This window comes from Centroberyx gerrardi, chromosome 15, assembly GCF_048128805.1.
Source record: "Centroberyx gerrardi isolate f3 chromosome 15, fCenGer3.hap1.cur.20231027, whole genome shotgun sequence".
NCBI classification, from domain to species: Eukaryota; Metazoa; Chordata; class Actinopteri; order Beryciformes; family Berycidae; genus Centroberyx; species Centroberyx gerrardi.
This window is the reverse complement of record NC_136011.1, coordinates 18,507,525-18,579,613: the sequence shown is the minus strand read 5'-3', so window position 1 is coordinate 18,579,613 and position 72,089 is coordinate 18,507,525. Positions and strand designations below refer to the sequence as shown.

The 72,089-nt window shown below is 40.7% G+C and overlaps 3 protein-coding genes across 3 annotated transcripts; 1 reads left to right on the top strand and 2 right to left on the bottom strand.

Annotated features, from left to right (window-relative positions):
* Window positions 1–11,416: 11,416 nt before the first annotated feature.
* Window positions 11,417–14,394, top strand: LOC139921441 (G-protein coupled receptor 26-like). The gene is made up of 3 exons (XM_071911670.2): window positions 11,417–12,087; window positions 13,010–13,123; window positions 14,118–14,394. The coding sequence occupies exons 1-3, from the start codon at window positions 11,417–11,419 to the stop codon at window positions 14,392–14,394; spliced, it is 1,062 nt and encodes a 353-aa protein (XP_071767771.2).
* A 27,265-nt stretch (window positions 14,395–41,659) lies between these two features.
* Window positions 41,660–59,083, bottom strand: LOC139921458 (carbohydrate sulfotransferase 15-like). Its single transcript, XM_071911694.2, has 8 exons — window positions 58,958–59,083; window positions 49,861–50,271; window positions 49,125–49,461; window positions 47,169–47,312; window positions 44,944–45,100; window positions 44,552–44,708; window positions 43,600–43,747; window positions 41,660–43,373 (listed from the first exon to the last, which is right to left on the bottom strand). Exons 2-8 carry the CDS (start codon window positions 50,239–50,241, stop codon window positions 43,150–43,152), a joined length of 1,548 nt encoding a protein of 515 aa, XP_071767795.2. The 5' UTR covers window positions 50,242–50,271; window positions 58,958–59,083; the 3' UTR covers window positions 41,660–43,149.
* Window positions 59,084–68,449: 9,366 nt separating this feature from the next.
* nkx1.2la (NK1 transcription factor related 2-like,a) lies at window positions 68,450–70,939 on the bottom strand. Its single transcript, XM_071911699.2, has 2 exons — window positions 70,729–70,939; window positions 68,450–69,054 (listed from the first exon to the last, which is right to left on the bottom strand). Exons 1-2 carry the CDS (start codon window positions 70,937–70,939, stop codon window positions 68,450–68,452), a joined length of 816 nt encoding a protein of 271 aa, XP_071767800.2.
* Between the last annotated feature and the right edge of the window lie 1,150 nt (window positions 70,940–72,089).

Genomic DNA, 72,089 nt, shown 5'->3' with positions numbered 1-72,089 from the left:
CAGATTAACCCTCAGCATCATCAGCAGGCACTCAATCAACATGTGACCGACTCACGTGTGTATATGTGTGGGTGTGTGTGTGTGCATGCATGCTTGAACACACAATTGAATTGACTACAAAGGACTACACAGTCTTCAGTGCCAATAGTAAACACTGATATTTTCATTCATATATTTCATTTATAAAAACTGATGTTGCAACAGAAACAAGTGTGTTAGTACAAACCATTGGCTACTTGAAAAACTCTTCCAAGAGACTGAGTCCATCAACTCAACAGCCAAATGGAAATCATCCAAAACACATAGTTTACACATATAGTTTGATATCATTTGAGACCACCATAATTAAACAAGTTTATTTTATTGGAAGAGTTAATGCAGTTAAAGGCAAGCTGCAGCATCCGGGCAGAACAAGTTGCAGTGCAGCACGGGCTGCAACCAATACACCTGCCTGCAGATCCTGTCCAACTGTTCTGGCATGTGAGTTTGCTTCGCGCTCCGTCTAGTTTTACAAAGAGAGGTTTTAAGTGCAATTCAATTCACAATTTCCTCTTTTAGCTCTACAGTAAGATACACTCTCAGAAATGTACCCCCTCTAACCCACACCAACTTCCTGCTCAAAGACACAAAAGTGTACACTATGAAAGCATTCAAGAATTCAGATAAGTGCAGCATTAAACCCAATTTCAGATCGACTCCCTTTCCATCTGCTTAATCTGCTTTAATCGGACAATAATACTTTATTTATTCGGGGTGGGGGGTAGAGTTGTCCGTTGGCGAGATGGTGAGGTTGCACTTTTAAGAGTTCAATTCATGCAGAAAGTAATCCTTGGAGAGAAAGGAAAGAGAAAGTCGGGAGGAGGGGAGAGGAGAGGGAGGAGGGGGAGAAAGGGGGAGAAAGTGAAAATGGGAAAGAGAAAGTGAGAAAGAGGGAGAGAGAGAGAGAGAGGGAAAGAGAGAGAGAGAGAGAGAGTGTGAGTGAGATAAATGTTATCGGGGCACCTGTACCTGAGGTAAAGGAACACCGTCAGAAATACTAGGATAATCCCCTTGGTTTTAATGGTTTTGAAATGCTATGAAAGATTAGGTAAACAGTGCATTTGATTAATGGGAAAAGAAGTCAATTGGCCATGGAGCGTGAAGCACCACACAATGCTCCTTTCATATCCCCACTGCTGAGTGCAGAGATGGTAGTGGGGATGTCTTGGCACAGACAAGATTTTCTCCATAGCTTCCCTTGAGAGAGTGCAATCTCACACTTTTTCAAGATTACTGATTTGGGAAACTTGAGAGAGCGTGAATAAGTATCTTGCTATATCAAACGCACTTCGGCCACACTTATAGGAGAAGTTACAGTAGGTAAGTAAATGGAATGAGAGTGATTAAAGATGATGCTGTGCCAGTTTAGGTAATTGCATTTCATGCTATGCTAAGTGCATCACTTACTCATCCCTGAAACTTCTCAGATTTTGAAACAGACCCTTGCCAAACTGGATCTCTGCAGCCTCCCCTCCCGCTCCCTCTCCGTTTCCTTTCCCCAGGTAAAGGTCAGCTAGCCCAGGTGCTTGCCCTCCACTTGACTCCTTTCCAGCCGACTGTGGCTAAAGCAGATTCTGCAGTGACCCATTCAAACTCAATGTCATCTTTGCTGGCGTGATCAAATCCCCCCAAAACAGCTTAGCTGGGCCAAGCCAAGGCCTCAGGTCTGGGACATTAGTCATATGGCGGTTAGAATGGCCGAGAAGGGGAGGAGTGGGTTACAATGAGAGGCCAATTCAAAGGTGCCTTTCACCTCTAAGGTCTTGTAAGGGAATGCATTATGCTGAAACTGACAGACTGAGTGACTCTTTCTCTCTCTTTCTCATTCACAAACTCTGTCTCTCTCCCTTTCCTTTTCTCTGTTTCGTCCACTTGCTTCTCTCTGTCTCTCTGTATCCTGCTTCATCTCTCTTCATCTCTCTTCATCTTTCTCTGTCTCTCTTCCACACACACACACACACACACACACCTGGGCACACACACACACACACACACACACACACACACACACACATACCTACTCAAAGGTCGACATGCCTATTTAGGAATGTATTTAAGTAGAAAGTGAGTTAATTGCTGAACACAGTAAACAGGATAATTTGTTTGGTGTGTTTTGACTCTCGACCTCTCCACCCTCAGCACATTCTTTACTGACTGACTACATGGGATCAAAAGGATGGTTAACCATGAGAAGACTGGTCTAGTTGCATAAACCACTTACTGACCTTGACAGCTGATACTTGGCATTCCCCAATGATCGTGTTCATGGAAATGAGTATACAGCTCAAAATCACGGACCAAATGACTTCCTCAGTGCTTATATGTAGAAAATATGTTAATTTTCTTGTCTTTAAGATTCTAATATACAACAGGCACACACACACACACAGAGAGAGACACACACCAAGGAGTCACACTCTTCAGGATACCAGAGAATCCACAATGGCCGCTAATCCCCCGTCCATAGCCAGAGGCAGCATAAGGCAGCGTAAGCTCTCCTCTCCTCCCTGCTATCACCTGCCTATTTACTGCCACGCCATGCCTCCGGCCCTTTCAGCCACTCTCCCTCTCTTTCTCCTCTCCTCTCTTTCCATCCGCTAATCCTCTTTAAGGACATTACCTGCTAATATATCCAGTCAGAAGGTATAAAAGCCCAGCTATCTCTTTACTGCCATCGGCGGTACGCTAAATAGGCCATTAATGGGGGAAGGCAAACGGGGGATATCACGGTTTTGACCCCAAATACCATCCAGATCCAGGTCTATCTGAGTGGCTGTCTGACGTGTACCGTGTTCTGGGTCACAGGGAACAGAGGGAGCGAAAGGGGATGCTGGTAAAAGAGCTGGAGTCTGGTTGGCCTTCAAGTGCTTGTGACGTTTCAAAAGATTAAATGTTTTCTGTGTCATTTGTGCCGGGCTTGTTAAAGGCACACATGAAACAATGCCAAGTCTAAGTCTCAAAGTAGGTGACGTGTCTGGCCAGTAAATCATGAACTGGTACTAAAGCAACATTCTAGATTCTTTTTACATTTTATATTCTGTTTACATTCTAGACATTATTAAAGCTGTAATGGGCAACTTTGCACATTGGCGACTCCACATGGCAGCAAAAAGTAACTTCTTCTAACTTAATTTTGAACTTCAGTACCTAGAATTAATGACATCAGTAAACTGACCCAGCCGGTCTGTGATGCTTTATACCAAAGGAAACCAAAAGGGACAAGAGAGGCAAAAGATCTAACATTGATGAGTCCAGCTGGACAGGGCGCTCCCTCATTGCTGTTTGGGAGACAGTTTGTATTTTGCTTGTAAGTGACCATACCTGACACCAGAATTTCATTTGGGCAAAAAGGGCGAAGCAATGGGGTCTCAATTAGGGGAGATGGATGCTCTTCTGTTGCACCCCACACTGTGCTTTAGGCTTATAAGATGGGTGTATTTTTTACATAAAAATCTAGCATTTTGTAGCTTTAAATTCTCTCATGTATTCCTACACACATTATTTCATCCTGTTTGAAAGACTGATAACAAAAGTTGCTCCAGTCATGGATGAGCTGATTATATTGAAAGTAAAAAGTAGGAAAAAGCAGACAGAAGCAGAAAGATGTTATTGAGTGCCATCATGTACTAGGTATAGGTATGAGTGCACTTTATATCCTATCAAAAACTCACTTTAAACTCACTTTACTTTGACAGTAGAGTGTTTCTGTCACAAAAATGGGGTTATAAATGAACCTAATTCAAACACATACTGTAGAGATAGACATAAAAAACAGCTTTGGGAAACATTTGAGAAAATCAGTACAAATAACAGAAGGTTTTCTGTTCCTACTTATCGCAGGTTAACCTGCGGGCCGTCCTGACCGACAAAGTTCACTTGTTGACTTGGCCTCGAGGCAAGACAGCTGTTCATTTTACTACTAATAGAGTGCCACTGACATTGCTTTAATGAGAGAGCACTAATGGGTGTTGACAGCTCAGACAGCTCGCCACATCAGCTCACCTCCACTCAGTTCAGCAGCCAGAGTGTGTACAGAGAGTAGAGAGTGCCCTCCTCTGGTTAAAACAGGAACAGACCACCTGGACACAGGATCCCGCCTGGATGTGCTACAATAAATACGTTCCCCCTCTTGTTTCCTGTCTCTGTGGACTGGTAATATGAAAAGAGTCAAACAGAATATTATTGCATGTGAATGATAGGACATGGAGATTAAGTTTATGTTTGATCTCTGTGATATAATAACAACAACAAAATAGACTATGACTATAGCCTAGACAGGTGATGTGAATAGAATAGAATAGAATAAAATAGAATATTTCCCCATTAATTATATGAGAATGATCTTGATAAAAATCTAGCATGCTATAAAATTACTGCTTGGAAGCAATCAGTGTCTTCTTCTTCAGCAGAATTTCCCATCCACTAGAGGGAGCCATTGTATCAGTTAATGAATGATCACTACTGTAAGCATTAAAAAAGAGGCTATAATTAATAAATGCAAAATAGAAGACCAGAAGTACATTTGTAAATGGCTGTACAATATTCTAATAATATAGTATAAAAAAAATCTGGCCGAGTTGGGAACTTTGTGAACCCTTGCTTGAATAGGTTTTGGAAAGATGTCAAAATTATTTAAGGCTCTTTTTCCCCCTCCTTGCCCTAACAGCAGTGTGTGCTCAGATGGCTGCATGTGAGTGTAATGAATTGTAGCAGCGGCAGTCCAGACTGTCAGAGATGTGCAGGGGACAGACAGATCAGCGCATCCGTCCGCCCACGTCCCAGACAGGGTGGGCGTGATGAGGGGTGCCACTGCCGCGTGACAACAGTGGCTTCTTATCACGCGGAGCGGACAAAGAAAAACGACAGATCCCACCTTCCTCATTTCCCGTGAGGGGGACACAGTAACTTGCTACCATTGAGGCCTTTAGCCGAGCGTCGCACAAAGCCAAGATGAGTCAGTGAACCGGTGCCATTCAATCACATTTAGTCTCAAACCTCCCTCACTTCCCTTTGAAAAAGCTTGCATTGTCAGAATTAAGGAAGACTTGTCAGTTACAAACTATTATAATGATTGTCTGAGAACACTACTATGAAACATAGCCAAGATTAAAAGAAAAACATGTTTCATTCCCTTTGACTTTTTTTTCTCTGTAACTCAAAGCTGCAGCTGTAAACTGAGCAAGCGGTTGAAAATGTTCATGTTGACTGAAAGAGGGAGAAAGAATCACGCTGACAGAAAGCAAACACATTTACACCTCTTCACCACTCAGAGCCATAACTTCTGATGCAGTGCACAGTTGAAACCATCATAAAAGTCCCCTATCATGCATTTATCCTGCATGGATTCCATAGTACTTAAGCGGACACTGTACACAATTCTCTCTTGAAAATTGCAGAGCCGAGCAAAAACAGTATTGTAACAGAATAAATGGCTCTCATAAGACTGGTGGTCAAACTCCTGAGAGCTGAGAAGAGAAAAAAAAACATTTTCTGTCAGAGGTGGAGGAATAGTGCTGCCACAACACAACAAGCTTGTAGTAAAACATGAGACTTTTGTGATGGCTGCATCCGTATTCTGACAAACTGAAGAGGTGAAGTTTGTTGACGGGAAATCGCTAAAAGTCGAGACCTCACTTTGTTGCCGTGTGATTTTTATGATGACTTACAAGTGAGTGGAGAGCATCAATTTTAAGCAGGTACGGCACTTTGTAATCAGAGCTCTCACCTCCTGCAGGGAGGGCAGCCGGCTCTGCCAGGGAAGGAAAGGCTGCTGTTAATGTCATGACTCAGAAGGCCTTCTCCTCCTCCAGCTGTGCCTGTGCCATCCTGCGGTTTACAGAGGTGTTTTGTTTATTATAGGAGGTGTGAAAGTGTACACTCCCGCCCCAACTCCACCACAGTTGAGCAGCAAATATAAATAAAGAGTAGAGGAAATATCAGAGACCAAATACTACTGGATTTAGCTTGGAGGAAACAAAACTACACATTAAAATAACACTACATTGCGATGCAGTTTCACCGCGAAGCAGGAAAGCTTCAATCATCTCTGTTTCCCTAGGAGGATTTACATGATCTAAATATGTGTATTCTGTTTGAGAGGGAAGAGGGAGAGAGAGCGAATCTGATGTTGGTCATTAAGTTGAAACTTGTGGATTTGACCTTCATGGTCTGTGCGTTTAGAGCCAAACACGTCTCCCCGGGGGGAAAAGAATATAGAAACAACATACAAGAGATTTAGCTTTAGCTTGTCTGAGTCAACCAACCAATCCATGAAAGTATGAGACATGACATGGACAAGCGGATTGGCCATGTCTGTGCATGCGGGGCTAACCCTACGGAAGTGAGAGGGCTGTCCAAGCACAAACGAGTGAAGAATAATGTGGAAAGACAGCTTCTGAAATTGTGCATAAGCCAGTTGGGGCTGCATGAACTAGCCAGGCGTGTGTTCATTCAGCCACAGGCACGAGTCATCCATTACCAGCTCCTCTCCTCACCATGCATGTCTGCATGACTATACTGCTGAGGATGTTTCACTGACTTACTTTAATTAATTAGCGACTAAATTCCTAACCACAACTCTTAGCCTTAACCTTAACCATTTAACTGCAACCTTAAAGCTTAACCTCAAAGCTGCCCCTTTGCAAAACTGACAAAATGTCCATGGAGGATTTTCTTTAGATTTCTGTCTTTGCGGGAACATTTTGTCCTCACAAGAATGGCAGGCCAAGGACACACACACACACACACACATACACACACACATGCAGACACATGCACACATTGGTACCAGCACGAGCCAGTGAACAACGGACTAAAGCATCTCAATTGTATGTTTGGAGAGAATGCATCATAATAATTTATGTGAAAAAATACACACGCACACACACACACACATACACAAACAAATGTAAACACACCAATGTAAAAACAAACATACACAAACTAACAGTGTTTGAGAGTCTTGACATGTACCAGCATGCTCTCTCATTAACACTTGTACTCCCCCTCCATCTTCAAAAGTACTGGGAGCTGCTGACTGTCATGCTTGTATACAGCAATGTCACACTCATTACCAGAGACAGGACATCAAAGCAGATGGGCGATCATGATTAACTGAGCCTGGATTGGTTGTGAGAATTAAAATAGAGCCAAGATACAACCAGCCATTTGAGGAGCAGCCACTGGAACAATCCTGGCCTGTAATCAAAAGTCTATAAGAAATCAATTCTACATCCAAAGAGGGGAACACACTCTCAACAGTTCTGTTTTATAGGTGTAGCATGTGTAGAAGAGTGACAATGTAAAAAAGGAAAAAAGAAAAACAACATATAAATGTGTAAAATAAACAGTCACAATACCATGCAAAGGCATTTACAGGAACAGATACAGCAACAACAAACTGCAGCGACAATACTAACGACAAGCTGATTTATCCAACAGATTCCCATGAACTATATGCTTAAATTATGACTGTGAAAATAGTGCTATAAGCAGACCTAAAGCCAGACTGATCTCCTTATCCGAGAATTAACCATATCTTAGCTAAACAGGATCGCCCTGGGATAGGGTGGCATTTGTTGTAGTCAGCTGGGCCGCCTCCTGTTCTAAAGTGTTTTTATGTCAGCTGTCTTTGTGATAACACCAGAGAGTAAGAGTAATATTAAAGATATTAACGACTTCTGAGAGGTGCAAAAGGTCTGATAACGCGTGAATGTTTTTAATGCCACCATACATAAGGCATCAAGCTCTTCTCTATAGGTAACATGGCAGAGAAAGAGAAAGGCCCTTTACTGTCGGCTGGTGAAGCAGTTACTGTGTAATTAGACACAGGAGATATCCAGCTAAGCAGACTGATAAACGGTACAATTAATTTTGAGTTGATTCATACAACTACCCCATAGAGATAATGCTGATTGAAGACATTTTTTATTCTCTTATAGTAGCGTTCGTCTGTAGAACGGCGATTGACTTGATGATGACGAAAGGCTAAAGATCACAGGTTCTTTAATTGCCTTAGAAGCCAGAAATGAGCTGTGTCACTACTAGGCCTATTAGCTTATATAATAATTTGACTTTCCCTTTCCTTAGAATTGCAGTAAAGAAAAGAAAAGCATAGAGGACTTTGATTATTTGATTTGTCATGTAGAACAGTATAAATGTATAAATGTTATAGATTTGCACCAGATATACGCCTAATGTGTGCAGTCCCAAGATGAAACAAGCAGAAATCAGGCACTAGATGATTAGCATAATTTATAGCTGCAGCCAATGTGTTTTTGTCAATACGCTGTCAATATACTGGCTTGAAATGTAACAGATGTACTATGAACTTACATATGACCTTACTACTGTGAATGTCTAAATGTGAATTAATAAAATCCGTTGAATGCCTACAGGTGTCTACAGAGCCTTTTTAGGATTCTCTGGTCTAAATTGATTATGCAGTAGCGATCGCCTTTCTCCTCATTATCCCACCCATTAGTATTAAAATGTTCTTCTGTGTTTAAAGGATGAACTTTATCCTGGTTAGGGGAGTACAGCAGAGTCAGACCTGATTTAACCAACACTCCAATATAGTTTCACCACCTCTTCCTTCACAATGTGGAAAGGGCAAAATTGGAAAAACTCTTTTCTCTGTGGAATTAATTAGAAACTCTCCGCAGCCACTGTTGGCGCCTTGTCATCACTCATAATTAATAGGATGTCCAGACAGGTGCACATGTGACCACTTTTATAACAAATAGGCTCTGGTTTCTTTTACCCTCATTGCTGGACAGTGAAGAAATCTCTTTCAATTAAATGCCATAGATCATATCGATGCTTTTAATTTTGGTCCTGGAACTAATCTGATGTAAATGATTTTGTGCAGATGAGTAATTTAAACTTTCTTCCTTACTGTGGGGTCTCATTGAGCATGTTAATTGAAATTTTCAAATACGAGCTCAGATGTATGGTGGTCTGTGACAGTGGTAAATGAGTCTATTCTGTATTCACGGAGAGTGTGATCAAACCTGGAAGAAAAAGTGAAAGGGGGAAATGCTATATAACTGTATGCTGGTCATACATCACAGTCTTGATATAGCACAAGAAAAGGCTGATTCCACAATGCATTTCACGCCTGTCATTCAAGTTCATTGAAGTTGCTTGGACATAGAACGATTACATAGAACAATAGACATAGAACAATAGAACCCACCACCCACCACCACAGCACACATGCACACACACACACACACACACACGATTCCAGACCTGTGTCAAATAGTACTAACAAATGTGGTGTTTGCTCTCATCTGCTGGAGTACCAGATGGGTGGGGCTTACCACACCAAGGAGATTCAGATTGTGTCAGGTAAGCCGTCAATCACAGAAAAATATATTAAATTCACAATCAAATACTTTGATTGTGTCTAAACTTTCTGACAGCAATAGTATCCTATGAGGCAAATCTCCACTTTTCTGACCAAAGCATCATGTGTCCCTTCTTTCTATACAATTATTTGCAAAAAGCACATTAGAACTCAACACAGTCACCTGTGGCTAGCACTGCCTGACAATAGAAATGAATAATAATAATAATAATAATAATAATAAAGTAATAATAAAATAATATGAAGTGCAACCATTGCAGAACGCCACCCACAGCATCTGTCATGCACTACTGCAGTGGCCATTGCAGCCTATTCTTTCCGAAATGTTTCCCAATCCGTTGGTTGCTTCATTAGTCCATGCACATTCTGACAGCTGAAAAGAGGACAGAATTTGAATTTTCAATTCCTCAGAGCAATACTGCAGCAGTATTCGCTGTTGCATGCAGGGCATGTAGTTAAAAAGTGGGACTCCTGTTAGGCTATATCTGTAGCCATGAAGTACAGTGAGATGTGCTGCACAGCCACTATGACAAAGGCTTGAAGCATTAAGCTTCGAACCAGTACGAGTTTATTTAGCTGAAAGCAAGGTTACTGTAAAAGGTTTATGAGCAATGAACCACTATCATAACCACAGAGCCTGTTTCATTATCATATGACCTAATGACCCATTCTGACCTTTCCCCTTGTGTGCACTAATGCTGAAATGACAGCAAAGCTGGTCATTATGGCCAATCATGCACACTGCATACCCCTGCCCCCACACACATGCAGGCACACACACACTTGCACACACACACACACACACACACACACAGAGAGAGACTGAGAGAGAGAGAGAGAGAGAGAGAGAGAGAGAGAGAGAGAGAGAGAGAGAGAGAGAGAGAGAGAATCAGCATCAGCATATTTTTAGGTCATGGGCCGCTGCAAACACAATAGAGCCTTCCCTGGCGGGGCTGGAGGCTGTAAACAATATTGTTGTATGCCGGAGGAGACGGTACAGCTGTATGATGCAGTGGACCACTAATCTGGATAGGGACGAGTCGAGCAACAGTAACTGTAAAAAGCTGCGCTTTTGAAGCTCCCTAAGGCTTTAAGCATTGCACTGATGAAGCTCAGGATTTATACTTCTATCACACCGATGTATTTGCAATAATTCTGAGCTATTGAATAAACTGAATTTGCTTTATTGCTGCTAAGGAATTTTAATGAATAAGGTGATGATGGCAAGATTTATTTTTCTATAGGCCTCCTGAAGCATTTATCCAAAGTGCTGACTTGTAAAATGCAAAAACAACAGTCTAACTGCATATCTGTTGCATACTAAGTAGGCCTATAGGGTTTTAATATTCATATGTTGATATGAACTAGACCTATGTGATATTTCCAAATATATCCCATTCGTATTATTACCAAAATAAAATAACTACTATAGTTCAGCGTGACGTTCATGACATCAGTCTCACCACCAACCACGCAATCGTGCGTCTGTTTCTATTTTTACACAAAAACCTATTTTTGAACAAGGGTGCACAAGCGTAGTTTAGAGTGTGGCCGGAGCTTAGACAATATAAGCAGGTCCAGAGACCGAAAGCTTGAAGCACTTTCATGTGCGTTTTCAAGGCTGTCCATCAATTCAATGCGCAATTGCGCAGCCAAGATTCCCTGAGCTTTGCGACCAGTGGCAGGAGAGAGCTGCTGGAAAACTACCGCAGAGCTTCACGAGAACTAAGCTTCTGCCTTTCCACTATTCCCACGAAACTGAGTTAAAAAATTGCATTTAATATTCAGGTGAGCATACCCTCTATGAATTTCCTGCGACCTAATCGTGGAAGCTGTTGGAGGAACCGTTCCGTTAGTTGAAGATATTTGGAGCCTGAGGAGGGTAAGCATGACAATGTATTGGACCTATAGATGCTGCAACTGGAACTCACGATGACAATTCGCATCAGGACTGTGGATGCACTCGTCAAAAGTCTGGATATTTGAGCGGGACGCAAGCACCCCACCATGCACGCAGCGGACATAGCTGCTTCCGTGGTGGTTTTGGGGATTATTGTCGTGTCGTTGCTGTCCAACGTTGTGGTGCTGATCTGCTTTCTGTACAACCCAGAGATCCGGAAACAGGTACCCGGGCTTTTTATTCTCAACCTGACGTTCTGCAACCTGTTGCTAAGCGTGTCCAACATGCCACTAACTCTGGCCGGGCTCATCACCAAGGGCCACCCCGGAGGCAGCGGGTTCTGTCAAATTGTGGGTTTCCTCGACACTTTTCTCACCACGAACTCCATGCTCAGCATGGCAGCTCTGAGCATCGATAGATGGGTGGCGGTGGTGTTCCCGCTGAGCTATCACTCAAGAATACGGCACCGAGATGCGGTAATAGCGCTAGGATATACGTGGATACACTCACTTTGCTTCTCCACGGTGGCCACCTGCCGCTCCTGGGTTGGGTACCACCACCTTTACGCGTCGTGCACGCTGTGCAATGTCAGAGCGAACGGCGCCGGGACGCAGTTTATCATTTTCACCGTGGTATTGCACTCTCTCACTTTCCTCCTCACATTGATCGTGTTGTGTGTAACATATCTGAAAGTGCTGAAAGTTGCGAGGTTCCACTGTAAACGCATCGACGTGATCACTATGCAGACGCTGGTGCTGCTCGTGGATATTCACCCCAGGTAAAGAATCATTAGAAGTTCATTTAGTCTAATCCATTCGTATTTGTCTTTCATACTTAAATGTTTGCACATGCCTGACTCTAGCAATTCCTTCCTTTCCAGCATCTAGTGTGTTCATTTTAGCGACACAGTTTTGATCCCACGCTGATGAGCTGGTGTTTCAGCACCACAGCTTTGGTCCAGTGTGTTAAGCATGCATTCAGAAGGAACATTTTTGATTCGGTGTGCCAACTAGCATGTTAACTCTTTCATTGCTGCCTCTAACGAAGACTAAAGGCCATTCATGGCATTTTGTGTGCTGGAGACACAAATAACAATTACGCCAGTCAAGTTGCCTACAACTCTCACTAGTGTATTAATTTGGAACATCAAGAGCATGATTGATGTCCAAAGATGGTGACGATGGTGATGATGGAGTCAAATCAGTCCTAGGATTAAACCCAGCAGGATTTTCTCTCCTTTGTCTTGCATTCTTTCAAAAGCGGGCTGCCAACTAATTCAAAATATACATAAAGCCTACAGTACATTTTATGAATCTTCCAGGGACATTCCTCCACATACAGTATGAATTCAAAAGTTACATCTGAATTTAAAGTGATAGTGATTGTTAAATTATATCCAGCATGTGTCAGTCCATTACATTATTATGTCAGGAAGGTCAGCTGTCCTCCTCACTTGCCTCCCCATCGTTTCTATCCATCTTCTATTTCTAGTCAATTAAACCATTAACTAAACTTTGCATCGCCCCCCAATTAACATAATTGATATCTGCATTTTCCAACCTGACTCTCACAGCTAATAGTGCCCAGTGCACCACTTTTTTCTTTTTCATCTTGCATTTTCTCTCAGTGACTGGGTTCATTATGTCTATGCGTCTGATTGTGCCTCCTGGGTAGATAATAGTACCTGTGTGCTTTGGCAGTGTGCGCCAGAAATGCCTGGATGAACAGAAGCAGAGGAGACAAAGGGCCACCAAGAAGATCAGCACGTTCATCGGCACATTTGTGGTGTGCTTCACCCCTTATATCATCACAAGGTGAGCAGAGAAGTGAAGTACTTTGTGTGCGTGTGTGTGAATGCAAGTTTGTGAAGTACTTTACACCGTGTATCATCAAAAGATGAGCAGATGTGACAGCAGGGAGTTGGAGCCTTGGACTACAATTGGATTCTGCACTGGCTTTTCATCTAGTTTAATCAATAACAAATATTTGGGTTTGGAGTTGGCTCTCTCATTCAACTAAAGAGGCAGAATATTTCTCCCAAGAAAAACTTTTTTACTCAGGAGAGTTATTCTAGTTAATTTTCATGTACCTTTTTGTGGATATCAATGTGGGTATGCTCAGCATCGATTGACTACAGATGGCGATACCCATCTCGTCATCTGGCAATATTTTTAGCTGCTTCCTCATCATAATGAGATAGCTTATTAGTTCTACACACATCTCCACTCCTTGTTACTGAGCCGTCACAACTGAGGTGGATGAGCGAGAAAGAGACCGTATTGTTGGCTCTCATTACTTTTAGTCGCAGTATTGGTGTTGTTAACCTGTCACAAGCTGTTAGAATTCTGATACGGAAATAGAAAGCACATCAGGAGTTGTGTGATGGTGAATCTGTAGGGAATGCTAGAGCCAGAGGAAACCAGACTAATGAACAAGCCAAATTACTAGGAGGACAATGCCCCCGTTGTTTTACGTTGTCTTGGCTACTACTAATTTTGTTTACAATGACAAAAAAAGTGTCAGTGACTCAATCGTATTGTGTCTTTCTTCTGTAAAATAATTGGAATCAACAAGAAATCCAAAAGCAGCAAAAATGATATAACCATGAGTTCACATCCCCCAACAGGGCGATGGCATTTCAGTGAAGTGAAATATTGACATTTTCAAAATATTACAGGACTTGGGGGTTTCATTTTCTTTAGTTGTTTTCCACTCCAGTTGCACTGATCTATGAAATGGCTCAACTGCTGCATTTTGCTTATGGTGTATGCCTTTTGTTTTTTTTTTTCTTTTTGTTTTTTGAGTCAGAATTGTAGAGCTCTTCTGCCCAGGGCCCATAAGCCCTCACTGGGGTGTGCTGTCCAAATGTTTGGCCTACAGCAAGGCAGCCAGCGACCCGTTCGTCTACTCCCTCCTGCGTCACCAGTACAGGAAGACCTGCAGCCACCTGGCTAACAAGGTCCTGAAGAGGAGCCCACTCAACTCGTCCTCCCGCAGGGTGGAGAACAGTGCAGGGAGGAGCGACACCAACACCAACACCAACACCAACACCCAACCACCTGTCAACAAGCCATCCGTCCCGTGAAGGTCACCGCTCCTCTTGTAGAGACTCTGAGGTATCATACTGAGCTGCAGGCGTCTGGGATTCAAATTGAAATCTTACTTTGGAGTTAAACACCCAACATGATACTTATGAAGAGAATAGGGGGCACACAAGTAAGTTAAATTATTGTCATTTTGAGCTCATGGGGTTTATAATCTTGTACTGGTTTGACAGTGGATTGACCCATCAGTGATGGTGTAACATCAGACTAAACGGACCTGTCACTGTATTACTGGCTGGAGCAGGACGGGCTGACTGCCTTTGTAGTTGTGAATCATTAATGGAATTTAGTATTTAATTTTAGTATTTCAACACAAGTGTAATACAGTCTTTTTTCTGCAATGAGTGACACTTTCTAATGGGATAGTTTTGTAGCATATTGGTAGATTTGTGTCAAATAGCCCGTGTAACTTGAAAACCAAGATAATTTGGTAACTAATTTGTTAGCAGTATCATTTAATGTGATAAGTTTTACTTCCCACCCAGACTGAATGGTCGAATTTTGATGAACATTACCTCTGACCTCAATAATCACTTTGTAGTTGGATATAAATTCAAGGGATGATCTAAAAAAGTGAATTGATTTTGACAGTACAATCATGTATGCATAGCAGTAGGCCAGTACCATAGTGGCGATGGTTTAATTGAAATTCCAATGTAGCTGCAAGGCCTGAGTCCTAAAGTGCCTTTCAGACTGTGAACTAACTGATATCAAAACACAGACCGCTGCCCAGCAGAGGATACCTTTCACACTCTGTCTTTCAGACTGCTATGGAAGTGAAATAATAATGATTTACAGTACTGTGGTTAAGTATAATGATGGAGCCTGATATGCAGCTTGGCCGCATTGTAGGAAATTATTAAATAATGTTTTTTTTTTGTTTTTTTTGGTTTTTTTTTTAATACTACCACATTGTACTGTTGCACCACGCAAAACAGGGTACTTCACTATTTGAATGTGATAGCAGCTATTCAGTGATGTGTAATTAACATTCCATTTCATGTCACATGAGTGGCAGTGTGACTTCTGAGGTTGTAAAAATGATTCATTTTGACAATGTTGGCAATCAGGGTGTTGTGTTTTACTTTGCTGTGAGAGTATGAAGCCTTTAAGCGGCATAAAATCTATTTATTTTTGTCTAAACTGTGTTTGATTTTTGCAAAATACATTTGTGATTATATTGCAATAAATGCTGTGCATTTTGACATTTTGAAAGTCTCACCAAGTCTTTCCTGTGTTAACTACACATTTAATCATGCCTTTGTGTATATCACTGACTCTATGATACTGCCAAAAACAAGATGCAAATGTAGACAGTAAAATTTTACTTGCACAGTTCTTAAACAAAAGGCAAATCTGCCAACTCTTAACATCTTTATTCTCCCACAGCGAAGAAGTAAAAGAGAGGGAATAATTAATTTGAGAAATAAGATACGTTCCACCCACCTTTGCCCCTGCTGATATGGCAGCTGAACAATTCTTTTCTCCAGCTCAGACACTTTCTTTCACAACAGAATCAGGGTTGAGAGTTACAGGCCTTCATAATTGCAGGGCTGTTAGAAGAAGTGAGAAAAGAATAAAGGGAGCAAAGAAAAGAGAGGAAAATAGGTAGTATCTGCATCTCTTTACCAAGCAGGCAGCTGTGACAGTGCTAAGGGATTCTGGGCATTGGCACCTTCCTCATTTGCCCCCTCCTCCTCTCCCTCCTTCCACTCTTCTTCCTTGGAACCCATTTTCCATCAATGCACTTAAACCTACTCTCTGGTAAACCTTCTACTTTCCCTAAGTGCATGGAGCAATACCCATCTAGATCAAAAATATGAAACAAACAGGAAAATGTAACTTGTCAAAGCTGCCTCGTATGCAAGCGACGAGTTTTACAATTCACCACAGGGCAAAAACTGCATTCACCATACCGCTTTATTCATAATGCATGACAACCAAGGGCAATTCGTAGAAAGTGCTCGGAAAGTTTGGAAGGATCTCCAGTCAGGAGGTGCGCAAATACCTCATCTCCCAGGGAGACTCAGTGAGTGGGCGAGAGGCAGACACAAACCTGCCATACAACGAAATGCTGTGTACAGACCTTGTGATTAAGCCACAGTGCGTAGGAAGAGGAAGAAAGAGCAGGGGAGGAGAGGGGAAAAGACAAGTGCACTGGCTGACTTCACACAGCCCCACCTTGGGGATGGAATGGCTCTCCCAATTAGAAGAGGTAAAAGTGGTCCCCATACAACACCATGAAAGACTCTATGAAGTGAGATTTCTCACAGGAGATCCCGGAAGTTGTTGCAATAGCTGTATTTTAGAAGCTTTAGATGTAGGGGAAAATGTCGCTGCGCCTCATGTATACTTAAATCACCACGTACTTGAAGGGATTCCATATGCCATGTCTCTTGAATACATACAGTACAGCCCCACAGTCATGCTACAGCCACTACCTCGACACTGTCATCTGACCTTATTGTCAACCTACAGCACATTACAGTTCTTCATGTCAAACACTGCTTTGGGGCCAACTGGAAACATGCATGTCTGCACATAAACAACACTCGTACAAGGTGCAGATGCAAAGCCTTAAACCATGTATAGGCATATCATACAGAAAACAAAAAAATCTGGCTGGCCTGTTAAATAAGTCCTGTGTTTTTACAAAGCAGAGATAGCGACCTTGGAACGGCAAGCTTGTGCATCATGACTCATTTGAGTCACATGAGATTGTTAAGAAGTAAACTTGAAAGGAAGATGAGGCGATGGGAAGCCAGATGCACATGATGTAGGCTATGTGTTTTTTTTAAATGATTCACTAGAACTGACTTTGGTGGGCGGTAAAAGAAAGGGGCTGTCTGGCATCTACTTAAAAAGAGCACAAAATGTACAAAAGATCTAGTTGATAGATAGATAGATAGATAGATAGATGGATAGATAGATAGATTTTTGTCAAATTTTAGTTTTGCAGTATATTGAATTTCAATATTTCGTTCCATCCCTAACAGATAGATAGATGAGTAATATGCTTCGCTATAAATGGAGTTGATTTGAGTATTCCTGTCCACTCCACACACATACACACACACAAATAGACACACAGACACACACCACCCCACCCCCCATTCATCCATCCCAAGCCTTCCTACACCACGGAGCAGGAATAACAGCCCTGACATGCTTGTCCATAACTCTGCCAGTGGAACAGGACTGGCCCCTGGCAGAGGATGTGAATCATGAGGATGCTGGGCCCAGATGCAATGTCATGGTATTCCCAATGCCCTCAAGCAAACAGCCTGCGCCGCACACAGAATGAATAAATAGACTATCTGTTCCTATCGAGGAACACTGTATTTGATTTTGCTGTTTCTGTTGGCTGTAAAATAAATGTTTTGTCTTAAAGTGCCATTTGCAGCAGCGTTCAAAGAGAATATTGTTGCTGTCAGGTGAAAACCTTGTATCTCCAAAATGTAAACCTTTTCACAATTTTAGCTTGACCACCATTATTATTATTATTATGATTATCCAACATGTTTTGAAAGGGTTTCATTAGCACCAAGGGTCATAGAATTTCCTTAATCCATATAATACTTCAATTGTAGTTAAAACATGAAAATCAACAAAATTTGAGTTACGAGGTTTTCACATGACAACAGTGATATGCAGCAGTAGTGGGAATTATTATTATTTGTTCATGTTTATATTCTGTATTTTGTGTAGTCCACCATAAGGCAATGTCTGCTCCACATGTCCACAGCAAAAATGTCAAGCAAATATTATGGTAAGACTGTTGTGTGTAATGTTGTAGCCATCTGTTCAACTGATAAACAACATTTGCTGTGTGTGTGTGTGTGTGTGTGTGTGTGTGTGTGTGTGTGTGTGTGTCTGTGTGTGTGTGTGTCACACACACATGGGTTTGTGTGTTTGTGCATACAAAATAATCATAATTCACAAATAAGGAACTAACACAAAAGGTTGATTTTAATCAGCTAGAATTGTCCAAAATGAGACAAACTAATAACAAACCCTCCCAGAACAGAAATGAGGAAGTAATCAAAATCAAGAAATGGGTTGGGTAACTTACAGTCATGACAGAACATTTGATGTGTGTTTGTGCATTACACATCCTGACTTTTCCCACTCTTCATGCAAGCTCCAATCAAAGAGTGCTTGCTTTCTCTTCTGTGATAATAGAAAATCCCCTGGCAGTCTAATGCTAACATTTCACCAGGACCGCCCATACTCTGAGCACCACATTGTTCCTGATTCAAAATAATAAAGGCACTTAAGAACTTAATGCAACTTGGCCTTTATGTGAATACCATAAGAGGCAGGAGTCTAGCTAGGATTGACCTTTCCACGGAATTGCTTCCAATTATTCAGCAGATGGGCTAAAAATACCCCAAAGTACTGGAAATATATATTGTATATGATGTTCATATGTTCTGCTCTGGCGGTGTTTTGAATGCTTTGTTTAGTTCCCTTTGAACATCCCAGCTATGTGGTTTATGTGAAAACTATAAACTCATATAAACTACATTTCTGATATTTTGATGTACAGATATATGCAATGGGAAGAGAGAGAGAAAAAGAGAAAGACAGACAGACAGAAAGAGAGTACTTTCTTTACAAGAAGCAAATTATACAAAGCTCCTTCTCTTACACCTACATAGCATTTCTCACAGTTTAACCAGTGACACTGGCTGCTCCGAGAAGCGAGACACTGTAGTAGCTGCTGCTTTACATGTCTGAGTCACACCCACAGCTGAGTAATGCTGCCCTGAATCAAACAACAACAAAACTCTGGAGGAGGGAATTCTGATACACCCTGTGTTTAAAAATAGATCAGAGGAGAAAAAAAAATACTCGTCCTTTTTTCTCCTAATCAAAATTCAAGAGAAGGCAGCAGACACGTCTAGGTGTATCCAGAAAAGCTGCCATTTGCATGTTAATGCTGACTGAATCGATTTGCATCAGAACGCTTGTCATGTAGCTCATGAGCACTCTTGTGTATTCTTAAAAACACTTAGGATATCCTGCATGGCCACCTACACACCTAGTGAGGAAGTGGCAGTGTTTTGGTGACTAACTATGCCAGCTGCTCTGAGAGCTGTGCTAACAGTTAATGAGAATGTGATATACTGTATGCGGCTTGAATCTTCAATGTGAATAGAGTAAGTCATTTCCAACCATCTGTTTATCAGGAGATACAATAACAGGAGAAAGTTTAGTGAGATTTATGATCTGGATGGACAACAGATGGCTTTCAGCGGATGTAAATAATGTTCGGAAATAAAACTTTTGATCGGTCTAAAATAATTAAAATACCATTATATATAGGCGTATAGTTTTGAAGGAATTTGTTGTGCTGGAAGGAATAAGGAAGCAGCCTATAAAGCAGTTTTCTTCCTCTCACAATCTAGGTTAGTTGTAAGGAATAATAGCTAATCTAATAGCTGATACAGTAAGGAAAAGGCTTCACTGTTCCATTTATCTATGTCTGTTTGTAGAGTCTGGGTGGGTGGCAGAAAGATAAGTATTCTGCTGTAGCATGCATACAGAAGGATGAAGAAAATATTTTGGCTAGTGCATCAGCAAACTAAAAAGTAAAACCAGTTTTGTTAGATAGCCAATAAAATCAGTTGGTCCCGAGATAAATTCTTTTAAAATTCTGTGTCCCTAAAAAACTGAAAATGCACTGCTCTAAGTAACAGCTCGTATGTGCAGTATGAAGAGAGCTGAAAATTTAAATTCCTATACTAGTCAGTTACAACACAGTTGTATATAAACAGCTTGTTTCACATGTTTTAAGTAAGAATTTGATAGACTGTTATTCAACCCAGAGCTACTGACACCAAGGTTAATTTTAGTCAGACAAATGCAGTATTTTCTGACCATGTCTCCAGTTAGCATGCTGCCCATGTTTTCCAGTCCTGCCCAGTATACAAGGCACATATTCAGACAGCTACCTCCTACTTCATTGATGGAGAGCTGCACGCAGACTCTTAACTCGCGCTAAAATGCATTAACTTGACTCTGACAGCTTATTTTCAATTTCAGTGAAACCCTTTTTTTTTTTACCAGCATTCATGAGATGTTTTAAGGATGCTTGGCTTTATTGTGATATGGCAATAATTGGATTAATCAGTACTACGGTGATACTTTAAATGTCCACAATTTGATAATCTAATACCATGTTTAAAAAGTAAACCAAACAACAAATAACTTGATCAAACAGGGCTGAATTGATGATTTGTCTAAATATGATGGAAATATTCAGTTTAGGCGAAAACTGTTAGATTTTTATTTTTAAAAATCTCATCTCAATTCACAACAACTTATAGATATACTTAGCTAATATCAAAGAAAAATGCTTAAGAGATACATTTGTATCTTTGGCTTGTGTCATTTTGCCATAAAACCCCCTGAAAGACACCCTATACCAAAACTGCCAAGAGCTATGAAAGGCCTCTGAAAGGCATTTCCACCTTTTTCATTACCTTGCTGTCAGCTGCAGTGAAGGTTGCGTGTGATATAAATGTGCCAAAAAGGTCCACTCTGTCACAAGGTACCAATAGAAATCCCATCAGACAATAATTGAGACCAAAGAAGGGCACATCTAAACTGACACATGGAGGACATCTCCCTTTTTCTAGGTGAGATACAGCACTGAGAGGGTTAAAGGTCACGCGGAAGTGAAGGCACCACTCAGGGTTGTACAATATCTTAACAGAGAGTATTCACGGCTTGATGTCTGACCCTGGGAAGAAAACCAGAATATCCACTGATGCTGGAGTGGCATATTGAGGTATCATGTAAGGAGAGAGTGACGTGTAAATGCAATAGGATGTGACCGTACCTCACTGACCATATATGTCTTTATCCAGCCTACTTCCGCTCAATCAATACCTACAACCAATACCCACAACCACAGAGAAAATCAAAAAAGGGACACATGTAAGGAGGTTGCCACTATAAATGGTAGAGAGGGATTGGGAATCTATCAGAAGGACAGAGAACAAAACTGATCCACACAATCATTGTTTCAGCCAGCTAAGAGCCCATGGCTTAGGGAAAATCCATCAAGTCACTTAATTAGGAGAGACTTCAGCGGTGGAAAGATCTGGAGACAATGGAGACTTACTCTGGAGATGGGCCTAATTAATGAGAGAAGGCCTGTGGCTGGCTAGACTTCACCCTGCTACAGCACTGCATAACTTTATAGGTAGAGGAGAAGACTAGTAGACAATACTATAATACCCCAATGACCCCCCAGACCACCCCAAGAGCAACATCACCATTGACAGCAATGGACATCCATAAGCAAGCGAGTATTTGTGTGCATGTGTGTGTGTGTGTGTGTGTGTGTGTGTGTGTGTGGAGAGACACAGAGAAAGAGAGAGAGAGAGAGAGAGAGAGAGAGAGAGAATGAAAGAGAAAGGGGTATAACGGGGGTGGCATGACATTAAACCTGACAGAAGGGAAACATCATTGCCTGCTGCAAACTACAAAGGCTCTTCATCCATTTCCACTGGTTGACTGGCCACATTTCTTACTAATAGGGAGAGAGGGGGGATGAAGATGTGTGGCTTGGTGTGGGTAAGTGGAAGATGGTACATTCTGATCTGATTTTAAGGCTGCAGATAATAATTGGTGGTGGATTTTATAGCTGGATGTTATGGTAATGTGCAACTTTACACAGATTTTCATAAATGTCATCCAACGGTGTATCTAGCAGCCTACTGAGTACAGGACTTTTCTATTTTTTCTACAGTGAGGAATCTATATCTTACAATCATTGTCCTGTACAAGGAATGTGACTAACTCTGATTGGTATTATCTGATTGGTGATAACTGCCATCCCATGGGTGAGGACCAAATGTCAATGCAAATGCAAATGTCATGCATTTGAATGCAAAAGTAACTTAATCAAAAAAGTTTTATATGAATCCCAGGCATGACTCATCACATTAAATGGATGTTGAGCTGCTATCATTGCCCTGAAAGTTCGACGTGATTACTATTTGGGAAGAATGAGAGGAATGAGTCACATTTGGAAGTGAATCAAAGCACCCTAGCTCAAATGATAGACGCAGATAGGCACTGACAGATACTCACATGAGACACACACACACACACACACACACACACACACACACAGCACACGTAGCACGTACAGGACAAATGGATAAGAGACTGTGACTTCTGGCAGACACAATCTTAGAAACTTTCCCTACAAGGCTCAGAGGAACAAAACACAACCTGAGTTGCCATGGTTTCCTGGCTTTCCTAAACTTTGAAACGTGCTGCGTGCAGCGGGGCACACATTATAGCCACAGTCTCTTTTGGTATATCTAAAGAGCACTTCTGAAGCCTTCACATTGATTTGTGACATTGAGGTGGTTTGCATATAGACCACTATTGGTCAAACAAATAAACATCACTCTGAGATAGAATCCTTCACTTGAGACCCCCTGAAGATGTGCTTATCATAGCACTGGGTAGACACAATAATGAGTTTTCTAGGTCAGTCACTATGGCAACATAACCTTGAAAGTTGCATACGTCAAAAGGATTTGGGTCTTTGCAGGCCACAACTGTACTCTCTGGACAGTAGAAGGTGTATAATAATCTCTGTTTTGGTTTATAAAAACATATTGATTAAAATGACCGTGGCGTGTAAAGTTTGTGGGGGGCGACGCAAATGATCGTTACAAGGAAAGTTGAAGTTTGGAAGTTGAAAATGTCTGGGGCGACGTAAGCGAGACGCGACGCAGCAGGATTGTGAACAACAATGGCGGCGGCGATGGCAGCAAAAGTAGGTTGCAGGGTTGGCTATGTGATGAAGCCGCTTAATTATTTCAGAACTCGAGGATAAATGCAGTAAAAGAAGAAGAAGAACAAATAGCTAAACTGAATGCATACCTTTTGTCTGAGAAGATGTCTTCGCTCTTCCTCCTACCGGATTCAGCAAGAGTTTAGTCTATCAACTAGCTAGCTCCGTTGGTGGTGACGAAAATGGCTTGGAGGGAGAACCCAGTACCCGTCGTTGTGTCTCCGTTGTACCCATGGAGGACCAGATCTGGGAATGTGCAACAATGTTAACCATATGCTGCTTGGTGTAAGAAGAAGAAGCTGTCCCGAATTCGATGTTCTCCCAAGTCAAGTGGACGGTTCCTAAAGATGAAAGGAAGCCGGATGGTCCCCGAAGCCACAGCAACTGACTGGAGAGAGGTAAGTAGTGAATGGCGTAACTGACATAATTTATAGTGTAGCTATAGCAACTGCGGTACTGAAGGCGCTATTACACATTGCTTAAATCTTTCGGCTTGGTTTTCAGTTTTAGGCTAGAGGTTAGTCGCTGCTCGCTAATTAAGGTTGAGTTTTTGTACCTTTGGTTGCAACCTGAAGTTTCTGTGGAAAGCCAGAGCATCCAGAGCATCTGTGGAAAGTTTTCCTGGAATTGCACTCAGAAGCATCTGTGTAGTCTCTGATTTGGCCTAATTTAGTACACATTGGGTCCACGGACCCCCATTTGATGAGATTTTGTCTCTCAAACCCAAATCTGAGAATATTTTTATTTTTAGATATGATTTTGTCCAGAATTCCATGACTGTCTGTATTGTAGGTAGAGAGATAACAGAGAAACTATGATCAAAATAGTCTTTCTTCTACATTCTCTAATTGTGTTAACTTCTAGTGAATTAAATAATGGTGAAGTTTAACAGTTGATCAATTTGCTGGGGACCCCCTGGAACCCCCTCAAGGACTCCTGGTGGTCCCCGGACCCCACGTTGAGAACCACTGACCTAAAGGCATTGTGGCTAACCCAGATCTTCATCTAAATCAATATTTTGGGTTGTATTTACCTTGTATTTTATTGTATTTACCTTGGTCCAACACCAACCCGAAATTTTTCAAAGCATCTCCTAATGTTACATTGACAGTATTTTGTTTTACATCATTCCTACAAGACTTATAAGTCTGTACAAGGAATTTTCCAAGTCCCCTCTCAATATTTTCTGCTAAATCTTAACAGCATTGCAAGTCATAGCAAAATACGCATGACCCTGGTGGGGCTATCAAGATGCTATGCTGAAACACGTAACTATACTTATATATTTGGACACATTTCGGCATTTCTTATATTGTGTAAGTCATTGTGTATATTTCTATGAAACATTTATATGGGAAAATGGTCCACGGCGATGTTGAATTTCTCCATGTTGCCAGAGCAAAACGAACAGGGCGCCAGTACTGGGAGTCTCTATTGTGCAATCAAATGAGATAGCAGGATGAGTTTCTTCTCGCTGAAATTGAAGTCATAGCACAGTTCAACCATGACTGATTGCCTCTGCTCTTTCCCTCTGTGTTTGTCCTCGCAAGTGGAAAACGAGACATGCTGCCTTCCGTAGCAGCCGATTGTTGTTGCTGCTGATGGGTGGTCATGAGGAAACAGACCTAATGCGCACAGAATCAGGACACATATTTCTGCCACGCCTGATGTTTCAAGAGAGGGTTACATCTTTTTGTGTCCTGTCCTGTGCAGTGTCCTGTCCTGTGTAATTTAAGGGCTTGTCCTGTGTAATAAGGGCCGTGTACCATTAGGTGGCTACCGTGCTCCTGTGTCCCTTGTGTCTGGACGTGGGCGAGCTTAATTTCATGCCTGGTTATCAACTAGTATATTTTAGTTGTTAAAGCTGATTTATGGATGTAACGTCAAGATATTTCCCCAAGCCCTATCTTGTCCTGTCCTGTACTGTATTGTACTCTATGCACTGTAAACCCAAATAAGTGAGCAGAACTCAAAAAAATTAAGGCAACTGATTGCCTTAGATTTTTTAAGTTTATGAACTCAAAAGTCACACGTTTTCAGAGCTTAAATATTTGGAGTTAGTGTTACATGTACCATTTGATTAGCGGTAAATCAAATTACTGATTAAGTCAACTCAAATATTTTCAGTTAATGCAACTTAGAATATTCATTCATCTCTCTCAATACAATAAGTTAACATAACTGAATAATTTTAAGTACACAAACTGAGCATTTCATGTTCAATAAACTCAATATTTATTAGTCTCTTTTTAAATCTTTTGCATACTCACAACTCAAAAACATTGACTTCTTGAAACTTAAAATCATTTACCTCGAAACTTAAAAAAATTGTGGCAACTGATTGCCTTAATTACAATGAGTACCACTAACTTAAAAAATATACATATACACCATATTCAAAGTGCAGAGAACTCAAAAATTGTTCCAAGAGTAAACTTTTCGTGCCACCCTCTCCCTTTTAACACACACAGTGAAATAAATATTTGAAAGACAAATAAATAACTATAAAAAAGAAAAAACAGAGAAATATATAAACTATATTTATCTAAAAAATATACACAAAAAAAAAAAAAATATATATATATATATATATATATATATATATATAAAAAGCTATTTAACAATTGCAAAGGCACAGTGTGTACGTTGGGCCATCTGGCTGAAAACCTGTTTAGGGCAGTAGGGCAGCAACTTTTAAGAACAAAATTACATAAATGTCACCAATAGCTTATAAACTTTGCATGTAATTCTCTCACTCTTCACTAAAACTGTTAAAATGTCTAATTATTACATTAACAAGTATAAAGGCACAGTGTGTACATCTGGGCCATCGGGTTGATAACCTAGTGCAGCAACTTTGTAAACAAACCTTCATAAATGTCATGAATAGCTTACAAACTCCTCGTACAACTCTACATATAACAAGAAATGTTAAAAGGTAAAACTGTTACATTAACAAGTCCAAAGGCACAGTGTGTACTTTGGGACACCTGGTTGAAAATCGTAGTAGTAAGTAAATAACTTTGAACTAGAGGGTACATGTCCAACCATAAAATAGCCTTTTTTCCGCTTTTCAGACCAATTTCTACACATGGAATGGATGGGACAATACATCAAAATTCAATATATCACAATACAAAAATGTGATATTAGCTACATTTTATTCTGCTGTAGTAATGAAAATTGCCCCGGCTTGCCCATTAAAATTTCACAAACTCTCCATCCAAATGACATTGTTTGCACTTTGTAATGACATTTTTTTTGGTTTACATTCTAGCGAGCTGGTGCCATCGTGGAAAGATTTGTGTCTCAGAATGTCTTGTATCGCATCGTGAACCCCACATCACGTATCGAATCGTAACATGAGATACGCAGATCTTGCCATCCCTACTACACATGTATCATCAAGTCATTCTTGAGAGTCTGCAGCCTGGGTGACAGTTTACCACCTTCCAAACCAAGTAAAATTTTCTGAGTGAATTCGAAAGTGTTGGTCAGTCCTTTGGGATAGCTGAGATGTAGTGCATAGATCAGGCCAAACATTACCAGGAAGGCATCGGCAAGTCTGGGGAGGTTGACCACGACATCACTTTCTAGGACGACGGAGATTCTCACAGGATGGTAGTGAACTGGACTCATGGCACTGTCGCTGACGACTGTAAGGAGGGCCACTGGTGCATCCCCAATCTCTGGCTCATCAGTATCATCCTGAAAGAATGAAAGAGAGATCACATTAATCACATCCACTTCATCTAAAACACCATGGGCACAAAAGAGAAGGTAATGGGCCTGATAATTCTTCAAAGGGACTTACCATGCATGCTCTGAAAAATCCAGAGATTTCCTCACGAAGATACACAGGAAGGGCATGTAGAACAGTGGTACGCCTTGTGTGGATATCATGTAACTCCTATGAAGATTACAACAGACGTGTAAATAACTAATCAATTAACTAATCAAACCTGATGCCAAAGAGTCCCAAGCAATTGGCCACCACATTGATATCTGGACATAAATCCACAAATAACCTGCCGACTTATCTGGGGCAATCAGAGAAATGGCAAAGATATAGAGAGGACTAATTGTGTAATTCAAAAGCTCACTTGAATCATTAAAAATAACACCAATATTACACAGATTTAACATGTGAAATGTGTAATCTCTTCACCTGTTCATCATGGATTTTAAAAATTTCAGCCAAAGCATCTGCTGTCTTCCCAGTTTTGGATGCCTTCTGTCTGAATAAGGTCATCAAACGAGGAGTGTGGCGATCAAGCTCAGCATAGAATGTGTTGGGCAGGTTCTGGTTTGTGATCCGCTGGAACTCTGCATACACCTACATTTAAATAAAGAGGAAAAGGACAGTACAGTGACATCAATTAGTCAGTTCAACATTAGTCAAATTTGGTGAAACTATACAGAATGTAGGCTTGGGCCGGTGTGAGAATTTCAAAATTGGTCCAATATCCATGAAAGTATTTGCTAAAACCTGTAATGCCAACTTTTAACCACAAGAGGGCATACTACAATTGCATGTTAAAGGAATAGTTCCCCACAAAAAGAAAATTCAGTCATGATCTACTCCCCCACCACTCCCCACCCCCCACAATGCCAGTTGAAACAAGTTTTTTAGTCCATATAACGGTCCCGGATTTTCCCAGCACAACTCCGTAGCAGCCTTCTCCAAAACTAAAGTCTTTGAGGGCCGATCTTTAGAGTTCCAAAAATAACCATAAAATTACTCCGAACATCTCATGCAGCATAATCCAAGTCTTCTGATGCCATACGATCACTCTGAGTGGAAAAAAAATAACTTTTATCCATTGTTTAATGCAAATTGAGTCTTTCTGCACTGTATTCAGCTTCCGCATCACCAAACCTCAGAAGATGAAGGTCGCGCACTGTTGCACACACATAGGTTTGGTAAAGCCGAAGCTAAACAATGAAGGAAGCCTCCATTTGCATTAATTCATGGATAAAATTTGTTTTTTTCCACCCATTGCAATCGTATGGCGTCAGAGGAATTCAGTTGTTTAGGAGAAGGCTGCTACAGAGTTGTGCTGGGAAGCTCCCGGACTGTTGTATAGACTAACAAGCTTCACCAGAGTTTCAACTGGCATGGGGCGGAAGAGATAATGAATGACTGAGTTTTAATTTCTGACATACATCACCAGCAAAGGAAAAACAGGCAAAAGACAGCTAATCCATATTACCTCAGATTCCATATGGAGAGCAGGCCAAAGGTCCATGAGCTGTTTCACCGGTGGGCAGGTCTTCACTATGGTCTGTCGCCGCAGGGCAAATGTGGTCTGCATCATCTTACCAATTAGGGGTAGGTTTCTCTCAGTCTTCTGAACTTCTTCAACAATTTTCTGCCTCAAATGCTCAAGACTTGAGGGATCCTCTCCTTGGGGAAAGTTGGGCAGAAAGTTGACTTCTGCACGCTTGGGTCTTTTAATGTTGGAGTGTGAAGGTTCATTGTCAGGATTGCTATGACTTCTTTTTCCAGCATTTACAGCGACCTCCTGACATCCAGCCCTTCTCATCTTGGTCCTGTAATTGCCCATCTTAAATTTGATGCTGTTCTTCCATCCATTCCAGCCAGTGTCAGATCCTGCTTCTTTCAAACAGGGATGTTTGGCCACAAGAGCCTCAGCTGCCATTGCTATCTCTCTATCACTTGGGTACGCCTTGAAGCCATATATAGTAGACGCAAGTTTTTCTAAAATATCATGCTTTTGGTCCCTTGTCAACTTAAGATGTGTTCTATTCTTCTCAAATTCGGTATTCCCTTGTCTAAGTTTCAGCTCAACGTCAAACGAAAATGTGGGAATTGGAAAAGCACCTGCAGGCCATCTGCTTAGACGTTCTGGGGATGACACATCTGAAAGTGTTTCAGTCGATGCAAGAGAACTAGAATCTTGTGCAAGTGAGATATGCACAACAGCTTTTTGTGGCAGCTTCTCGATGTCAACCAGGGAAGTAAGTTTTCCATCAAAGTCTGGATCTTCATATTGCAAGCTGAAGTCAAGGTCCAATTCCAATTGTTCTTTTAAAATCATAATCAGTGCATCAACAGAGGCTGGCCGTGAGCTGAGTTTTAATTTTCTTACATGGTCCTTCTCAACGACTCGAAGGATCATGTTTTGTGGGGCTGCAGCTGCCATTGCACTAATGAATGAAGACACATTTGAGAGGTTAAAAGGTTGCAATTCAAATATACAGATTATGCACTGATCGATTATACTGAGCAAACAAAACAAAACAAAGATACAATTACTGATTAATAAAGAATTACTCACCATAGAATAGTCTCAATTCTGTCTCACTTGTATGAACCTCTTTGGAGTCAACAGCAGCAAGCCATCTATCTTGTATGCAGAGAGTGGGACTGTATCATTGAGTTCAGAGTGCAGGTGGATACATAGGCTTTCCTGTGTGGCTGACAGCTCATAGGACCGGAGATGTTCTACATACCAGAAGTCATAATTACAACAGAGAAAAGACACATTGTGATTCACAAGGTAGATCTGTGCTATTTTGCAAAATTTAGACAGTCCCCCACTGACTCCAACAGACACAAACATTCCACTGGCATAGTCTGTGCCATCAATGGTCACTTTAGATGTATGGTAGATTGTGTCACTAGTTGTTTGTCCTCTAATGTGTGCCTGAGCTACTTCTGGTAGTGCTGAAACCAAAACAGAGTCAACCCTGGATGTCTGTGTTTTCGGCTTGAAAAACGATGGTGCACCAAGATGATATGCCATCATCTGTTGGTGGCTATATGTTTGAAGTTTTGAGCGTCATGCACCACTCTCTTGAAAAAGCGATGTTTGCCTTCAAACCGCATGGTCCAAACATGCAATAACGGCCCAAAGCACTTAACTAGGGTGGGATAATGCTCCACATAGTGATGTTTAGGACGAAGCCTAAACTCAGGGAAAACCTCTTGCAATATCTGTCTGTGATCACTAATTTTGCACTCAAAATAGTCTAAGTTTTCATCAGTAAACGATGGGCTCAAAGCTAATTCCACCACCTCTTTCAGTTCCATCAAAACTGCCCATGCACGATCACCCTCTGGTACTACACTGCCTACAAGTAAGGGAAGTAGTCTGAGCAGAATGGCATTTTCATGCCCATTGCCTCCTATTGTTGCTCGAGAAAGAAATGTTTTGGGAATTGGCTGAGGTCTATCTACTTTATCAGCGTGCTGATATGGGAATGATCTGATCTTTTGGTTCAGATACTCTAAAGTGAAGTACTTCAGCCGGATCATCTCTTTAATGCAAAGAGAAAGTTCAACAGGAACGATACCTTCCAAAAGATCATGTAGTATATCTGGAGGAAAACCTGTGACAGGATGGAAGTTTTGCAGTGACTTGCGCAAGACACAATCACCTTTAACACCAAACTGGCTGCTGTCATTTTCGAGGACACTTTGTACATGAAGGTCATGACTGGTTTTGGTTCTCTGAGTAAAGTGTTCCTCTCTGACTTCAGTTACTTGAAACTCTTCACTTGTGGCAGTACAGAATCTGCAAACATACTCTGCTCTGAATGACTCGACAAAGCCACCTAATCCATGTGCAGCCAGATTGTCAGCAGAAACACAAAAGATGGTGCCTTTGACATTCTGACCAACAGATTCAATAAAGACACCATCCTGTTCAAGAGTATGAATGTCACGCAGCATTGGAGCAAGTACAGCTGCATATCCATACCTCTGGAGGTCTGTCACTTTAACCAGCACAGCTAGTTGTATAGTGTGTAATGTTGATCGGTATTTAGGCGACAGATTGGCAAGGACCCAGTATACTACACAAAGTTTGTGAACTTTGCGTGATGTGCCAAGAGGGTTAGCAATTTCAAGCTCATCAATATACAGCTGGAGTGATAGGATTAGATCTCCTGTCACGAGTAACTCATTTTCATGGAAATGAGAGCCATCACGATATGACACATAATGACCAGGCTCAGTGTTTGTTTCTCTGATCTTGTCAAGAATGTCTGTGTTTTTAAACAACTCCTGAATCATTTGAAGGATTGGAACATACATCATGGTATGACCAGGTTGCTCCAACTGATACTCTACTGGCATTACAGATGGATAGTTCCGTTCAATGAATGTTTTTCTTCGCTTGGAAGAAGACAACTCTGCACCTTTGGAGGTAGCACTAAATAGAACGTTGGAGTCCATGACAGCACTGACAACTTCATCCAGTGCAGAATCTGCAATATTGTGACCATGTCTCTGCAATATCTCATTAACAGCCTGCTTGATCAATGGCTGGGATAAAGACAAGACCTGATTCAAGTGGTCCACAATTTCTTGTGTAGCGGTGTTTGAGACATGAAGGATAGCCTGCATCTTTAGAAATAAAGAAGCTACATTAAGTTTGAGCTGACTTTTTAGTTCGTCATTATCACACTGATCATCATCCTCCATTTCTGTGCTCTGGCCTGGACATTCTTCATGCAAATCACTGGTGCCCTCAGAACTAGTGGCTTGGAGATTCTGAGTATGCTCACAAACAATGTCATTACGGAAGTCTGATGCAAGACATGCTTGGTGTGCTCTACTTTTATGGGAATTGAATGAAGAGTACACATTTGTACTGTAACTACAATCCTTGTATGGGCACACCACTGTTTCATGATTTTTTAAATGCCTTCTGAAGTGACAGAAGAGTACGGATTCAGCAAAAGGTTGCTGAAATGTGCATAAAGGGCACTTAAATGACATAGGCTGCTGCCTCTGCCCTGCACTACTGGTAAGTTCTGGAGTATGGTATCTTGACAAATGAGTTCTCAGTGCATTAAGCGTCTGAAATGTGCACATGCAATCATCATAAAGGCATGGAAGTGGGCTAACTCTTGAAAAGTGGCTGTGCTGCAGTCTGTAATGTTTAAATAAATGTGTTCTGAAAGTGAAATGTGCCGAACACAACTTACACTGCCAAGTCATCTTGGGGGCAGCAACCTGAAAACACAAGAATTTTTTTTTTACTGGATGCTTGTGATAACGTGTAAACCTCCATAAAACATTTAAATCTGAACCCCTATTCATTATACTCACAACTCAGTACAAGTACACTAACATTAAGTTACAACAAACACACATCCTGTACAGACCCACAGTGCATGTGTTCAATTCAATGTACTGAAACACTTTGACATGGTTATCGGTTAAATAATTCCACTAACATTACTAAAATATTACAAGGTAATAACGTTACCTATCGTTTAAGTTTGTAGGGCAGCAGAAGATAAGTTATGAAGTTACTGTTTACAAATCCTGTTACTAACACAGGAGAATTTGCAACAAATGCAATTTTACACAGTGGGCAACTGTCAGAGTACAATGCTGTTGGGTCTGCTTATCTGTGTATCACCAAATGACAGACATGAGTTGATGTGTACACCAGGCGCATTAGAGATCAATTTACATTCATTCCTATATATATTGACCAACGTTTGATTTTATGCCAATGTATGGGAAACACTACATTTTGCAGTCAAAGCCGCCCTCTAGAGGCCATCTGACAAGGCAACAGATGACTGGCCGACTGACCTAAATTTGCCTCATGATACTCTTGGCTAGGAAAACATGCTCATGCAGTACAGCTAACATTTGTTCAAAAATAAAGTGGATCTATTTGCCAAATCTACAACATCACTTAAAGTATCTAATAAGTGTTAAGACAGGGTTTCCCTCAGAATTCCTTTCAGCAGAGGTGCAAGGAGCACTGTCATTGTGAGTGTGCCTGAGCCAACATGACACACACACAGCAAAATGTTAGCGCTGTGTCACTTCTAGGGAGTCTGGTGGCTTCATCAACCTAAACCCATTTTTCTATCAGAATACATACAACCTTTCTGACAATGGGCCTCCTGTTCACGACATTAAATGACAGAACAAAAAACGGTTGGTGCTAAACGGTTCTCATCACAGCTCTCATAGACACAGATGCCCCCCTCCCTCACCCTAGACTGAGTGGTTCCAATGCACATGTGTTATGCTAACTCTACAACATAACAATCTATTCCTAACTTCCCCATTTAAGAAAGACTTTATTTTGAATTAATATAACTTCTCTTTAGTTTAACCAACTCATTTAACTTACCTAATGACACATGGTGAAGGTGTGACGTTGGCTGTTCACTCAGCACTGCAACTCAAACACTGATTGGTTTCCCTGGATTATGAACACAGTGTCATAAATTACATTCTGCTATGCACCATTGCAGGTTTGACATAAACAGTTTCCACAACCACATCTTTAACTGTACGTGCAAGTAATGCAAACAATGCAGGCATTTCTGTTAAACTCCTGACACTGTGTGGGCGCCAGTCCCGCCTTCCATTAAAAATCACCCGGACAAAATCTTTGCGCCATTAACCCTTAATGTAGGCAACGTTTCCAGACCAAAATTTGCCAATATGATAAGATTTCTGAAAGCCTTGAACCCTTTTCTTTTAGACGAGTAAAACATATTTTGAATATACTTGCAATTAAGTATAAAATCTCACTTTTGTCTGGCTTCTCCCAACTGTTTTCATATTAAGGTCTGAAAAATGGCCGCTACTCTTCTACGCATTTCCCCTGTGAGCTGTAAAGCGTTAGCCCCGATTTTATACTATATTGCAAATATTTTCACACAATATGTTTCACACGTGTAACAGATTGGCGCCCACACAGTGTAGCGCCAGTCCCAATGGAGCTAGCCTCTGACTAGCCTGCTTGGCTAACTAGCATCACTGTATCCAATTCAGGTAGGCTACAGTTCCGCTAGCTTAACGTTACGTGGCTAACCTGAATACTAGCTCAGCACGTTCAACTTCCAAATATCAACAAATCATTAAAACAAAATCTAATTTCGTGTTTAATACTTACAATTAATCCAACAGCGCTGATACCGGGCGAAACGAAGAACACAGAAGCACACGAGGCTGCAGATCCACCATTTCTGGCACGTTCCCGCACCCGCACTGACGTTGCTGACGTCAGACGCACTAATGTTGAAACTGTAGAATTCTAAGTACAATTGAATCTATAATTGTAAATTCTGGTTACTTAATCCGCAAAAATAGTTCAAATGAATCGAAAATTATTAGTTTAATGAACTCAAAAGTAAGAAAATGCTACAGGCACTCAAAATGTTTAAGTTAGTAGAATTTTTTTAACATATTTTAAGTTTTCACTACTTAATCCAATTAATTAATTTGAGCATTCGGGTTTACAGTGTGGTAAGAAAATAATAACAATAATAATAATAATAAACTTTATTTATATAGCACCTTTCTTAATAAGGTTACGAGGTGCTTTACAATAAAATGAGAGGACTTTAAAAAAAAAAAAAAAAAAACAGTAAAACATTAGATACAGATAATAGATAAAGGAATAAAACAAAGGTAAGAGCAAGCAGTACAAGTGTAATCAAAGGAAGGAACTAAAACATACATATACCAAACCAGAAAAGCCCTACACAACATGATGTTAAAAGACATTTTGTTTAAAATATGCTGTTATAAAAAGATTAAAAGAAGATACTAAGCAAAACAGAAAAAAGAAACCCCTGCATTACATTAGGATGTTAAAAAGGCCTTTTTATAAAAATTGAAGAAGAAGAAGAAGAGCAGCTAAAACCGGTGTGATATGTTCATATCTTTTTGAACCTGTAATAAGCTTTGCAGCAGCATTTTGGACCAGAGAGTAAGGGTGTGTTGTGGAGAGCTGGAAGACCAGTACAGACTGGGCTATGTAAACTCACACTGTGGTGTTCAGCCTGCCGTACATACAGTATGTAGTGCAGCAGCCAAGAAGGGACCCATTGGAAACTGGAACAGTCAATTTCAATCTTGAAGTGCGTGACATCCACATTGCCCCCGCCCCCCCCCCATGGTTATTTCAAGGCTACCCACAGAAAAGGAAAAAAACAAGTGCCATATCAGAGGACATACACACTCATTAACCCTGACAGTTAGATGCCACTGGTGTCAAAAGACCAAGATTAATTCCCTTAAGAAAGAAAGGAAGCAAAAGGGAGGGAGACACAGCCAGAGAGGAGGCAAGATGGAGAGACACAGGGGATTCTTTCACTCAGACTATTTTCATATTGAACTTACACTTACCACCTCCTACCTCCTCCAATCTCCATAGACACCAAAGAAAATTCTGGTACATTTATTGTATTGGTGAATAGACTCTGATTCTGATGTTGAATGCTTATTGTCACCCCTGCTCCACTTTTCTATGCTTGAAAAGCAAGTGTAAAAGTAATAATTCTAACAAATAAAATGAACACAATTAAGAAGTTAGCCTGCTATAGTCAAAGTTGATCTGTGAATCGCTTACATACAGTCAGCCACATTTCATCAATGCCTTTACGTTGAGTGAGGATCAAACTGCAAACCTCCCGCTCAGCAAGATACTTTGCATCTCCACAGTCCGCTCAGCCTACAGGACTGATATGTTAATTAGAGTACTATTTATAGTTGACTGAGGAAATTGTCCATTAATACATCATGTCTAGAATGCCATGCAAAATGTGTTACTGGCACTCCTTTTTGAAATAAAAATTTACATTTTATATTGGAAAAGCTTCATGTTTCAAGATTTCTGTTTAGCTAAGGCTGCTATTAAAACTGTATTCAGAAAATCTTGTGACATATTTTTCACATAAGGAATTCTGGCAGCTAGGAACATTATGATAACATCACAGGCCAAAATATGTCTGTCATGCCATACTGATTATTGATTAGTAATCAGCATTAATCATTATCATCATTATGCCTGCCACAAATTATACATTTTTGACTTCTTGTGGATTCACATGATACAACAACATTGTGCTTAGACACAGACCTGTGTTTAGCTACAAGGAAGTTTAGCCAAGGAAGATGAGTCAGAACTGACAACTGTAATAATAATTTCATAATATGTACAATTAACTGTAAGTGTAAAATCCGAGACACTCTTACCTGAGACAAAATGCTTTCTGCAAAGGCGAGAAGTTTTACTGGGTAGCCTCTGATCTCTCCTACTAGCCTCTAGCCAACGGTCACATCTCATTTTATAAGTGTGGAAACTATTATATTTCTCCCCCTCTATTCCGACAGTTTTTACAACTGACGGCACAATATATGACAGAAATGACAGCCGTGCAGCCAACAACAATGGCAACAGCAGATCACAAGCACTAAATACAAAGTAGTCAGTCCATTTTAAAGATTGAAATTTGCTTGAAATATGCTGAATGCTACGGCGATAGCGCCTACGGAGATATCTACTGACCAGTAGATAACTGCCACAGATATAAGTGAATGAAAGTGTATGAATGTCCAATCAATGGAAGTCAATGAACATTGTCTCCCCAAAACTTTATGATAAACTGCTCAATTCATTTCAAAAACATCTTAAAACTTTATTTTTAAGAAGAAATGTAAGGGGCACAGGGTGTATTCTAATAATAAGACATAATGGTAGGCCTATTCAAAACCATATTAATCACCATATGTGTTGGGCGTGACTCATTACAATTATGTGATTGAGTCAGAATCTATGGAGTCAGATCAGTAGAACCATAGATGTATTAAACTATGAATGAGGCATTCAAAGATGGCGGCCCATTCATTTCAATGAAAGTTGCTCACCCAGCGCATCACGGTTCTAATCTGGTTCTAATCAGAATTGCAGACTGCGCAGATGTAACGCAAATCACACCATCGAATCTACGCTCATGTGATTGGCTGAAAAGGAAGGAGACATCTGATTGGCTACAGATAATTGCCCTGTTGAAAAAAATTCATTTGTGAATCGAGTCGCGCAGGGGAGTCTCAAAACACCCACACACAAATGCAGTGAAGTTCACAAATGACAAGCAGTTTGTAAATGCAGATTCAACAGTTTGTATATAAATGTAACAACATCCAAATATGTTTTTGATGAAAATTGCAAATACTTTCAAATACATATGTTTGTGGATTTCTACTACATTTATTTAAAACAAGAAATATTTGTGTGTGCATCAGAAATATATTTGTGAACCTTATTTTTTTATATGTGGATTTTTTTTACATTTATATAAATCCCGAAATACATTTGTGAATCCTTCTGTGTGCATTCATTCCTATTGAGACTGATCTGACTCCATAGAATCAGATCTGTTTCTCTGTCTGTCTGTCTGTCTGTCTGTCTGTGTGTATGTCTGTCTAATCAGGGTAGAGATGAACCACCATATAATTGGATTAATTGGGCTGAGCGCTATCTGAATCGGAGTGCCAGATGTACGCAATTTGCTGTTCTTAGTACAGTTGATGTCAAAACAAAATGCTAGCTGCTTGATATCTGACATTAATGTGCCCTGCCTGAAAATGCCTTTTTGGCACAATGTCAATGTGGTTTGTGAGGGTTATTTTCTCTCTTTCTTTTTTAATATTCTAAATTTGTCATCATCACCGACATCATCACCATCATCACCATCATCATTCTCACTCTCATGCCAAACAGAGAGACCATATGGGTTCTACAGATTAAAGATTTAATTCCATACCCGCCAACAGCAACTGAGAGCAGCTCCAACATTTACTTACTTTTTTAACTTTGCTACTTACAGGTTTAAAAGGAGCGCAGACAGTTTTACTGGCAGACAATGGACAGTGTACTGAAAAAGAGTAGAGAATCAAGGAGCAAAATGTATATATGGACAGCAGGATGATTTACCATTATTAGCTGTCAGAGTAAAGTAAATTTTATGTTATTAAGTGTTGATTTTTCAGTGACAATTATTTGGAGTTGAGAAGTGTTGATTGAAGAGACTAATTAACTCAGGTGGCTGTGGATTTAACACTATAATGTTTTTACTCTACACAAGAGTTAAATTAACACTGTCTATTCTGTGTATTGTGGAGTTTGAAACCATAAAAGCTTTCAACCAATTGCAAAGCTTTTCATGTGGATTTAGTGCTTGTTATTTCTCTTTTATGATTGCTCACTTGCAACTCAAAGGCTTTTTAATTACTATAAGGTTTTCCTTTACTGTGAAAGCTCTTTCTTAAGTGTTTCAGTGTACCACTGTCTAAGATAAGGCATCATAAATAGCACTTAATTCACACTAGGTAAACATTCAGGGCTTTTATAATGTCCAATGTGTTTTTCTCTTCCAGGTTTCTTCACTGGTAGCTTCCACTTATGTATTAATGCTGGAATAAATAAGGCAAAGCCAATATAATAATAATAATAACAATAACCATGTCATCTGAGAATTGCAATAGTAGAGCAAGAGCAAGATCTTCACTTCATATGGAGAGGATACTTTGAAATGACAAAACTAGACAAAATTTTAAGGAACCATTAATTTTGATTGTAATTAAAGCTCATAAAATAAGAGACTGACAGTTGAATATCATACATTTGTTTGGAGTCAAAGATCAAAAATATTATGACCAATGTCATTTTATATGTCACATTTGTTTGATATGTCAAATGAGCACTCATTCAGCTAGGTAGTCCTCTGCTGTCGAGCACCAAATCCCGCTTCTTTTTAAAACTTGGTTGGAGCGTGTTGGATATACATATATTTGAATATTTGAAACAACAAAAATGTTTGCATATGCCCACTTATTTTCATGGCAATAACATGCATGGTACCGGCACTCAAAAAGAAAATCTAAGTCTTCACATCATAAACTTTAGTTAATTTTTTATTGTGCAAAAAAGTACAAAGTGCACAAGAGAACCAGCATTTTTTGGGGGGCAATTTTGCCTTTTATTAGATAGTCTACAGGAAGAGAGACAGGAAAGAGAGGAGGGATGACATGCGACAGAGGTCCCAGGCCGGATTCGAACCTGTGTCATCGCAGTTACATGGTATGTGCCTTAGACCACTAAGGCACCAGGACGCCCAAGGTCCAGCATTCAATGCACACCAGCTATAATTTCTCAGCTTCCAGTGTTTGCACAAAAATAAAACAAAAACTTAGTAAACAAAATGCAAATAAATATTGAACCCCTATGGCTTTTTTGTTTTTGGTAAAAGTTGCCAGAGCCATTGCATTAGTCGAAACGGGCTTCCTTGAAAAGAAATCAATGAAAGCCCATTTAGCACAATACACAAATCTAATTCCAGGCTTTGTTAACTGAACAACAATGTCCCTAAGAGATGAATAGTCAACACAGCACCAAATACTGAACGTTCAAGTATCTTTATTCTATAGGGTGTACCTCCTCCTCCTCCTTTCATTACATCTCTGTCCAGCATGTTCCCCTTCAGTGGCTTTGAGGGTCTAGGCTGATTTTTATTCATCACCGTCTCAATTGATTCAGTAATCACTGAGCTGAGGATTCTCCAAAGCTTCAATTGCTTTTTTCCAACATGCCTAATTTACCACAGCTCATCACTTGTGAGAAATGAAGAAGTAGTATAGTGCCAACCAAGACTAAGCAGGCAACATCTTTTAAGTAAGAGATAGCCTAATCTGTGTCAGTATACGTGAGTCCTGTGTTCTAAAAAATTGTAAGCTTGCTATTAAAAACAAGTAGAATGTGTAGTGTCATTGTACCAACAAAGACACTCGTAAGCCTACATTTCCATTAACCATACTCAACATTCATTATTCAACAGATGAGCTTTATCTTTTCAAGGCATTAATACTGTTATGAAAACAAATATATGCAAATATATAATGGGTGGAATGGGTGGCAGTAGCCTATAGGTTAGAAAAGCAGGCTTGTGGCTGGAAGGTTACCGGTTCAAAGGTTATCAGTTCGAATCCCCGGACCGGCTGGTAAAATGTGGGTGGGGAAAGTGAATTGAGTTGGTGGTTGTACAGGACAGCTCCCACGTATGAATGTGTTGAACCGTATGTAAGTTGTATTGGGACAATGGTAGAAAAGGGCATGCATGCTCAGTTGACTTTCCTTGGATGAAGGTTAGAAAAAATAAAGGGGCTAGCTCTAACCATAACCCTAACTCCTCAAAAACATGCACACACACACACACACACACACACACACATACATACTCACACACACACGTGCACACTCCAATCTCCAACACCTAAGTCCTTGACAAAATGAGAGAATGTCAAAAGACACCTTATCGGTTTCCTCCGCCTGTGAAAATCCTGGGGAGGATTACCGTCAATATCACAAGAAGGGGGCAATCAGCCATGCCTGACTAGCTTTCTTTCACTAAAGCATCGGCACCGCAATCCTGAGGCTCCTGAGACTCTGCCATTGTCCATAAGGCCAATCACATTGTAAATGCACATAATCAGTGTTAAACAATGTGATTGTCTCCTTCCAGCCTTCCTCTGTCTCCAATCTTTTGATTTTTTTCTTCAATCAGTGCAGAGACAAATTGTGACCTGTAATCTGAATGGCGTTCAATGTAGTAGTCAACCTATCAAGTGAGGCACAGTTAAGTGTTATAATTTTCTCAGATGACAGTGAGTAATTGCAGGCTTACAGAGGAGTGTTTACATGAGTAACTCAACCACGAACAGTAACAATTTAAACAAGCAAAGCTCTGATGTTCTTTTAGAGGAAGTTATTTCATTTTACAAGGGTTGGTACTCCTGATTTACTCATTTAATAGTCTCCTTGTGCAATATAGTGAGGCAGTAATTCTATTTAAAGACAAACCAAATCATTCCTAAAGGCAAGAGGTGAGAAAGCAGTTCATTATCTCAGTTATAGAGTCGTTTTTCCTTGATAGAAGCAAAAGTGGCAGGCACCATAGGCAAGAGCTAGAGTAGTTTTATTTTCTCTATTTTTCTCAATGAATGTCACTGCACTGCAATCCGACTCCTTTGACTCACGCTGAAATGAAATAGAGGTAATTTACTCAACTAGTCTCAAAGAGAATATAATGATGGTAGTTTCGCCACTAAGTCCTGTGACACATTTCATTACACCATAGCGCCTCTTATTTACAAGCAAGATGACAGTGCTTGAATAAAGGAATACATTACATGATGTTTCAGAGCTCAAATGTCACATGAGCAGTACTCTACACATGGTGGATTAAATAAGGTCATGGAATATAAATAAAAGTCAAGTTAAATCCAAAAATGTATGTGTTTAATCTGTGTGTTTTCATGACAACATTGTGTAATGGCACATTGCATACAGCATCCCCAAACCCTAATTTCTATGTGATCAACCCATAGTACTTTTGTCATTACTTATTTTAGGAATGACTTAAATGCTGTTCAGCACATTTCTCAAATCAGACTGACTGTGATTTGTGGGGACCAAATTTTTTACCATTACACAGTGGCACTCTGGAAATGACAGAAGTATTCATAAAGATAAAACTGTCTTGCTTGGAAAAATATAACCCTTCATCCCCATCCTTCACCAACTAATAACACCCCCCCCCCCTTCCTCCCTTGAATCCCCCTTAAAGAGTACACACATACATACGCATACATAGACTGACACAAATAACCCTCTCACAAGCACACATACATATGTAGACACATAACACATACAGCATATCCACCCCAGCATACTTTTCATAATTTTAAGCGTAATCCCCCCAGAACAAGCTCATGTAGCCCCCTGCCCAACACCCATATTCACTTCTAACACACTGTCTTATCATCATTGTTTTTTGTATCTGTATCTGTTATTGTTTGTTTCTGTCTTTGACCTCTTTGTTTGTACCTATTTGCACAAAAAAAAAAAAAAAACAATATGAAAAGTTTCTGTTGGTAGCAAGCAAAATCACTGGACTAACAGCCATTCTCTCTTATATTATTGTGATAATAAAGCAGCTTGATGATATACCTGATGATGTACCCCCTCAAGTTTGTATCACAGTTTCCATGAAATAATTCATCCTGTTTTTATCTAGCAAGAAGCCTAAACAAGACTGCGATGAAACATAACCTGTATTGTATCCTACACTGTCAAATATCACAGTCACAGCATGGCCATGGAACAAACACTGGGTCAGTTCAATGGAGATTAATTCATGCTCTGTGGTTTAGCTGCCCTCTTGTGACTAATCCAAGAATCTCTACATGATGTCCAAATCATTGCTGACTCAAACCACTCAAGCACTGACTGTACAAAATAAACTCATGTCATTTATTCTTTGTTGTTTTAACACTGGAAAAGCCAAGCCGTGTTCAGCTCATGGCTGTTCTGATTTTTTTACTTTAAATATCTCAGCTTTCATGACTTTTCCTAGACACACTTTCTGTACAAACCAGTGCTGTAAGATTTTCAAACTGACACAATAGTTACAATTATATTTACCCACTTCAAGTGATTACTTGTTGACCTTCTGTTAGACCCCTCAAATCCATTGGCTTATATTGTTATCTATTTTGATGTGTGTGTGTGCTAAATTGTACAGTATACAAGGGAGAGTGACAGTAAAGGGGGGAGGGAGAAGGGATGTCACTCCATATGCAAGCCAAATTCAAACCCATAACATCACGGGTGCATGATATTCACTTCGGCCTATTGAGCCATGAAGTGCTCAAATCAAAACTTTATTCAATGAGCAACAGCTTATTTATTAAGCAGTGGTGGAATTGCTTTTTCTGCATTTTAATAGCATCTTAAAACACAAACCAATGAGATGTAATGTATGAATTAATGATGGACAATTTTCTTTATGCCCATCTATTTGTCTTTCATTTTTTGCCTGTTCTTTATTGTTTGGTTGTCAGGTGAGGAGATATTGACATCGCCAGCAGAGGGCATAGTCACTCAGACTTAACATTCACTTGATGAGGGTCACTCATTCTTTCAAAGGCAATTAAATATCACAAACAAAAACCCCATAAACTCCGTAGGAACTTTACATGACGCAGTATTCGACAATTCAACTGTGTATGAGTTCTCCCACTTGTAGTTTAGTTTCTTTCAATAGTTATTCCTGCTTTTCTTCATCTTGCCCCAGTTGTTCTTTCATCCATCCAAATTTCTTCAGTCCAGAGAAAGGACTTGTTGTCCAGCACGCTGGCCAGTTTGAGGTTGAAGGGCTGGTGAAATTCCCTGAGCAGGTCTCTGGTGGCGGGAAGCATGGGACCCAGGCTCCTGTCTGCCGCCCGGCGGGTGTTGGACAAGGGCCGTTTGGTCAGTTGTGCCTCCACCTGCTCCGACAGAGGACCTGCAGGGAGTGTGGGACACAATGTTTATGTTTGAGACCTTGGAAAGAACACAGCTGAGTAGAGAGGAAAAGCCACACATAAATACACAGTGAGAAAGACATCAGCTTAATTTTTCACCATAGTACACAAGTAAAAGATTTGACGTTGTAAAAATAAAGTGCTAAATTAAATGTGCAAAGGCCATTTCACCCTAACTGACGTTATTATAGCTTTACCAATACGTACCAGCACCCAAGAAATCAAAGACTTTCTTCATCGTCACTTTAAGGTTGGCTGAGTAGTCCTCCAGTCGAAGAACTAGAATCTGCTCCCTATGGAAAACTGTCAACCAGTCCAGTAGGAAGACAAAGTACACACCTAGATGAAGCCTTACCTGTGGGGACAAATAAAAAAAATCAATAGCAGACATAAGTTGAATGGTGAAAATAAGAGTAAGAGAAAAGTACAGTATTTGTTCCATGTGCACAGACATTGTATGTCCTAAAGAGGGCACCATAGTGCAAGGCTACCCATTGAGAAAATGGGTAAGGGATGGGAAAAAATGTGCCATTATCCACCAGCACAAGCTGAATCCCACAGCCTCTAACAGATTTTGAAAACTCTCATCTTATTTCTCCCTCATCCACTTCTCAAAAACCAACAGAAGAGGGAGGTAAACAGACAGAAGCTGGGATCATTTTTCTAAATACACCTTTGTGAAAGAAGTGAGTTGAAAGGATGGAATTTGTGAAACATGGTTGAGATTGATTCTGTCATTGTTCCAAGGGTTTCGGGCCAAGCTGCATGCTGATTGGTGCTCTTGCTGTAGTAAATCTCCCAGGATAACAGCACTGTCGCCTACATTTATCTGGTGGTGTGGTTGGGGCTAACTGACACAGCTCATAACTCAGCTTATTCCTGAGGGAGTGCTCCCTGATTGGATATGTGCTAAAGGCTATGGACTGACTCTGGGCAGCCAGTTAGCATTATTTTGCCCAGAATGAGAAACAGTATGAGAAACAGAATGAGAAACACTTTTCGGTACGGTAGTTCATTATATTCATTCACAACCTCTTGGAGGACAGCTGGAAATTGTTGTTTATTGGTAAGTATTAGTAAACTCATCAGACTGGTAACAATTATATTTGTGAAAATTGAAATTCAGACAGTTAAAAGTGATAACATAATTTCAACTGACCAGCATGGCATGGGAGAGGCTGGTATTGTAGACGCAGGAGCGAAGGGACCTCTCTAAAAGACAGGACTGAAACAACCGTACAGACTCTGTGACCTTCTGATGGAAGTCCTCCGCTGACTTGTTGGCCATCTTAAAGTACAGGTATTCCGAATACAGCCTGGGAGCATGGAGTTGTCAGTTGATTGATTAAACACAGTGAGAGAAGATGGGACAGGGAAACTGGATTTGGTTGGATATAGGACATATTAGTTGGTTAAATCAAATGTAATTTGAAACGATTGTAAATTACAGGTAAACCCATTAGAAGCAAATTGAACTTTGCTACACAACTACAACAAGAATATGTGTCTATTTATCAGCTACACAGGTAGATGTGTGGATGATCTCTTTACCTCTCTACTGGGTCTCTAAGTATGATGATGATTTTGGCGTTGGGCTGGACTGTGTGGATGAAGTCCTGGGTCAGGAACGGTGGCTCTGTCTCCTCCCTGTCTGCATGGAGATAGCTCCAGGCTTCGTTGTCCCACATAGTGGATGCACTAGCATCACCTGTGAAATTAGCAGACATAGCATCATTTTAAGTAGCAACAAGTAATTTGAAAATACACAGTGCATGGTTCAGTGTAATGTTACATTATGCATTATGCAGGATAAAGTTTAGCAGAATGTCAGGCAAAAATGTTCAAGGGATGTTGCAAAACTGACAAAAGTACGGTTTCCTTGTCTGGGGGCATCACTAAATGTACTGTGATCTCAGGGACAGATTTGCAACATTTAAAAACGTTATTTACTACATAACAGATTTTGTAAAACGTTATGTAACAACAGATTTAAAAAAAAATGTGTTGTGTAATTTGGCACTAACTGCTGTGTACAGCCATAATGAGGAGACTTTTACACTTCAGTAATCTTTGTTGTGACAAAACCAACGAATTAGAGCCTTCGTGACACCACATTTTGGTCAAAGAAAATCACTTTAAAGCTACACTAACCAATTTTTCAATTTTCCGTGACCGCAACACGTTTGTAAACACACACAGAAAAACTGCTGGGCTACAGAAGCCCCTAAGGACAAACCATTCATAAAGGCTAATGGCTAAAATAAACATACCTACGGAGAAATGTTGGCGGTTACCAGTCTCGCTTTGCCAGATTTTTCTCCCGCTGAAGGTTACATGTCCCGCAATGACAAGTGAAGAGGTAGGTAGCAAGTTTACTAGTTGAACAAGTTTACTCACTCGCTTCATCGATTCCGCCATTACGAGATTTTTTTCAGGGATGGGAGCATGGATGTATTATGGGAGGGGGTGAGCGCCGCTTTCAAACAGCGAGGGAGGAGACAAGTTAGTTTTAACGAGCACAGATCCTGTATAGACCCACGGCGCATGTTCAATTCTATGCACTGAAGCACTGCGACACGGTTAAATTACCTAATTCCACTAACGTTACTTAAATACCACAACCTGACGTCACCTACCGTTAAAGTTTGTAGGGCAGCGAAGACGAGTTACTGTCTGCAAATCCTCGTTACTGACTGTGGAGTGTTAAGTTTCACTTTTGTTTTCACACCGGGAGACTCTGTGGATTGAGTTCAGTGCTGCTGGTCTGCTGTCTGTACATCTCCAAATTACAGACATGACGTGATGCGCACATCAGGTGCATTAGAGATCGATTTAGATCCATTTCTATACACTGAGCAACTTTTGATTGTGTGCCTCTGTATGGGAAACACTGCATCTCACAGTCAAAACGCCCTCTAGAGGCGATCTGACGGAGCGCATCATCTCACTAAGCGTTACCTGACTGACTGACTGCCTGACCTGAATTTGGCTCGTGATGCCCTCAGGAAAAAAAAGGAAAAGCTACTTACTATGACAACACGCTTTAGAAAAGAGGTGAAAACAACACAGCTGGCCTGCGAGTGTGGCTATTTGTTTATATCATTACGTCTCACGGAAATCTCCACATAGCACACGTTAGTTTCAGGTTATGGGTTATGGGGTCTGAAATCACTTATTGCAGGTTTAAATATTCAAGTCAGTGTTCAACATTGTACTTATAAGGATGAATACTACTTAATTTCAGAAGTGTTATTTCTGTCTGAGAACAATTCAGTGTTTATTAGTGAATATTCACTACTGTCTCTCATAGCGAGACACAAGAGAGTGGAATTTCAGTCACTGCATAATATATGATCACTGATGTACAGCAGCACAGAGGATGAATGAAAGGTTGTCACACTACCCAGGGGGGTGTAAGATTCTGGGTACATAGACAAACTGGACTGTCTTGCTAGGCCATAGAATAACAGGAATAAAGTGAATTCCATAAGAGTGCTGTTTCCCTTTAGTAGTTCATATGGAGCATCAGCATTGTTGTGCTGCTTAGGTCAGAGCCAATTAGCAGAAATCCATTAAGGACATGAGTGATGACAGAGTCAGAGTCAGGCTTCAATTCTCTGGCTGTTCAAAGGTCCTCTGCAGTCAGTGAATACCAAATGAAGATTGTAAAGACAATAGATCCTTTCATCTGATACACAGAGCTTACTTACAATGCCCAAACACCCCCGAACACACACACACACACACACACACACACACTTTGACGTGTGTTTCACCTGTTATGAGTTGGAGTTTGGTGTGGTCTCTGGATGAATTTCCAATCAGTCCTTCCTGGATGTTGTGGGCTGCCAAGTCAAATAGATCCAGGTAATCCTCCACTGAGAAATACTCCTGGGAACCACCCTTGAAACGGATATAACCTGCACCACAAGGTACAGCAAAATTACACTCATTACATACTCATATAGTCTAATTCACCATTTTAATTCACATAATGACTTGTAAAACCTTTGAAGCATAATATAATGAACCTCACTCCGAGATCATATCAAATTCAAATTTTTAAAAGCCACTGTTATTGGGGAAGACTGCATTTTCATACCTGTGTGAAGGTTTAACTTAAGGTTATTCAAAGTTGAATCAATATCTCAGACCTAGTGACTAAGTGGCAAAGGGTGGCCAGGACTCAGCACAACTCTATTCTTTTGAAACGACAAAGAAAGACATCAAAAACAACTTCATCAGCACCTTGAGCACCAACAAACTCTACCACTGCTGCTGCAGCTGATGGAGCTTGCAATCAATGGGATCAGTGTCAATATCTGAGTGTGATCTGACTCCAACACTGGCTCTCACTACCAGGATGCGATACAGTGTAAACCACTCAATTAGTGGATTCACAAGAGCACCACTCTCAGAAAACAAGATATGGGGATTTAGCCTAAAAGGGTACAAATGGTTGTGGCTGGGGCAGAACCCTATTAGGATGCAAATATTGTACCCTTAGAAACAGTCCATATTTGTGCCCTTATCGCCTGTACATCTAGAGCCTGTTGTAAGTTCACGACCTACACAACCTCTCTGCTTATATAGTACACACACGTCCAAGTTTGCAAGAGCCCTGTCCAAGGTAATACTGCATTTATCCACAAGGGGGAGCAAAGCCACGAGTCTGGAGCATGGGAGTATTATATTATTTGGAGCACTGACATAAGAGCAGGGTGTTTAACGTTAATGTAGAGGAATGTGTACTTTTATACATTCTTCATCACCACCAACGTGTGCCAGATCAGCCAGTGTCTCTTCTGACTGAGCCACCGCCGTTTTCATTTGTTTACACGGGAAAAGACGTCCTCATTGGTAGTTGTTCGTGTAGCAGTATTTTTCATTTAGCACCCCTACCTGAAATGCATGATATTGCAGCAGACGTTCGTATCACATTAATTTTGGGCTACACATTTTGCTACATAAGAACACGAGAAATGCCCCTTGCATTGCCCTTTGCATCATGGCGTGCGTTGCTTACATAGAGTATGTAACGGGCCTAAAGAAAGAAAAACAATTATATAACCCAAGTGAGAAAAATGCACTTTGATGCTTCAATACAAAAACGTATCCTTTGAAAAGGTACAGATATGTCCCTTTAGGGGTCCCACCTCTGAGACAAGCCATTTTGTACCTTCAAGTGGCAAAAGCGTACCTTCAAATTCAATATGTGTCCCTTGGGCTGACAGAAATGTCTGTGTACCTTTTTTAAGTGCAAAAAAGCCTGAAGCCTACCTAGCCTTTGAGGATACATTTGTGACAAGTGTACCCGTACTGTACCCCTTTTTCTGACAGTCGAACATCAAGAGGTTTTGGTACTATCCACCACCCACACAGCCCAACAGAAGCGTTAAAAATCACTTGCAGATTAAAGGATATATCCACTAAGAAAATAGCTTTGGTATTATCACAAACATCAGCATTATCACATAATGTAGGAGTACTGTGTAAATCTACTTTCTGCTTGGAATATACTGTATCTGTAACTGCTGTTATTTTTACATGATGCTTTATATCACAGTCTGAACTTTACTGTTTTCTCTCACCTGCCTTTCTTGTTTGTTGCTTTCCTTTTCTTCTTTTTATAATTTTACATGATTATCTGTCAATCCATCACATGGCATCCACAAACTTTAGCTAAAGTCATTAAAACAATCAGAAAATCCCTCCATCTCCAGATGACTTACCAAAGCGTTTCCTGGTCCACCAATGTGGCTCCTTCAGTGCGATGAACTTGACTTCTGGATGCAGCAGCAGTCTGTTGAACAAGTCTGTTGTGCCACACTTAGGTTGGCCAATGATGTAGAAGTATGGCAAGCAGCGCAGACGATATTGTTTGCCATCTCTGTGGTACAAGTGCTCCTGGAACTTAGTCCTCAGATAGTCAGATGCTGTTTTGAAGCTCTTGTGAGTGGTGAACAGGTTCCCTCTGTATGGATCAAAATTAGTTTTAGTGGAGAACTCCTCATGCCAACAAGGGTTCTTGATGCCGGGTAGGAACTGGCGAGGAATCACAGAGAACAACTGTGGAGTGGAACACAACAAAATTAGGTAACAGGTTAGAATTTCCTTTGGGCAACACAAAATAATGTATTTCTTGTGGTCATGTGTTAACATTTACCAGTGTAGACTGATTCGTCCTTAGCCAACATATTGTTGCTGTCAAGTAAAAACCTTGCATCCCTTGCATATCAACTTTTGATGAATTAAGAAAAACAGCCTTGACCATAGCTTAGTTCTGAGTTTGTTCAACTGGTTTTGAAAGGGTTTCATAAGACCAAGAGTGGTAGAATTTTCTAGAGTGGTGGAATCCTTCAAGTGAAGTTAAAACATGAAAATCAGCAAAACTGGATTTACAAGGTTTTCACATGACAACAGTGATATGCAGTCAACATGAGTCAAACAATGTATCCACACACTTACATGGGAGTCTGTTCCAATTATATCCTTTTCATCAGGCATCTTCCTGGGTGTGTATTCAGCTTTCGAGCTGATGCTCTTCACTTGCAGTTTCATATCTATAAAATTCTTTTCAGAAGAAAGTTCAGGTGCAACTGTGCTGGTTGGGATGACCACAGGCCTAAGCTGAAGGGGAGGCGCGGTGAAGTGAAGTCCCTTACTGTCCCAGGTCAGGATATAGGAAGCCGTGATGAGGAACATCAATGTCAAGCCCAACAGGAAGCTAACCACTTTGACTTTTGAGATGCTCCTCAGACTGGCCAGCAACGACAGAGGAACGCACTCCAGATTTTCCAGCAACTTTGCGTGACTGAAGTCAAAAAAGGGCGTCTCTAATTTTGACATCTTATGCTCTGGGGTCTTCAGCAGGGCCTCCTGTGAATCAAAAACAGTTGTTAAAACACAGAGCATGACTCTATATTTTTTGTTTTGTTTTGTTTTTTCACTAAAGGTGCAGCAGCATAGTTTCCTTTGAGGTATTTCATAGTAATTTTCCATAATTCCGAGAGAGGTGGTATGTACTATTCTAATATTAGAGGATTTGAGGGAGCTTTACTCCGCCTGTGAGGCATCATAGCAAGGGTCACTTCAAAAAAAGTTTGAGGTCAGCTGCAGAGTGTGTGGTCTGCTGGATGGAGAGCCCTCGCTTTAGGATGAGGACTATATAGTGTGTGTGTGTGTGTGTGCAAAGACACCCTCTACTAAGAGACTTTCAAGGTCAGCATAATAGTTAGTCTGTAATTCAAAACTAAAAACACACGTTTATTCCCAGCGAGCTAAAGCCCCGTAGAGAGCTATATTTTGTTAACCTGAAAATATCACTTTTCAAGATCAAGGGTTTACACACGGCACTGAGTATGTATTGATACAGGTGGACAAGCATTATGGCAAGTGCATGGATTTTTTTCCCTTTCCCACCACGTGAATAATTAGAAAGTAGCAACTATTATTTCTAGAGTTGTGTGCTGATGAATTCCAGACACAGAAGCGTAAAACATTTTTAAAACACTTGCCTCACATTTCCTCAGCCAGTAACCTAGTTCTCTTTTTTTGTCAGAGTTTGTAAGATTAACAATCCCACTGGAGCCCGAAATGAAACCCTACACCAATTCTAGAGAATTACACAGAGCAGAGCACTATCTAATTTTACAGCGTTATTTCTTACTGCACAGTTGCTGTGACATCCACAACAGAGGCCTGTTAAAGTGGAGCCACAGAGTGACATCAAATCATCAGTAATACCATTAAGGTGCATAGCCAGAGTATATAAAAGACCATTCCACTTATGTGACCTCCCTTAATTTAGAAATGGGGTCCCCAGAAATTAATCGAACTGAAATTGTAGCAATAATATCTGATCATTCTTGTGAAATGAGAAAAACTCCAACAAACTCACAACCATTTTTGGATTGCACAGAAGCCACAGAAGTTAAAGCCAAGATGTCTTTTGTTATAATTGTAGGGTCAGCTGTCCCTTTAGCCTATTGTAGTTGACACCAATAGCAACTTTAGAGATTATTGTAATGTTGTGAACTAGCTACAAGCCTAAGTGACAGTTGGTGACTATAGCTGTGTTGAGAGCGGGGGTGGAAGGGGTGGTTCTGGGACGCAACACCTTACTGTTGATCCTTCTGGAGGTGTCGTGGGCCTGATTTAAGGAAATATCAGTAAGGGAAGGTGCCCACTTGATAACCCCACGCTCACACACTAAACCCTGTAACATCAAGATTAGGTGGTTAGTGAATGGTGCTGCCTGTCTGATGATCCTGTAGATTTATGACATTGTAGCCTGAAGTCCTCCTCTGTCACCAATTGTGGGTTAGTACATCATTATTTTGACATTTTAATTGGGCTTCTGTATGAACACTTGCCCTGGATTCTGGCAAAAGGGATTGTTACGACACATCCTGTGTTTTGGTAAATGTATCAACATCATAACAGCACAATTAATTTTTGCATAATAACCAAATCTCTATAGATATCAAAGTCAAAACTTCAATTGATTATTGATTAATGTGGGGCACTAATACAGTTATAATATATATAAAAATATAATATTAATTTAATATCATAGGTGGGACTATCACCAATGACCTATCACTTATCCCTTTGTTTTATTTGCCCACTCTGGCACACCACAGAGAGGAGGTTAGCGGAGTGGTTAAGGCACTGGTCTTTGATAGATGACAAGAATATGAGTTCCAGTCCTGATGTACTGTGATCATTTTGAAGTTTCATGAAAAGTAAATCAACACTAAATCACATGCAGAAAACTCACAGCAGGTGTTTCACATCATCTGTCAATGGCAAAATACCTGATTTGCCGTCACTGATTGGGGTGTGGCCACAAGTTTCAACCCATAGAGAGCAGTGCAGCAGCTGCTGTGCCCATGTGATTTAGTGTTGATTTTATTTGTTAATGGAGAGCACTACAATGTTCTATAAAGTGATTAGCACTGTCAATCTGTCAATCATAGGCTGCAGTATCACAATACTTCTCCCTTTAGTTAGTTTCTCCTCAGTAACACCATAACTGGTGTTTCTAAAGCATCAGCCTCTAATGTGGAAGGTTGTGGTTTCAAATCCAGGCTTGTCCTTTCCGAAGTCAGAAAACGGCAAGAACAAGGAGCATATTTTCCAATAGAAAGTTTGGCCATTGTGAATAACTTCAACAATGTGGTTGCAATGATATGATGAACTTGACAGAAGTCACGGGCCAACAAAAAACTTGCCATATCTAATCGACTACATGTGCAATTATCACAAAGCTTGCCACTTTGTATGTCCATAACGTTTTCTTTTCAGCACACTATAGCACATTGTCTTTTCAGTGTGCTAGGACCTCGCAATCGCCATTTGCAGCTATATTTTGATCTGGGTTTTTTTATCTTTTGTAAAGTGCTTTATAACTGTGTTTTGAAAAGTGCTATATAAGTGAAGATTATTGTTATATTATTATATTATGGCAGGTTTTATTGTATTATTCACAATAATATGGATTATTGTTCCATGGTCCTACTCACCAAGGTCTCATCTCATTCATGCTTCTGTATCCTGTCACTTCTATAAATCCAGGTAATTATTATCCTCTGGTTTCTCTCTACTATTGTATTCATTAAAGACAATGTCTGGTTGGGGCAAAAATCCAAAGTGTGAGAGAGGAGAGAGATTGGGAAATGTGATGGAGGATAAGGAGGATGGTGAGAGTCAAGGGTAAAGCAAAAAGTGGAGCAGTGAAGCAGCAGACATGAGAAAATGAGTGTGAGAGAGAGTCGAGGAGACAACCGTTGGACCTCCTGGGTCTAAAATCGATCTGTGGTGGGAAACAAACAGCAGGTGGGGTTGACTGAGATAAAAAACTCACAATCCAACTGACTGAGAATAAAAACCTGGATACATCATTGCATTAGATGTTTCTGTTGTCCTAACTGCACAAAATGCCAAGACTGATCCGGTATCAAAACCAGAATGGGATATTACCCACGTTGCTGGTAGCTGTGTGATGGATTGTTTAGGCTACATTGTGAATTTGTTGAAGATTATCTGAAATCTTGCAGACTCCTGGCTGCATTCTTTGAAGTGGCAAGCCATGATGTAATTTCATCCAGCAGCACACAACACATAAGTACACATACACACATATACACACACCTTTATTATCAGCTACCTTGACAAATGGATCAGGACAAGACCGTCTCATTATGGCAGCACATGGCATATGAATGATCCATTCCACATGAGTTAAACATCAGCCATGCGGCTTTGTCGCTCACAGGGCCATTTCAAAGGAATGAGTACGCGCAAAGCCCCATCACACTCAGCAGAATACCTGATGACCGCAAATATTCAGTCTTTTAGGATCATGCTGTGAACCCTGAGATAGAGTGCTTTTATTTTACTATTGTACTGACAAGAGCCTTCTCTCCTGCTTCTCCCATATCCTGTGTTACTCTGTCTTCCAGCTGCCCTGACAGAAAAATGCAGTACTAATTAACAGGGCTGGCCACATTCTTTTAATCAAATAAAATGCAATGCTATAAAACACACATTCTGGCATCTGAATTAACTGGATGTCAACACACTGAGTGGGTATGTGAACTGATAAAGCATGTGAATGGAATTCCCTTTTCCTCTGTAAACACAAGAGGGTTCCCTGTAGGCGGCCAGTGTATCATCTGCCACATTTCTTTGGGTATGTGCACAACACGCAGCATTATATAGCCTACTCGTGTCAAAAGCGTAAAGAGAAAACCCCACACACAGACACTCTCCCATGCACACACACTCCATTTCCCCTATCACCTCTCCTGCAATTTCAAGCCCCCTTTTTCCTCCTTTGTGCTTCCCTCTAGTCCCATTTCCCTCAGACAGCCTGAATGTGAGATTTAGTTTGAGACAGAAGACACTGTGACAGTACGATATTAAAAGTTGATTGCAATTAATATGAAATTGCAGATTTCAGAGGGCCTTTTTTGCATCTGTTTGAATTATTCATTGGAATTGTGTCTGAGGCGTTAAATTGGATGCAGGTTATGCAATCACATGGGGGCTATGTAAACTCCCCTTACACACAAACACGTAGATACACACAACACACTGTTTGCCTGCCCTTCACCCTCTCTCTTTTCCACCTCTCTATCTGTCTTTCTTCACAAAACGATGCCAATCAGCCTCTTCCCATTCTCTGCTACAAAGGTAAGAGCATGAAAACAACATGCACCACTGTCGGCATCCCCGTAGAGCTCTCCTTCCAAAGGCAAAATATGCTATTACTGGAGATGTATCTGTCTGTCTAATGCAGCGCTCTGTTCAGCTTCAACATTGTGAAATCTGAGCATGAAATTGGTTCTACTATGCCTTGAGAGGATGAGTAGAAATGACCACAAATCAGTTAAAGTGAAGAGACAGTCAGTTCTATCCGCATGATGCATCTGAAAAGCAGCACATACACACACATGTACGAGCCTTACTCCTGAGACAAGTTTTAATCATGTCTTCATGTTTATAACTACGTAAACATGTCCTGACCTTGTACAGTACACACTGTGAATAGGTCTTGGCTGGGTCCCAGTGTTGAGAAATGGGAGGCACACCAATTCCACAAAAGGAAATAAGACAGTGTTCCCGTTGATGGGGAAGTCAAACAATGATGGATGGGAACCCGAAACTGAACCACAGTTAGAGAAAAACTTTCTCTATCTGGGAAAAAAATAAAATTAAAAGTCAAAGTCTTTTGAAGGACAACAAACAACAACCATTCTCTACTGAGAGGTACTTGGCCCCAGGTTTTTTTTTTTCCTCTGGCCCTCTTCACAGACAGCTTTTGGATGAAATCTTGGCAGGAAATCTAAAAGCTCCCTGAGAAGACAAATACATCAGGAAGACTTGTTGTCCTCCCTTTGCATTTCACTTCTCACTGAGAGAGAAGAGGAGCGCGTTGATTTTCTATGTCAGGAGGGAATGATGTATGCCTGCGCAGGAATCTGACTCCTTAGCCTGTTAAATAAGCAGTCTATTGAAGTCAATAGTGCAGTCTAAACAAATCAGGGACATCCTAGAGAAATACTAGAAGCATTAAACCTCTAAACCATAGTGTTGAACAATGGTGTCTGTCTTGATCAGCCCAGGTGACCACAGTCCACCTTGGGGACATCTGGAGTGCAGATGTGGTCCTCAGCTGAACTGTGCTTGCGTCTATTTGTGCATACATGTGCGTATATGTTTGCATGTGTATGTTTTTCTTTTGTAGCAAAAGGGTGTTTTACAGTGCCTTAAAACCGATGTGACATTAATAACAAGCAGAGAGAATTTAAAACGATTCTCCTACTGTTTAACAGGGGGGGATGTTCGGAGGCAGAAGGAGAGGGCGGGGTGGAGGGCTTGAGGTGGATCTGGGTTCAACCTGGGTGGGCAGGTTGAACCCAGATCCACCCCGGGCCCTTCAAATTATAGCATCATTCCAAATACTACGAAAAAGGTTTAATTTCATTTTATTTTTTATTTTGTAAATGAGATTGTTAAAAAATTATGGCAAGGCTAAGTGATTCTCATCAAGACCATCCTAGGCAACAGCAGGACCATGATGGACTTGCTAGGGCCAAGACCAAATGCTCATAACACAAGATTAAAAAAGATTAGTTTGAACTTATAGCCCAGTTGAGCAGTCATCTCTTTTGGCACAAAGATGCAAGAGGAAGCATATAGATTATTTTGAGGGAAATTACATGATTTAGTTAATGAGCGAGGTTTTTGGAAGCTTGGTTTGACATTACAGTGGAGACCAGGTTATTGATGTTTGTAGATAGCACTCCTAGACTGTGGTCTAAAATGGATACAGAACTGCATGTACTGATTCCTTGTTAGAGAGGATAAATCATGGTGGAACAACCAATTACATCTGAGAGAGGGAATCTTTCTGCCTGATCACTTTCTGCCTATGGATTAACTTAATCAATAGCTCCTACACACAACGGACAGCTGGGGCTTTGGTTAGCAACCGAAGCTTGGTGTTATTCTCTGTGTATCTGACACATGTATCTTCTTGAATTGGAATCAAGAATCATTTGGCTGCCAATTATGTTGTTGAAACGCTTGGAGACACAACCTGTCAGCACTGTGTATTTTATTCTGTGGGATGAACTACTGTAAATCTTGTTTGCACACAGAAACAAAAAGACGCTACAAGTACTGGCTTGATATTTCTATGTACTCTTCCATGTCACAAGCTCTTCACATGTTGATATGCTTCTCAAAAAGGGTGATTGGTAAAACTATTATGTTCATACTTATTATATTATAAAGAATTATAACGCATTCATGATGAGTTATATTACAATCATAGTGCTTTATAAACATAAACTATATCTCATGAATACTAGCACTCATAATTACCAATGTTTTCACTTGGAGCACTGCCTAATGCACATTATAATGCTTTGGTACATTAGGTACACTGTAAAAGGTTTGTCTTGGCCAGTGAATCAGACTGGGACTTAGCACTGTGTGTGCTAAGTCCCAGTCATTTTTTAACTCTTTACATTTCATGAACTTTCATTATACATGTTGTTTTTAAGTCATTTTCTGGCCAAACCTTTCAGCATGCAGCTTTAAAACCTTAGCAGCAGTGTTTTAAAATTAAGTGAAAATGTTTGTAGTATTATAAGCTGTTATATCATTTTATAATAATCATAATTTCTAATGCATTATGAGTACTTGCAGTGTACAGTATAGTATGATATAGTATACTGTATACCTATGACCATGTTCATGAAGTGTCTCATAATGACCCGTTCATCATAAGCATGTATTATGACTCATGTTACTATGTATTTAGATGTGGACTTCATGGAAACTGGCTTGCTGTCATCTCAGGTTAAAAAATTTAAACCCATATCTCTTGCAATAGAAACCAAGAGCTGTTGCCAAAACAAATTAGAATCATGCTATCCTCCCACATTCCTAATGCTCTCTGTTACAGAATCCTTTTCTTCCATTTGTGGTGGACCCCCAGAGTCTAGTCTAAACAATGATATGGCATAACTCTCTCCCTCTCCCTCTCTCTCCCTCTCTCTCCCCCTCTCTCTCTCTCTCCCCTCTCTCACTCACCCTCTCCCCCGCTCATACTTTTAACATTACCTAAGCCTTCGAACATAGTGCCAAGCCAAGAGAAACATAGCTTTGACGTCTCAGCAGCTCCAGACATTTGTTCCACCAACTCGGGGGCAACCTAAAACCTTCCTGCCCAGCAGCCCAGACTCCGGGGTTGGGTGCAGGCTGAATGAGGTTTGGCTTGGGTGTGGACAGAGTTATGGAGTGTGGAGAGGTGCTACAACTTACAGCCTCAAACTGACACTTATGCACTAACACTAGATCTTACTTACGCTCTCTCTCTCTCTTAGCTCCCTCTCTCTCTCCATCCAATAAACAATAAACACAGAAATCACAAGCATCCCCAAGCCCACCAATGTTCTAATGCTTTAGAAGCGGGCCATTGTGAGTCCACAGAGGCAGGTTTATCCAAAGGTCATCTGCCTACCTGTCGGGACCTCCGGTCAGCACACTGAGTGGTGCTGCGGCCCTCTAAACAACAGAGGAAAGGAGGGGAGGAAAACAAACTAAATGTCAAACTGTAACACCGTGTGGACTAGCATCTCACATATCCGCAGATCTCACCCCAGATATCAAACTAAGCCCCAGCAGTGTGTTGGAAAAAGAACAAACCAATCACTTCATGGCTTGTTTGTTGGGGTGCATGAGAGAAACCATTTAGGCCTAATAGAGGGAATTAGCAACAGGAATTTAACTTCTCCTAAATAGTCAGATATAGATAGGGAATGCTCTGGTTTGTTATTTTTATGCTAAACGGAATAATAAATACAAGATAAGCACAAGGCATTGGGAGCATGTATCTAAATGTTTACAGCGGTTTATCTTTGCTTCATAACATAGCCCTCTGTCAGCCCTGTTTGTGGTTCCATCTCTGGTGGGCCAAGAGTCTTTTACCCCCAGAGGAATGACACTGAGAGATCCCCCAGCTGTTCAGTGAGGGAGAACATTCAGCTCAGAGGAGGTTAGTTTATAGAAAGCATTAACAAAGTGTTACTCACACTATATACATGATGTGTTTACAGCCCAGTTTTGGCCACTTATTGAAGAAATGATATGCAAGATTATGCCAGTGGAGGCATCTTTGTCTTTCAGTTAAGTTGATGCTACTCTGGAAGCATCCACAGTATTTATGGGTTCTATGTACGGGCTGTCTATTCATAGTCGCAGCTATACTAAATTAGTGAGCGTGCTGGTCATCTTGTTAGACAACAACATAAGCCCACGTTTCCATTTTGATTTTGAAAACTGGTAAGAAGGTGCAATTATTACAAGAGCAACAAATATTAATGTCAGGATGATGGATCGAGTAACTTTTAGGTAAAAACAAAACCACTACAAGATACAGCTACAGGATAATCTGTAATTACACCAGAAACGTTACAGAATCCTGTGTCCATCATATTTTCTCACGTTAGCTTAATTCATTTCTTTGATTGAAGATTCAATTACTCACATTGAAGTTGAGTCGGTTCAGTCCAGGCGTCTCTTGTGTAGCGGTTTATGAGCCATCAAGGCTCGCAATGACCACAGTCATATCCTTCTGAAACGTAGATGAAATAAGTAATTAGCGAAAGTATCGCCTGAACGATGATGGTGGTGTTGTTGTTGGATCTGCTCGCCGAAATGCGGGACAACTGGAAATGCGGGACTTTCCGCACTCTCCATCTCGCCCAGCGCGTCTGACTCTGGCTGATCCTCCGCGCGCAGCGGACACTTGAGAAAAGAAGGGAGGTTTGCGCATGTGGATCAGCGCGGGGAACACTGGAAAAATAACCGATCTTCTCTACATTTCAACCTGGAAATGCGTTTATTGATTTTGTTTGAAACGGCGTAATGATGTATAGCATATCGCTTTAATACAAAATCAATACGTGCAGCCTACTTCTGTCATATAGCTTCCCAAACCGGTCCATACAGGAGCCATAGGGGGCATTAAGGGGATCCCAGTGGGTCCCCAGTAAAATGAGGAATATTTTAATTTCACAATGATTTAGTGCATTAGAAACGATCCCAAATGAGAATGACTATTCTGATTATATGTTTCACTACCACCAACTATTATCTCCCTATTATCTCCCTACAGTTATGCAATTCAATACTGAATCAATAATAACAAAAATCTTGGCATATGGGGGTCAGAATCTGTGACATGAATATGTGTGAGAACCCCTGGTAAAAGCTACTGCTCACAGCGTTTAAATTTCTGTGCATCATGCCTCAGTGTCCCTGAAGAAGCGCCATAGAAATCAGCAACAAACCATTCAACGCCTACGCTACACAAAGCCTGCACTTTGTTCCTTTTTATTTAATTTGGCTGCATCACAGTCTATTGATTTTATTTTCATGGCCAGACCAGACACTTTGAACACACTGTATAACACTCTAGCCTTAAAATTATCCCTAGATCATTATGTAACTTCTGTTTGGAATATGATGCACAAATATGATACTTTAGCGTATTCTGTTGATGGTAGCCAAAATGTCTGAGGGTGCTTGTAGTGAAACAAAGATGAATAAGGCATTGAACTTAAAGCGTATGACCTTGAGGACACTGGAGAATTGATGTCTTTGAAGCCAAAATATCAGTTCACCAGATTCTCGCTTTTATCTTTTTGAGTGCATTATTTTTAAGGATAAGCTGTGATTTATGCTCCAGTGACAAAAGCTGATATTTTTCTAGGCTACAGTATAAGCGGCCACTTCAAAGCATTCCTTGGTTAGGTAGTCTATACAATCTAACCTCATTGTTACTGAGACAGCTGTTAAGTGCCCTTGGTGATGGTCCTTGATCTTGAAATGATCTGTATGTGGTCATTATGTCTGTGTAAAATGATGGAGAATTTTTACTCCATTAGTTATCATGACTCATTCTGTAAGTCTGCATGAATAACTGGTAATGTTTCACTATGATACATTGGGCCTAATGATAAAATCACATGCACTGTTAAGATAAAATTGTACCATTTCACACATGCAGTATGTATGTGCCTATATGATGGTATTGAAATGTCAATCAAATTTTTCTAATTTTCCTATCATCATTCCAAAAGGCTCTGGTAATAACACTCAAAGGGAAAATACTCTTATACTGTTATATATCTTCAATTTGTGATGTTCAGTGCATCCTAGGAGTTATTCGTAATGAACTGCACTTTTTGGTGTATCCACTTTCCCTCATCCTGCCTTTTCTACTTCTACTTCAGTGAGTGATTCCTTACGTTTCTCAGAATGACTTCTGTTAACCAACAGAGAACGGGTGTGAATTTGTTGCTTTCAATCAAATATGTGTGCTTGGCCATATAAGCTAGTTAGCCAACTAGTTTGTGAACGTTAGGGAGAGTCTTTGATCACTGCTGTGCCCTTTACTCAAAACACAACATGTGTTGTGGTTGCACTGCAGTCTATTGAGGCTAGTGTCTGTGGAGAAATAGGTATCTCTGCCTCTTCTACGATGGATTTCTCCCTGTATGGTTGTCAAATGTCGGTGCAAAATGGTGGGTCCAGAAAGAAGCCCTTGCTCTTTGATTCTGAGGGACTGACAAAAACCTGATGTTTACCGTTTACCATTTTAGATAACTGAAACATTTTCTTCTATCAATCCATTGTAGCTGAGCTGGAAATATCTCAATGTGACGTCACATTGTCTACATTTATCCGGTCATCCACAGAAAAAGAAAAATACACCACCAAATGTCAAAATGGGCCCAAAAAAGCAAGGTGCACTGCCAATTACTGTTAAAGTATTTTAGGTTGGATTTTTCCTATAAACAATAGCATCATGATAGAACGAAGCCATTTAAGTCTATAGCTATTCATCATGCAGGACAGAGCATTCTCAAAGAGCTGTCATTGATGCGTTTCCTCCTCTTTACAAGAAGGAAATTGATTCTGTTGTCGAAAGCAAACTCTCTCACCATCCGTCATGACATCTGCTTCTTGCAGGGAATAAACAGAAAAAACGAGAGAAACGAAATGAAATGTTGAAGGCTGCCATGATGTTCATCTTTGGAGCTCCCACCGGTTGCGACTTTTAAGAGGTGAGATAGTTCATTTCTGACAAGTGAAAGAGCCCGCCCTGGGAAATTGACGCTGCTGTATGTAGATAAAGTCTCATTTGAATAAATTGCCTCCCCTTCAGAGCACATCCATATGCATGAGACTCACAGTCTAATTGCTGATAATTCCCCGTTAAAGCGATAGCGATTTATACACATCTTACAGAGATGCACAAGCTGTATATCAGTGGGGTCTAACAGATTGATACACACGTTCACCACAGAGTCACCTGAATCAGATAATTAGTTTTGATCAATATAAATGTCTCAGATGTGGAGCATGTTAATTGATGTACTCATGCTCACACACACACAATTAAATGACATTATCACTCTTGGCACATCTAGACAAATACAGTAAGCCTGAACCATTTCTCTGTCTAAACACATGCACACACACACACACACACACACACACACACCGTGTAGTGTATTGAAAAACACAGTTATACAGTATCTGAGGACATGTATTATCTTTTTTGTTCATTATAAAATCCAACAAATTACACCCCAATATGAAAAAACCTGCACACTTTCTCGATCATCTCAGAAAAATTGACATTTTCTTATGCGGGCTGAAAGTAAGTATTCCATGAGGTATAAAGTCTTTTGAAACTTTCTAGAGTTCCTTAAGAAACAAAAATATACCAATGTAGCAGGACAGCATGGCTCATTAAAAAAGTTGAAATTCTCTGCGTTGTGTGCTGCTACCGCCTCCGTCTCCGCTCTTTCCGCTCCAACTTCCAGAGTCAAAATATGGATCCCAGCTCACCTTGGAATGTTTAATTTCCATCCCAGAGAAGTTTTGAACCAAAGTCCTGGTCCTCAGGGATATGATTGATTTCTGGTTCAGGAATTCTGCTTCTCTTTGCAGGAGAAACTGAGCATGGGAATTGAGAGGCTGAGAGACTGTTGTATCTCTCTCCTCTCCTCTCCTCTCTTCTAAATCTAACAGCAGCAACAGAGTTCATTAGATTGTCATTAGTTTACCGGAACAGCCGTTGTGAGATAATGTCCTCTAATGATCATGTTGGAGCAGTGTGTGAGGGGGCGAGCACTCTTCCAACGCCGCGGTCTTTGACTTTGAGTCAGAATGTAATTAACAGCGTCCTGTCCTCTTCTGTGTTATTAGCACAGCTGACCTTTGAATGAATCAGAAAGAAGGGAAGGGAAACAACACATCTGGTAACGCAGCAGTGTGTTGTGAGAGGAGAGATGAAGAGAATATAAAACAGAGATCGTCAGTGTGTGCGAGTCTAATAAATTATTGCAGGACTGTTGCTGTTGTTGCATTGTTTTGACCCTAGAGAGGGTGCATCAATACACACATCCCTTGGGAGCATTCATCTTCTGGGATTTTTTATATTTTCCCTCAATGAAAAGCACTATTTCAATATAACAGTATATGTATTAGATGTGGATGTAGATTATCACTGAAGCACAACTGTCTTTTTACAATGGGCTTGGGGATTGAGCTAATGGTATCATGTCTCTGTCAGTAGGTTTTATACTAAAGGGCCCTTTGTTGTCATTGTCTGGAACAACCTCTTCTAAGAGTGATGATGGGAAACACACTCCACTCCTGTCAGCTGTGCATGAGTTCGGGCCAGAGTTCAGGTTGAATCAAGGATACAGAATCTCCCCTCATTTTACCCATGATTAAATCACATCATGTTCATTTCCCAAACCATGAAGACTTTTCCTTGGAAAATCTATTTTCATCCACTGCTTGACTTCTGGGCCAGTGGTTTTGCAATCACATCACTGTGCTCTACACTGGCCTGAGCACAAAGATTAGAACATACGAAGTTCAAAGATTTGTGAGAGAGGGGAGTTCTCAACATGGAAATATGGACTAGACAAGCTTAATCGGCATTGCCTGCCAGAGATTTATTCAAGACTTGTTCCCTCCATCGCTCACACACTGGCATGCCATTTCCGGACTGTCTTGTAAATTGGAGTTGAGCGAAACCTTAGCTGGGAAGCGATCCAAATATTTCCTCTAAAGTCAGATTAGGCTTGAAGTCTTATTCTAAATCATAATCACTGCTGCTGTAACTCAATTGGATTGCTTTAATTGTTTTGCCACTGTGTATTTTCTGTTTTCTCACAGGGAACTTTTTGCTTTTGCAAGACAATTCTCTATTCAAAGAAATTGCTTTAGCAAGACCACATTGTTCATCACTGAAGAAACAAATCAGTGAGTGGGGTAAAGGCAGACTGAAAGAGAAAATATGCGCTTTATCTGAAAATCTGAAAACACTTCGCTCCCCCCAGGAAACCCAGAGACAAAACCCATAGAGAATAGAATCACTTCCACCAAATGGAACCTCTGATTTAATTATGAATATGGAAAACATGTTTCTTACTTATAATACTCAGAGATTCATTTCATTACAGTTTTTTTCCTAATGGCTGGAAACAGCTGGAGAAGACAGCTAAAATGATGACAGACTTCAGGCAAACAGAGGGGAGCATTTGGATTGTCATGCATTTGGCATTCTCTTCTTTCTCAAGCGCAGTAGCTGTCTGAAGTCTGGGTAATTTGTGGTTTAGCTCAGAGGATTTAGAGAGAGCTTAACAGATAGAAACAGCTGGTGCTACAATCATAATGTAAATATTCTGAACACAGCATAATACAGTTATGCAAAGATGTTCAACAAGTTTTGTCATTAGCGATGGTGCTGTTTTACCTTTTTTGCGCCTTCTAGCTCCCGTCATCAAACCGACTCGGAGATTAGGTGGGTACAGTGTGGCTTCCCTCTGAATTCCCACACAGTCAAGCCCTAACCCTCCAAGGACTCGCCCCCCTTTAAACCTCAACCTGACTTTCACTTCCTAGAGCTGATTAAAAGACCATTACATGTTGGCTCTTCCCACCAGCTGACTGCTGTCTGGTACTGAGGAAATCAGTTTTATCTCCTCCTGCCTTGACCGGATTCCCTGCTGTGCTGGAGGATGCAGTTGAAATACAAAGTGTCTAAGAGAGATGTCAAGCAAAACTCTAACGATTCAAGCAAATGGAGGATGTCTGCGAACCCACCAGAACTGGCTTTTGCTGTTGCAGATACATTTTTCATTCTCTTTGTCCTGGCTTGCCATATTATTCATAGCAAGACAGTAATGCGATCTTTCCACCTTCTTATCAACAGCTCCATATATATATGGACAGGCAATTAAAATATCTACTCAATTCCGTGACACCCCTTGATTCATGAAGTTGGTCCCCATGATGGAATAGAATTTACAAGAGCCAGAGCTCATACAGGAATTGATGTAGTTAAACATTAATAGTCAAGACCTGGGGCAGTAGGAGTGCACTCAATTTCTGTGGTGCAAGCACTTTAAAAATGATTTGAGGCTGTTGATGCTTCAATCAAACACACTGTTCAGATAGCTCAGATAATGAGATCAGAAAGTCAGTACAAACCTGTCAACTTGTCAACTGTATTATATAGAGGAATGAAATCAGCAGTTTAGTTATCACATCTAAATATTGATATAGCACAAAAAACAAAAGTATGCCCATTCTTATATATGTTATTATAATGCAATGATATGAAGTTCAGAGAAAAAGCATCTACTTTAGTCTAACCTCAGAGATTTGAATATGCAGTTACATGGTGTGTATTGGTGCGAATATCAGAACTGTTGCTGCTTGGGCTTGTAAACAATCCTGCTTGGTTACTCCTCACTGCTGTTTTAAAAGCTGTGTATGCTTTGGTAGACAGACATCTATCAGTAAAGGTTAAAAGGTGGTATTGTTCCATATATCAGAGTAATCAGTATTATAATATTTTCAACTGGAAACTTGTTGGATGATAATCAGTTATGGGCTGTGTTTAATGTTTTGTAGTTTTTGTGTTCTTTGATTTAACACGAGAAAGGCCAATGGACTTTGGGTCTTAAAAAAGGCCAACAAGCCATTAATTGAAGGGAGTAAATATAGTTATAACTACTAAATGTTACAACATTGGTTTGTACAGAAAGTTGTTCTAGTATATATGACTGACAACAAGGTAACGCTCCCACTCCAGAGACTTGAGAATTCAATGTTTACATCTCTTCATATCAAAGAATCGTGTCGTGCTACCTGAAAATCAAGCCAAGTTCTGTCATGCTCTCTCTCTCTCTCTCTCTCTCTCTCTCTCTCTCTCTCTCTCTCTCCCTCTCTCCCTCTCTCGCTGTCCATTTCTCTCGCTCTCTCTATCCCTCTCTCTCTCCCTCTATTCCCTCTCTCGCTCCCCCCTTGTGACCTGTGAACCCCAGTGGAATTGATGCCTGTCCCTGTGGACCACCAAAGCCGAAGATAGCACACACACACACCATGCAAACCTCAGCTCCATTTTATTTATTCAAACCTCCTACTCGTTACTCTGCAGAAGATAAGTAAAGCCAACAGGGGTTGTAGGTGGAATTTTCTCCCCATACCGCAGCACATGCACACACACGCATGCACACACACACGCACACACATACACACACACAGGCATGCGAAGGCACTGTTACTATTAACATCTGACCTTGCCCCAGAGCATTCTCCAGCATGAATTTTAAACATGAGCCCTCTTCTCGCAGACCTAAATGACCCCCCTCAGATACCTTGCAAAATTATTCATCACATTGTCATATAGTTGCCTCCAGCAAAAAAAAGGGATGGAATCTTGACTTGCTGGATTTCCCTGAATATTGATCAAAACTGTCAAATTCTTAGACTGCATGTCAGGCCTTGTTGGAAAGAAAAATAAGACTAAACCAAAGGGGACATTTGTATGCATCAGTCAGAGCTGACAAATACAAACAAAGCAAAGGGAACGATATTTTCAGTGACGTGTGTTTGTGGGTGTATTCACGCAGCTGTTTGCATGCACGCGTACATATGCATGTGCATGCGAGAGAGAAAGAAACTTAAAAAAAAGAGTAAGAGATAGAGAAATGGAGCTACATTAATGTCAGCACCTCAGCGACAGGTTGACATTGGCCAGGTAGGTTTTGACAGCGGTGAGAAGATTTCATCTAATTGAAGGATGCTTGTCAGCCCTCCAACTGTCAAACTGATGTCAAGAGAAAATTGCCTACCACCATTCTCAGTCTGCTCCCCTCTCTCTTCCCCCAGAATACTTACTATCTGCGAATATGGACAGGTGTCTCTTTCTCAACCTGTGTACTGTGGATCAAAGTAGTGAGAGCATAACACATCCTGGAAAGCTGTCAACTAATGACATTGACTTGACAATGTGTCTGAGGTCTATACTGATCATGCAAAGCAACAAGCAGGCTAGGCAACCTGTAGTTGCTGCACCAGATCTTTGCAATGTTGTCTTGTGCCCTATTAGCATCTCTCGGCTTGGTGGGGAAACATTGCATCAATCATGCATGCCTGCCGTAGATGGAGGTAGGGATGGATGTAGATGAGGTATAATAGAAGACTGTACGTATTCCCCAGAACCATAGACCAATTAAACCAGCAGGATGCTGGATTGGCAGGAGAATTGAACTAGAATTCAGGCTGCATTGTTGTTTTTTTTTATCATCTCTGCATGTATTATATACGCACACATGCCCTCCTGCAAATGCAACATGCACACACACAATCACAGGTAGACACCCACTTACCCTCCTCCCTTATACATTTGTCACTTCTCCCTCATATGTTTTTCATACACTTTACTGTTGCCAAACAGTCGTGGCAGCCTCACTACAGCGTGTCAGCTGGTATTTTATTTTGACTCAGTTACTCGCCATCATCTGTCTGCATCTCGTCTGAGGCTGACTTGGAGGAATACAAAGGAAATAGTGACACTGTGTGGTTGTAGTATGTAAGTGAAAGAGCACTTGCCGCTGTTTTAGTAACACTACTGTATAAACAAATGATTGTGTGCTTGCTTGCTTATCTTTTGCCACTGTTGAGGTTTAAAGACTCATGAGGATTGGGCCTACTCTCAGGAATGCCTTAATCTGTGATCATACAATTATAATCAGCCCTCTCCCTAGACTTCTTTTTAGTGATAGTTCATCCTCCTTATTGCCCAGGAGATGGTAGCATATGAGTGTTTTTTACTGAGTTCATCAACAAGGATATGATCTATTACTATTCAAAATCTATCGCTGTGCTCACCTGGACCAGCAATTTGCTCCAAATGAAGTTCAAAGGGACACACAATGTCCCTCAATTCTCAATCTTAATTTTTTTATTTAGAATAAGCGAGCCACACACAGATGTTTTACATTATGGTGTTTTAATTTACACTGATAATGTTGTTTAAATGGCCACAGACATGAGCTGTGTAATCCTTTGAGACATACAAACACAGCTGGGTATGGGACGGGTGCAGTGCCACGCTTTTGTGTTATAGCCTACAGATCTAAGACGATACAGTGATATGTGCTGACAACTACAGAGGGTGACCGGTTGTTTCTACATACACAGCGAGAGACAATCAACGCATCTTTAGTGCATTTCGTCTGTCAGAGCTATAAAGGAATACTGTAAAACTTTAAATAATTGTTGGATTTGTAGCATTCATAGCAGATCACTCATGGCCTTTTTCACCATGTTCATTTGTAAAGGTTCTGGAAAATATCCATGGCTGAATAGTAAAGACAGTCCATACGTTGACTTAGTAAATTTACTACGAGGAAGAAGTTTAAACAGTGTTCAAGGTAACCCAGTTCCAATTGTCCCAAGACGGTTATGGCACAAGACAAAAATTGCTTTCTTTGCTGTCTTTTTTCTCCTCAGTTTGTAGAACATGATATGGCACCAACGCAACAGTTACAAGGTCTTTGGGAAGTACTTCTAAAAGTTCAGTTTGAGGAGAGTACTTTGATCTCTATCAAGATTTGCCCCATTTGCATCACCAGCAGTAAGATCTCAGTCTTGGCTTATTTCATAAATGTGGAGTGAAGTAGGATGGCTGGATGAAGCCACTGGACATGAAAGGATGCAAGAGCCCTCCAGTGGATGAAAGGGGAACAGCACCGGCCGTGTGGAAGATCATATTCCCAGAGCTGAAGGACGGGAAAGTTTGGTGGAAGCTTGCGGAACTCGACCCACAAGTGGACGCGCTGGGACTGACGTTGACCAGAGAGCCGGAGCTGGGCTGCAAGGTGCTGTCCGCGCCGGGGTTCTGCTTTTTCCACTTGGTTCTCCTGTTCTGGAACCAGATTTTCACCTGGGTCTCGGTCAGACTTAAGGACAGGGCCAGGTTCAGTCTCTCGCACACGGACAAGTACCGGGTTGCACGGAACTTGTTTTCCAGAGCCACGAGTTGTTCGTAGGTGAACGCGGTCCTGGCGCGTCGCGGTTTGGCGCAGGCCTGGTCCGACCGTCGCCGCTTGTGAAGTGATGAGTCCTGGGGGGCCGCGGACTCCCCGTCCCCTTCGTCCTGCTCCCCGGTGAGACAGGACTCTGTTTCAGCCGGTGTAGACAGCAGAAGTGGGTCTGAAACAACCGCCTGGTGATTAGCAGACTGATCATCTCCCGTGTCTTCCCCTGTAAACAACAGAATAGGTTTACACATACTATACTTTTTATTAGGCTATAGCATATAGTGTAACTCAATACTTTTACTTTTAACAAGTAGTGTAAGTAATTACCATTCAATTTATGTGATATACAGTTACTAGTGAAAAATTAAATCGTTATTTTTATTATCACCCCTTCTATTAGAGTGAAGTTGAATTATCCATATCCATTTGCTGATTTGTGTTCCTTATCATTAGCCGGCTAAGCTAGCGTTAGCTAATTCATGTCATCTCAGTTGATGCGGGCTAACACAAAGCTAGCATAGATGAGTAATTGCAGAAAAGTTTACGTTCTCAGGGTGGAAATATCCCTTAAAGCTTTGGTTTTATGGAGCCAAAGGATGACTACAACATTGGACATCGAGGCTATTTGGTTTCCCAAGAGAGGAAGCCGACTTATCCCGATTTTGGAGGTAGGCTACGACACGGTCCAACCGCCAATTTTGTGGGTGTAACAGAAACATCATGTAAATTAAGTTGGTAGTGTAACGAATTCATGCTCCCAGGCAGTGTTGAATATATTAGTCACTTTGATATGTAGCCTAACGGGTAATGAGTAACTGACTATTTTTTTATTTTTCTATTTTTTTGAGTAACGAGGCCAACACTGATAAAATAGCCTTAACGCTGTCTAAATTAGCCGTTTGTTAAAGTGTTGGTGCTGAAAAGACAGCGCCAGGCAGTTTGAAATCCCGGAGTTGTAGGCCTACCTGGGTCAGAAACGAGGAAGGAAATTTATCTTCACTGTGCAATGATGTTCCTCTTTGTACTATTTAAACTGCAGTTTAAATACCAAACACAGAAGGCCTAAGTCGACAGCTGTAAAGTCTTTGATTAGGATCCTGAGGTTGTGCGAGTGGAACGAAGCATAGATTCAGAGGGGGGACTTGGTCACTAATCCTTAAATAATTTATAAACCACACTTCGCCTCAAATGTCATGTTGCGGAAAGAAATCCCGTCTAAATCCAGCTCCGCCATCTCAGCCATGACGTGCTAATGGAGTTTCATATTTGCGGGTGGATCGATAAATGTCATCTATTTAAAGGGAAGTTTTAATCGAACGATATTTAGGATCAGACATGGATGGGGTGTGAAGTTTGTACCTGCAAGGTGCTGGAGGGAGATATGCAGGATGCAGTAATGGGATATCGATCAAAGCGCGCAGAGGCATCCTCAATGGGACGATTTAAACAATTATCTACCCTGCCTGTCCCAATGCCAATCACACGCTGGGGCTCTGGGAGCAAGCCTTTGTGGCTTCCTTGAAAGGAAACGCAGCCTTGGAAATTAAGGGAAGGTCATACAGAGATGACAATAAATCTGATATAAAATAGCGTCTCACTTTAGCTGCTCTTGGGCTCGTTTTATAGTTTATTTCAGACCCAATTAAAGTAGCAGTTTTTAAGTTTTAGAATCAAGCTTTTTGTTTTTTTTCAACATGCAATGCGCTTTTATTTTATATTTAGACTCGAGACTGCCTTGATAACATCTTGGCCAAAATGTTAAACATTTTTGAATAATAAACATATAGGCTATAGGCTACACTAAAAAGAAGATGGGCAACACAAAATATTACACTAAAAAACGTTATAGGCTGATTGATATTCTAATACATACTAGCCTAATATCTGGTTTCCCTACCTGCTGTCGCGCGCTCAGCTGTGAGGTCTCCGTTGCTGTCCGGCTCCAAACTTGCTCCTTCTCCATTCGGCACAGGAAACTTCTCCTTGGCGACGGAAAGTTCGTTTACCCTCTTGCTGTTGAATTTGTTTGGATCCAATATGTCAATTATGGAAAAGGAAATCTTATGAGTAGGCGTCATTGTCACTCCAGAGTCCTTTGGGTCCAGCATCCTTTACGCAGAATCTCCAAAGACCCTCGGCGGTTTTGAAGACGGAGAGGCGACTCACATGCGCAATTACGCGTGTGGAGAGGAACTTCTCATAGTTTACTTATTGTTTTTACGGTTCATCAAACCGGATTAGCGATGATCCCTCAGAGTCTGGTCTTTGACGCTCCTGTGCCTCTGTCTGTCAGTCTTGCAGCGTGAATGAAATGACCGGAGAGCGGTTTTTAAAGCGTCTGTCCCCCCTTCTCTCAACTAGACACGTGACAGAAACACTATTAGTGTTTCACATGACCTCTTAATGGGCTCAAAGCATTCGTCGATAATCACCCATATCATTAAATTCAATAATACACGACCTGAAAGTAAATTGGGCACAGATGGCACTTGATCCATATCAGAGATTGCCCTGTCTCTCTAAATTGGCTGAGTCTTTAGACACGTTACAGTTATAACGACTATTGGGGAAATTTTGTGTCCCTTGAGCTACGGAGAAACTTTCTCTTAATCGAAACCGATGATAAAGGATTTTTGCATAATATGCTGTAAGCTACTGAATATTTGTGGAAATGTTGCAGGATCACAGTTCATATCGGCACAACTCACAACTTTTTAACTTAAAATTTAGCCGTAACAACATTAAACTCAACAACATTAACTCTTAGTTAATTCAAAAGTGTCAATATTGGAGGTATTGGTAATCATTAAGCACAGTTATTGGCAGTTGTGTATTATGACTGAAAAAAACGACATGAAACTACATGATCCAATGTATTTACAATCCAGTCATTTCAGGTGATATTTAAGTCTTGATATTATAGTAGGTAACCTATATAGTGGTTATTGCAGACAAATGACGATTAATGCAGGGTATTGTCAGTAAAGTATTATTTCCTCAGATTAGACTCTTAATGATGTTGCGCCATATCATTAACACAGTGAAAATTGTGGCAGCTGAAGATCATAAATAATTCAAATCTTTAAAAATGTTACATGCAAAAAGACAGATCAGAAGTAAACTGATGGTTATGGTTCCTCAATCCCTTAGAAGTCTAGCTGATTTATAATGAACTATGACTCTTTTGAGTCCTTTTAGTGCTTTGCTTTTTCAGATAATGAAAGCAGACTTTGGTGCCTTTGGCAGTAACGGTGGTGC

Coding starts and splice junctions, on each gene's coding strand:
- nkx1.2la (XM_071911699.2), bottom strand. CDS start 70,939: ATGCTGGACCCAAAGGACTCTGGAGTGACAATGACGCCTACTCATAAG. Junction 69,055..70,728: donor AGCTGAGCGCGCGACAGCAG/GTAGGGAAACCA, acceptor TGTTGTTTACAG/GGGAAGACACGGGAGATGAT.
- LOC139921458 (XM_071911694.2), bottom strand. CDS start 50,241: ATGTCAAAATTAGAGACGCCCTTTTTTGACTTCAGTCACGCAAAGTTG. Junction 49,462..49,860: donor TAATTGGAACAGACTCCCAT/GTAAGTGTGTGG, acceptor TCCACTCCACAG/TTGTTCTCTGTGATTCCTCG. Junction 47,313..49,124: donor GTGGACCAGGAAACGCTTTG/GTAAGTCATCTG, acceptor CTTGTGGTGCAG/GTTATATCCGTTTCAAGGGT.
- LOC139921441 (XM_071911670.2), top strand. CDS start 11,417: ATGCACGCAGCGGACATAGCTGCTTCCGTGGTGGTTTTGGGGATTATT. Junction 12,088..13,009: donor CTCGTGGATATTCACCCCAG/GTAAAGAATCAT, acceptor GTGCTTTGGCAG/TGTGCGCCAGAAATGCCTGG. Junction 13,124..14,117: donor ACCCCTTATATCATCACAAG/GTGAGCAGAGAA, acceptor TTTTTGAGTCAG/AATTGTAGAGCTCTTCTGCC.